This window comes from Saccopteryx bilineata, chromosome 5, assembly GCF_036850765.1.
Source record: "Saccopteryx bilineata isolate mSacBil1 chromosome 5, mSacBil1_pri_phased_curated, whole genome shotgun sequence".
Classification (NCBI taxonomy): Eukaryota; Metazoa; Chordata; class Mammalia; order Chiroptera; family Emballonuridae; genus Saccopteryx; species Saccopteryx bilineata.
The window spans coordinates 73,431,949-73,504,037 of record NC_089494.1 but is presented as its reverse complement, the minus strand read 5'-3'; positions in this window follow the sequence as shown (position 1 = coordinate 73,504,037).

Genomic DNA, 72,089 nt, shown 5'->3' with positions numbered 1-72,089 from the left:
AGGTCACACTCCCACCAAGCCAATCCTGCTCCCACCTTAAATGTCAGTGTTCACGAGTAAAGTTTTATTGGACCCAAGCCATGATCATTCTTTAATGTATTATGAATATATAGCTGCCTCTGTGGTACAAGCACTGAGTTGAGTAGTTGCAACAGAGTTTGTGTGGCCCACAAGTCTAAAATATTTACTGACTAATCCTTTGAGAAAAGTTTGCCAGCCATGCCTAAGATTTCAAATATAGTTTTACAGGAGTGGGAAAGAATTTATGGAGAAAGAAGAATTTGGGTTGTGCCCTGAATGATAAGCTGGATTTGATATGTTAAGATTAAGGGGAGATATCTCTTAGACACAGAGAAATCCTAAAACCTTTGTGTGGTCCAGAATAAATATGTTGAAATCAGGCTAGTGAAAATGACCTATAAACAGGGAATATGTATTTTTGGGAAATAATGAAAGATAAGCTGGTAGAGCATGAAAGCATCCAAAAAACTTTGAAAAATAGGATCTGATTTTTAAAGAACTTTTTCAAAAGCAGAAAGACACCATTTAAGGGGTATCTTGTCATGAGACATTTATAAAAACATTAGTTTTGTCTTGAAACATAAGCTGGAAAATGTTAAAAACCCAGGATGAAAATGAAACCTTGGCATTCCTGTTGTATATTATTAATCACCTTTTTATCTTATATTAAATGTTTTCTGTTAGTGTTCTCTGGTATCTAAAGTAATCTCATACATACATACACAGATACATATTTCTATATAATCTATCATATGACTTGTCTTATTCATTGTCATTAATAACTACTTAGTAAATAATAACTACTTAATTAATGTTTTCCTTACCTCAGATCATGTGCCCCCCCAATGAAATAGCTACCCTCATCCCTGATTTTTCTCTATGACCCTATTTGAAGACCAAAAGCTATCACTATTTACCTCTCAACCTGGAGGTAGACAGAGGACAATGATCACTTCTCAACCACATTGAACATGTACTTGTTCTCCTACAGGGTAGAGGGTCCTCTGATACAAACAAAGCCACTTTCCTCTTTATCTATACCTGGCTCAGTAGGGGTGCTATCACTGTTCTGCACCAAGGCTGTCCAAAGACCCAACCATAACCTAGGAAAATCTGTATTGTCACCATCTCAGTATCCTTTATGCTTGCTCCTGTGTAACATGACAACTAGGCTTTTCCCAATACCCAGGGTGTAGATACTCTGCTTAGTAAAATACATTCATTTTTTACCTTCTTCCCTCCCACCTCAGTTTCCTTTAAGATATTAACAGACGATGGCAAATTAATGTGTTACATACTGGGGAAAGTCTAAATTGCAACAGGGAATTTCTCAAACAGCAAAAACTTAAAAATAACAGCAATGTACCTGACCAGGCGGTGGCACAGTGGATAGAGTGTTGGACTGGGACGAGGAGGACCCAGGTTCGAGACCCCGAGGTTGCCAGCTTGAGCGCAGGCTCATCTGGTTTGAGCAAGGCTCACCAGCTTGGACCCAATGTCACTGGTTCGAGCAAGGGGTTACTTGGTCTGCTGTAGCCCCACAGTCAAGGCACATATGAGAAAGCAATCAATGAACAACTAAAGTGCCACAACAAGAAACTGATGATTGATGCTTCTCATCTCTCTCCATTCCTGTCTGTCCCTATCTATCCCTCTCTCTGACTCTCTCTCTCTGTCTGTAAAAAAAAATAAAAAAAATAAAAAAATAATAGCAACATATTTTAATAGGGGGCTTTCACACAATACAGTTGCAATACTTGCAAGCACAATTCTTTCTAGGAGTCTTCAAAAAAAAATCAGGCCATGTAGCAAACTGTCACCTCCTTTTACCTTTATATAACAGCTTACTGAGCAGTCAGTGTTCATTGTGTATTTAGAGGTATAGCTGCTGCCCAAGGAACCCCTCCGGAGCTTAGGGGCTTTGAGGCTGAGTGGGCCCCTGAGACCAATCTGAAGTCACACTACTTAGGCTATTAAGGTAACCCTTTACCTACTGGCATATACTATTCACTCAAAAAGGAATATTTATAGGGTTTGTAGAAACCTCTAGGCTCTGTAAAATAATAGATTTGCATGCAGTCCCCACTTCAACTAAATTCTCTCACAGTTCATATGAGAAATTCACTAGCTGAAAATCAGTTACTTGGCTTAATAGTTTAATTATTCATTTGGTTCTGAGCTGCAAAGGAAAGTAGGAAAGGTTCAGCCAAGCAAGCCAGACGCGGAGCAAGGGAAGAAGCCCACACCAATGTCTCCGGGTCTTTTCACAGGCCCGACGCCAGCAAAGAACTTGCTGCAATTTGTGGTGTTGGGCTGGAAAAGGATGTGAAAGGCTTAAGATTTTCCTAGTAGTTTGTCATTAACAGCTGTTATCCATTGATTCAAATTTGTGAAATAAGAGGGAAGAGAGAAGGAGGAACTTTGAATTTTTTTAACTGTGCTTGGTGCTGAAATATTATGAAGGTATAGACACAGCTGCCATCATTTTAAAGATAAACTCTAGATTAGAGAAATTAAGGCACTGGGCCAAGCACACATGATTTAATTCTGCCATGTATGTTTCCCGGTTTCTCTTTACTCATTCAAAGGCCGTGTTCATTTCTCTGGGTCTCTGGATCAGGCTGCCCAACAGTATTGCTTTAGAATCCTGTAAATGAGTAGCAGTTGAGAGAGACACAATATCAGCTCAAAATTACAAAAATATCATGTATTGTGATGTTATTCATCTTAGCAGTCATTTTGTAATAAGACATGCCATTCTCACAAATAGATCTTGAGGTCTAACGTCCACCTCTCATTTTAAAAATAATAGCTATCATTAAAGCAGTTATTGAGAGCTTTCTAGATGCCAGCTAGCACAGATTATGTACTTTAATCTTTCCAACAACAAATTAGGTATCCCATTTTACAGATGAGAAAACTGGCTAAATTACCTGCCTATGCTAGTAAATGCAAGAATGGGAATTTGAATCTATGTTTCTCTGTTTCCTTGGCCCAGTATTTGCCATTTCACCAAGTCCTAAGGCATATTATTACACCATCTTTATTTCAAAGCCCAAGGAAGATAAGAAGTTAAATACTGTCAGAGGTTTACCTTATTCAGGGTGAGTACAAAATTTCTATGCACCTGCTATACATTATTTTCTGTAGAAATGCACAAGAAAGTTTAACTTTTTTTGTATATCCAAGCAAGCAACGACCCTTTATCTTATCAAAGAAAGCCCATAACTTCAGCCTGTTTATACATCTACCAGCAATCCAAAGGCCTGCTAACTACTAATGATTCTCCTAGTTTTCTGGAGTTATAAGAACCAGTCCCTTAATATCTGCTCCTTCATCTTAATTCCTCAACCCTGAGTCCTACTACCACTGAAGTGCATGGCTCCTGAAGACTCTCCCCTTCACAGCATCTCTGCTCAATGCTCCACAGCTAGGTGTAAGGGTCTCAGAGCAGTGCCCTAACTACAGTGGCTTCTCTGTGGATCAGGCCCATTGCCAGTGGTACAAAACCAATCATAGAAGAAACTATTCCATTTGTGCCTCTAACCTGCTTCTAAACATTATTTTGTTAATTAAATGATTTATAGTTTTTAACAGAAAGGACAGCTGGGGTCCTGGCCAGTTGGCTCAGTGGTAGAGTGTCAGCCAGGCGTGCAGGAGTCCCAGTTTGATTCCCGGCCAGGGCACATAGGAGAAGCACCCATCTGCTTCTCCACCCCCCGCTCCTTCCTCTCTGTCTCTTTCTTCCCCTCCCACAGCCAAGGCTCCACTGGAGCAAAGTTGGCCCGGGCGATGAGGATGGCTCTGTGGCCTCTGCCTCAGGCACTAGAATGGCTCTGGTTGCAACAGAGCGATGCCCCAGATGGGCAGAGCATCGCCCCCTGGTGGGCATGCTGGGTGGATCCCAGTCGGGTGCATATGGGAGTCTGTCTGACTGCCTCCCTGTTTCCAACTTCAGAAAAAGAAATAGAAAGAAAGAAAGAAAGAAAGAAAGAAAGAAAGAAAGAAAGAAAGAAAGAAAGAAAGAAAGAAAGAAAGAAAGAACAGCTGGGAAAGCTATCAGATGTCCATCGGCTGTGTGAGCTTGGTCAAGTCTAACTCTCTTCATACTTCAGTTGTATAACCAGCTGTTTCATGTTTATAGTGAGTCTAAACATTAGTCCCAGCAATGTCTAAAAGATGGGACTCATGCTCCATAAATATTACTTGATGGTGATGATCACCTCACATTCTTGGTTTCTCTGTTACTATAAAATTATTAATATTTGGTGCTAGATGTCATTTTCAAAATAACTTGGATAGAAATTGCCTTTTAGTTTATTCTGGAAGACCAACATACAAACCTGTAACTCAGGGTAAAATCAGAAGACAGATGAAGCATCGTATGATAATAAAGAAGAACCAAAAATTTATGGCATGAAAATATAAAGAGGCTGAGCAGCTTCTACAAGTGCCTCTACATACTCTAAAATTTAAAAAGCACTGTTAATACACCAGCATCAAATGTGTATAAGGTATAGCCAGTAATAAATTGATTCAGCCTTGCCTGGACCTGTGCTGAGCTGGAAGGCTCATGTCCCATTTAAAGGAAAATGCTGCTATGCAGCTTTGGCTCATGCTGCAATCTAGAAATATGGATCCATCACCATCAAATTTTTTAATACTTCAAGAAAAGCCACACATTAAAATTTCAGGTAAACATGTGTAATTTGAAATGCTATCAACAATTGCAACTTTTAAAACACATCTTATTTATAATAAAAGCTGTGTGGTTAGAGTGTGTCTGGGATAGCTGAGGAATAGCTCAGAAGTCAGTGTGAATATTCATTTTAAGACAAGTCGGAGATGGAGCAGGGAGAAGTAGAAGATATGAGTGGAGATGTGAAGGAGACTAGAAGGCATAGAGCCTTGAAGGCATTGAAAGGATTTGGATTTTTCTATGAATGAAATGAGAAGTCATTGGAAGGCTTTGAGCAGATAAATGACATAATCTAATTCATATTTAAAACTGTCACTCTCACTACTGTCTTTCAGAGGCAAAACCAGGACCAGAGCTAATCTTCAGAGTCTTATTTCAATAATACTCTATAATATACTTGTGTTCATGAAAAATTTAATCAGCCTGTGTCAGATATACATCTTGGTATTAGTTATGGACAGAAACCAGTAATGTAATGAATATATCCTGGCAAGGGTGTCTCTAATATGTAGTGAGCACCTCTAATGATTGGCTATTTCAAGGTGGCCAATTCTATTTTTAGACTCCTATAATCCTTGGGATTAAACCTCAGTCTCTTTTCCTTTTGTCTATCCATGCATCCGGTGTTAGTCTGAAATTTGGATCTGGGATATGTCAAAACCATCTTCTACATGATAATGCTACATTTTTCACTCAAGTTGATTCAACTTTTTCAATATAATATTATTTCCTGTGTCTTCTCAAAGTTCTTTTGAGAGTGGATGCCAAAATTAAAGAATAAATGTCAGTGAAATTACATCATAATGAAGGGAACCAGAATGACTACCTTCTTTAGTCAGGACATTATGCTTCTTGCCTGATCTTGCTATTTCCTCTTATTGTGCTTGTTGAGAAATCAAACTCTTAAGTACTTTTCTTCTCCAACATCCAGAAATTTCTCTGGCCTATGTGTTTGATACTACATTTATTTCAGTTACATTTAGTTTTGTCAGAGAAATGCTGCCAACTATAAATTCATTTTGATATTTGTACTGCCCAATAAATTTTATTCATTTGATATTGAGTACTGCCCAATAAATTTTATTCTCCCTAGTTTTGTGTTATCTACAATTTAGATAATCCTGCCATTTATTCCTTCAAGTCATTCATATAGTGTTGAGTAGGATAAGGACTAATGACAGGTTTGCAAAATTCTCTAGCCTCATGGAGTCAAAATACCTTCCTGTAACCATGACAGACATTAATAGTTGATGGTGGCAATCTCCTCTCCACAAATCAGTTCTGGTTTTAGAGTCCCTTGAAACACAACATTCTTGGTAGCTACCACTAATCATTGATATTTGACAATTGAGATAGCAATAATTTGACGTACTGAGCTCAAACAAATCAGTGACATGCTTCAAATTCACATCTAACATTTGCTGTGGCAACTATTAAACTTATTTATATAATGTACCGTTGAGTTTTCTTGTGATGTTCACAAACACCAAAAATTAATCAAATTTAAACCTTCATAAAACACATTTTGTTAGATTGCTAAAATTTCAAAAATGGAGCCTCGTTAATTGTCACCTGGACCATTTTTTAACTGATACCATTTCTTCAAGCTTTAGCCTCTCCAATTCATTCTCCACATCCCCAGAAATTATCTACTTTCACTTATCCATCCATTTTATTCAATATACTTGATTAGTGTTTTTCCCATGCATCAGATATAGTGAGAGACTATTATATTACAAATGTGAAAAAGATACAAGCCATATATTCATGAGACTCACAAGCTAAAGGGCGAGAGAAATATACATGTTTACTACAATACAATATGAGACAATTTAAAAATGCTCAATTTGGTAACAATATATCATCTAATTGAACACAAAGGATATAGAGTTCAAAAAGTGTTCCATGGAGGTACTGAATTAAGACTTACGAATGGAGATAGTTTGGTATATGTGGAACAACTGAGAAAAGCATAAAGATAAGATATTGTTTGAAAATATATAGTAAGGACTGTTAAGGCAGTCTGAAGCAGTAAGAGGGAATAAAGTCTGACAAACATGGGGGTCAGAAAATGGAAAGTCTGGTTGAATACCTTGAACCATTTCCTTAGGTGATGGAAAGTTGAAGGGTTTTAATCAAGATAATGACATGATAGGATCTGAATTTCAAATTAATCGCTGAATTATTTTGTAAATATATTTAAATGAGTCAAGACTAGCAACAACAAAAAAACTACCTTGAAAATTATTTCAGTAGTCCAGGGAATATATTAGTGTCTGATTTAAGACAATGGAGGTATAACTGCAAACAAATATATCAGATTCCTGGCCAGTTGACTCAGTGGTAGAGTGTTGGCCCAGTGTGTGGATGTCCTGGGTTCAGTTCCCAGTCAGGGCACACAGGAGAAGTGACGATCTGCTTCTCTACACCTCCCCCTCTCACTTCTCTCTCTCTCTCTTCCTCTCTCACAGCCATGACTTGATTGGAACAAGTTGACCCCAGGCACTGAGGATGGCTTGGTGGTCTCTACCTCAGGCATTAAGAATAGCTTGGTTGCTAATGGAACAGTGCCCCAGATGGACAGAGCATTGCCTGGTAGGGGGCTTCCCAGATGAGTCCTGGTCAAAGTGCATGTGGGAGTCTGTCTCTATCTCCCCTCCTCTCATAAAAAAAAGTATCAGAGAACAATATAAGAAGTGAAATAAAATAGTAACTTTTTTGATAGATTTGACATGGAGAGACATACAGAAGCATCTTAATGCTTAAATAGTTAATTTTCTATCTTCAGAAAGTAGGTAGGTGGTAGAATTAGTAACTGAGAAAGAGAATATAGAAAGGAGTTAGGAACAAATTGGGGCATGTTTAATTTAAGATGTGTGGGGACATCCAAGTGGATAGTCTTGCAAATAGATTTTTTAGTCTGAAGTGCAAAGAAGGGGTCAGAGCTGATGATTATGTAGTTAATTCTTCCCATGGCCAATTGGATAAAGTCACACTTAGTCTAACATTCCAAGTCTGCTTTTAATGGTACATACTCAAAATTTTGTTGACAGTGAATTCACCATCAACATAAAAGTTTATCTCTGGTCTTTCAATTCTTTTTTATTGTTTCATTGAGCTTATAGCAGTACCATACTGTCTTGACTACTATAGTTTATCAATTTTCAAACGTTTTTGTCTCCTGGCACATATAAACTAATTACTAAAATTCTGTGGCACACTGAAAACTATATTTTTGCCAATCTAAAAAAATTGATATAATTTTGATTGATTTACCCCTCAAAAATAGTAATTACTTACCCTTTTTGTTCCAAAGTGACTTTCTAAAAAACCAGGTACCTATACTTATATATAAAGATTTCTGGTACCAAGATTTAAACAATCAGATGACACATTATTTATTCTTTTTTTAGCATGCATGCACAAGAGAGAGAAAGAGAGAGACAGACAGTCAGACAGGGACAGACAGACAGGATGGGAGAGAGATGAGAAGCATCAATTCTTTGTTGTGGCTCCTTAGTCTCCTTAGATGTTCATTGATTGCTTTCTCATATGTGCTGTCTCATAGGGGGGCTCCAGCTAAGCAAGTGACTCCTTGCTCAAGCCAGAGACCTTGGGCTTCAAGTTAAGGACCACTGTGCTCATGTCAGTGACCATGGCGTTTTGAACTTGTGTTTTCAATGTCCCAGGTTGACGCTCTATCCACTGTGCCACTTCTTGGTCAGGCAGACACAACCTTATTATGAGATATAACCAATAAGATAAAACTCTATTATATGATCTATATATTTATGATTCAAGATAGGACACTCACACCCGATGGCTATTGTTGTGTCAGCTGTTGTCAGTTTTTTTATTTGACAATCTAAGTAAAAAGAAGTCCGTGCCCCTGACTAAATATTCAGCTACTGCATATTTTAAAAACTCTTGTAGCACACCAGTGTGCCGCTCATTGCACACAAGCTAAAAATTCCTGCTATCGCTTAATAATAAGGTTTGAAATTAGATAAGAACCTCCAGTTTTGATTTTCTTTCTCAAAATTGTTTTGCTTTCCTAGGGTCCTTTGAATTTCCACATACATTTTAGAATCAGCTTAACAGTTTCTAAAAATGACATAAAGTTGTTTATATTTCCTTAAAATCTGTTTAATGCCTATAGGGTTGGAAGTTAATATCTACTTTTTTCTTTCCCGATTGTTTCTTAGTCTACCTAAAGTTTTATCAATTTTTCTGAACTTTTCAAAGAACCAACTTTTGATTTCACTGATTTTCTCTTTTTGTTTTCTATTTTTTCATTGCTTTTCTCATTTTTTCTCATGACTGGCTTATGTCCAATTTACTCTCCTTTTTTCTATTTCTTAATGTGGAATCTTGAGTTATTGATTTGAAAACTTTATTCTGTATTAATATTGACATTTAAAATTATACACTTTTCTCTAAGCACTGCTTTAGTTGTATTCTATATACCTAGATATGCTATCATTCCATTTTTAGTAAAAATGTTTTCTAAATTTTCTTCTGATATCTTCTTTGGCCTTTGAATTATTTAAAAATATGTTGCTTAATTTCTAAATATTTAGGATTTTCCTAAAATTGTTTTGTTGGTAATTTTTTTTCTTTCTTTCTTTAAGTGAGAGGAGGGGAGATAGTGAGACAGACTCCCACATGCGCCCTGACCAGGATCCACCCAGCAAGCCCTGTCTGGGGCTGATGCTTGAATTAACTGAGCTATCCTCTATGGTCCAAACCAGTACTTGGACCAATCAAGCTATCTTCAGCACCTGGGTTTGATACAAACATATGGAGCCACTGGCTGAAGAAGGGGAAGAAGGGTTGAAGGTAGAGAGGAGAGGGAGAGAAGCAGATAGTCACTTCTCTTGTGTGCCCTGACCAGAAATCAAACCCAGGACATCCATATGCTGGTGCCAACACTATATCACTCTATCCACTGAGCCAAACAGCCAGGGCCAATTTTTTTTTAAATAATGTTGACATGTCATCTGTATATTGTATTGTGTTCACCACCCAAAATCTAGTCTCCCTCCATTACTGTTAATCCCTTTTTTACTTAGTTCTACCTACCCCTACCTCCTTTTCCCTCTGGTATTCACTATATTGTTTTCTGTGTCTATAGTATTTATATTTCTTAATCGATTCACCTGTCTTAAATAATTCCACCATAGTCACAAAATATACTTTGAGTGGAATTTACTTTATAAAATATATTAAGATTTGTTTTATGACCTCATATATGGTCTAGCTTGGAAAATGTTTTGTGTATATTAGAAAAAAAATATGTGTTCTTTTCTTTTTAAAAATTTTTATTATTGATTTTAGAGAGAAGAAGGGGGAAAGAAAGAGACAGAAACATCAATTTGTTTCTGTATGTGCCCTGACTGGGGATTGAACCAGCAGCCTCTGTGTATAGGTATGATGCTCTAACCAACTGAGCTATCCAGCCAGGGCAGAATGTGTGTTCTAGTATGTTAGATATAATCTTCTGAAATTGTCAGTCAGTAAGGAGGACAGAATTATTGAAAATATTCAAATATTCTATATCGTACTGATTTTCTGTCCAGTTGTCCTATAATTTCTTTTTTTTTTATAATAAATTTTTATTAATGGTAATGGGATGACATTAATAAATCAGGGTACATATATTCAAAGAAAACATGTCTAGGTTATTTTGTCATTAAATTATGTTGCAAACCCCTCGCCCAAAGTCAGATTATCCTCCGTCACCCTCTATCTAGTTCTCTGTGCCCCTCCCCCCCACCCTTGGTAACCACCACACTCTTGTCTATGTCTCTTAGTCTCATTTTTAAGTTCCACCAATGTATGGAATCATGTAGTTCTTGTTTTTTTCTGATTTACTTATTTCACTTCTTACAATGTTATCAAGATCCCACCATTTTGCTGTAAATGATCTGATGTCATCATTTCTTATGGCTGAGTAGTATTCCATAGTGTATATGTGCCACATCTTCTTTATCCAGTCTTCAATTGAAGGGCTTTTTGGTTGTTTCCATGTCTTGGCCACTGTGAACAGTGCTGCAATGAACATGGGGCTACATGTGTCTTCACGTATCAATGTTTCTGAGGTTTTGGGGAATATACCCAGTAGAGGGATTGCTGGGTCATAAGGTAGTTCTATTTGCAGTTTTTTGAGGAACCACCATACTTTCCTCCATAATGGTTGTACTACTTTACAGTCCCACCAACAGTGAATGAGGGTTCCTTTTTCTCCACAGCCTCTCCAACATTTGCTATTACCCGTCTAGTTGATAATAGCTAATCTAACAGGAGTGAGGTGGTATCTCATTGTAGTTTTGATTTGCATTTCTCTAATAACTAATGAAGCTGAGCATCTTTTCATATATCTGTTGGCCATTTGTATCTCTTCCTGGGAGAAGTGTCTGTTCATGTCCTCTTCCCATTTTTTAATTGGATTGTTTGTTTGTTTGTTGTTGAGTTTTATGAGTTCTTTGTAAATTTTGGATATTAGGCCCTTATCTGAGCTGTCGTTTGAAAATATCAGTTCCCATATAGTTGGCTGTCTGTTTCTTTTGATATCAGTTTCTCTTGCTGAGCAAAACCTTTTAATTCTGATGTAGTCCCATTCATTTATCTTTGCCTTCACTTCTCTTGCCATTGGAGTCAAGTTCATAAAATGTTCTTTAAAACCCAGGTCCATGATTTTAGTACCTATGTCTTCTTCTATGTACTTTATTGTTTCAGGTCTTATATTTAGGTCTTTGATCCATTTTGAATTAATTTTAGTACACAGGGAAAGGCTGTAGTCGAGTTTCATTCTTTTGCATGTGGCTTTCCAGTTTTCCCAACACCATTTGTTGAAGAGGCTTTCTTTTCTCCATTGTGTGTTGTTGGCCCCTTTATCAAAGATTATTTGACCATATATATGTGGTTTTATTTCTGGGCTTTCTATTCTGTTCCATTGGTCTGAGTGTCTATTTTTCTGCCAATACCATGCTGTTTTGATTATCGTGGCCCTATAATATAGTTTAAAGTCAGGTATTGTAATGCCCCCAGCTTCATTCTTTTTCCTTAGGATTGTTTTGGCTATTCGGGGTTTTTTATAGTTCCATATAAATCTGATGATTTTTTGTTCCATTTCTTTAAAAAATCTCATAGGGATTTTGATGGGAATTGCATTAAATTTGTATATTGCTTTGGGTAATATGGCCATTTTGATTATATTTATTCTTCCTATCCAAGAACAAGGAATATTTTTCCATCTCATTGTATCTTTTTCGATTTCCCTTAACAATGCTTTGTAATTTTCATTATATAGGTCCTTTACGTTCTTTGTTATGTTTATTCCTAGGTATTTTATTTATTTTGTTGGAATCGTGAAGGGGATTATTTTTTTGAGTTCGTTTTCTAATATTTCATTGTTGGCATATAGAAAGGCTATGGACTTTTGTATGTTAATTTTGTATCCTGCGACCTTACTGTATTGGTTTATTGTTTCTAATAATCTTTTTGTGGAGTCCTTCGGGTTTTTGATGTATAGGATCATATCATCAGCAAAAAGTGATACCTTTACTTCTTCTTTTCCGATTTTGATGCCTTTTATTTCTTTGTCTTGTCTGATTGCTCTGGCCAGAACTTCTAGCACCACGTTAAATAAGAGTGGAGAGAGTGGACAACCCTGTCTTGTTCCTGATTTAAGGTAGAAAGTCCTCAGTTTTATGCCGTTTAATAGGATGTTGGCTGATGGTTTATCATATATGGCCTTTATCATGTTGAGATATTTTCCTTCTATACCCATTTTGTTGAGAGTCTTAAACATAAAATTGTGTTGTATTTTATCAAAAGCCTTTTCTGCATCTATTGATAAGATCATGTGGTTTTTGTTCTTTGTTTTGTTGATATGGTGTATTACGTTAACCGTTTTGCGTATGTTGAACCATCCTTGAGATTCTGGGATGAATCCCACTTGATCATGATGTATTATTTTTTTAATATGTTGTTGTATTCGGTTTGCCAGTATTTTGTTTAGTATTTTAGCATCTGTATTCATTAGAGATATTGGTCTGTAGTTTTCTTTCTTTGTGCCATCCTTGCCAGGTTTTGGTATGAGGGTTATGTTGGCCTCATAAAATGTGTTTGGAAGTATTGCTTCTTCTTCAATTTTTTGGAAGACTTTGAGTAGAATAGGAACCAAGTCTTCTTTGAATGTTTGATAGAATTCACTAGTATAACCGTCTGGGCCTGGACTTTTATTTTTGGGGAGGTTTTTAATACTTTTTTCTATTTCCTCCCTGCTGATTGGTCTGTTTAGGCTTTCTGCTTCTTCATGACTCAGTCTAGGAAGGTTGTATTGTTCTAGGAATTTATCCATTTCTTCTAGATTGTTGTATTTGGTGGCATATAATTTTTCATAGTATTCTACAATAATTCTTTGTATATCTATGATGTCTGTGGTGATCTCTCCTCTTTCATTTTGGATTTTATTTATTTGAGTCCTGTGTCTTTTTTCCTTGGTGAGTCTTGCCAAGGGTTTGTCAATTTTGTTGATCTTTTCAAAGACCCAGCTCCTTGTTTTATTGATTTTTTCTATAGTTTTTCTGTTCTCTATTTCATTTATTTCTGCTCTGATTTTTATTATCTCCTTTCTTCGGCTGGTTTTGGGTTGTCTTTGTTCTTCTTTTTCTAGTTCCTTAAGGTGTGAAATTAAGTGGTTTACTTCGGCTCTCTCTTGTTTGTTCATATAGGCCTGAAGTGATATGAGCTTTCCTCTTATTACTGCTTTTGCTGCATCCCAGAGATTCTGATATGTCGTATTTTCATTTTCATTTGTCTGTATATATCTTTTGATCTCTGCGATTATTTCTTCTTTGACCCATTCATTTTTTAGAAGTATGTTGTTTAGTTTCCACATTTTTGTGGGTTTTCCCTTCTCTTTTTTGCAGTTGAATTCTAGTTTCAAGGCTTTATGATCAGAAAATATGCTTGGTACAATTTCAATTTTTCTAAATTTGCTGATATTGTCTTTGTGGCCCAACATATGGTCAATTCTTGAGAATGTTCCATGTACACTAGAGAAAAATGTATACTCTGTCGCTTTGGGATGAAGTGTCCTGTAGATGTCTATCATATCCAGGTGTTCTAGTATTTTGTTTAAGGCCACTATGTCTTTGTTGATTCTCTGTTTGGATGACCGATCTAGAGCCATCAGCGGTGTATTGAGGTCTCCAAGTATGATTGTATTTTTGTTAGTTTTTGTTTTAAGGTCAATAAGTAGCTGTCTTATATATTTTGGTGTTCCTTGGTTTGGTGCATATATATTAAGGATTGTTATGTCTTCTTGATTCAACTTCCCCTTAATCATTATGAAATGACCATTTTTGTCTCTGAGTACTTTTTCTGTCTTGTAGTCAGCATTATTAGATATGAGAATTGCTACACCTGCCTTTTTTTGGGTGTTGTTTGCTTGGAGTATTGTTTTCCAGCCTTTCACTTTGAATTTGTTTTTATCCTTTTTGCTTAGATGTGTTTCTTGTAGGCAGCATATAGTTGGATTTTCTTTTTTAATCCATTCTGCTACTCTGTGTCTTTTTATTGGTAAGTTTAATCCATTTACATTTAGTGTAATTATTGACACTTGTGGGTTCCCTACTGCTATTTTATAAATTGCTTTCTGTTAGTTTTGTATCTAGTTTGATTCTTCTCTTTTGTTTTTCTATCATTTGTTTTTGTTTGTTTGTGTTCCATACTTCTTTCCTCTGTTGTTACCTTTTTTAAGTCAAGTGTTTTTGTGGTGTTTTTTTCAAGGGTGGTTACCATTAAGTAATGAAAAGGGTACTTACCATATTCATTGTAGTACCCTATCTTATAAGTATTTCTGCACTTCATCGTCCTTTGCTACTGTTAATCTCCATCCTCTCCCCCCTTTTTTTCCTTTGTTGTCACAGTTTAAGTTTGGTTTTATTGTGTTCTTGGTGGAGCTGTTACTTGTGGTGTTGTTTTCTTTTGTTCTTTGAATCTGGTTGGAAAACCCCCTTTAGTATTTCCTGGAGTGGGGGCTTTCTGTTGATAAATTCTCTCATCTTTTCTGTATTTGTGAATGTTTTTATATCTCCTTCATACTTGAAGGATAGCTTTGATGGGTATAGTATTCTTGGCTGAAAGTTCCTCTCTTTCAGGGCTTTAAATATTGGGGTCCACTCTCTTCTAGCTTGTAGAGTTTCTGCTGAGAAATCTGATGATAATCTAATAGGCCTTCCTTTGTATGTTGTACTCTTCTTTTCCCTGGCTGCCTTGAGAATTTTTTCTTTGTCATTGGTTTGTGTCATCTTTATTATGATGTGCCTTGGAGTGGGTTTGTTGGGGTTAAGAAAACTCGGTGTTCTGTTTGCTTCTTGAATTTGAGGCTTTAGTTCCTTCCACAGGCTTGGGAAGTTCTCGTCTATTATTTGTTTGAGTATATTCTCCATTCCATTTTCTTTCTCTTCTCCCTCTGATATACCTATTATTCTTATGTTATTCTTTCTGATGGAGTCAGACAATTCCTGTAGGGCTTTCTCATTTTTTATTATTTTTGAGTCTCTTTCTTCTTCTCTCTGTTGTGCCTCAAGTTGTTTGTCTTCTATTTCGCTAATCCTATCTTCAATCTGGGCTGTTCTATTAGCTAAGCTTGTTACCTCGTTTTTCAGCTCGTGAATTGAGTTTTTCATTTCTGTTTGATTTGTTTTTATAGTTTCAATTTCATTGGTAATATATTCTTTGTGTTCATTGAGTTGTTTTCTGATCTCCCTATATTGCCTTTCTGTGTTTTCTTGTATATCTCTGAGTATTTTTAAGATTTCTATTTTAAATTCTCTGTCATTTAGCTCCAAGGCTTCCAATATGTTAAGTCTTTTCTCCATAGATTTTTCCACATCTATTTGTGTTACCTCTCTTTCTTTTGTATCCATTATATTCGATTTCCTCTTTCTTATCGGCATCTGAGGGTGGTCTTGTTGATAGCACTAATTAGAATTAATAAAGAGTAAAAAGTAAAAAAAAAAAAAAAAAAAAAAAAAAAAAGGTAAAACACCCCACAAAAAAAAAACAGTAATAATTTATTATTTCCCCCTTTTTTCTCTCTTCTCTTTCTCTCCTCTCCCCTCCTCAGGGAAATATTGTGCCTTTAATGGAGGACCTGATTTGGGGTGAGGAGTTCAAGGGGCAAAAAAAAGGGAGTAGGGACCTACTAAATGCAAAAAAAAAAAACAAAAAAGGAAGAAAATCTTAGACAAGCATAAGATGATTTGCTTGTAAGTGATGGTCAACTAAGAGATATAATGAGAGGGATAAGAGGGAACCAGAAAAAAGGACCAAAAAAGAATAATAAAGAAGAAAAAATAAAAATAATAAGTAAAAATCTGTTGTATTAAGTGGAGCGAAGACTAAATACAATGGAGACCTTGGGTTGGGAGGACCCAAAATGCCACAAAAATAAACAAACAAGAAAAAAATTAAAACAATAGCAAAAAAGAGAAATAAAGCCAAAAAAAAGCCTTGAGTCCCAAATTAACTAATTTGTTCGTGATTAAGGATTATATGGGAGGAAAGTAGAATGAGAAAAGAAAAAACGAATAGAAAGGAAAAAATAAGAAAAAGAGAAAAACGAAGGAAGAAAGAAAATAGGAAGAGAAAAAAACAAAATAAAGCAAGACAAAAAAAAAAAACAAAAGAGAAGAGAGTGAGAGTTAAGTGTTTTGGAGTATAACCTTAAAGGAGGGTGAGGATGAATAAGAGAAATAAAATGCAACACTCATGGGTAGTGTAGTTCAAGAAAGGGGAAGCATAAGATGGGCAGAGAATAGAAGGACCGAGGTGGAGGAAATAAAGGCAATAAGATAGAAGAAACAAACAACAACAACAACAAAATTAGTGGATCAAGTTGTAAAGTCTGTGGATTTTTCTTGATTTTGAGAGGTTAACTTCTTCCTTTTTCTTTTCTCTCCCTCTTCCTGGTCGGTGACTCTGTACCCCAGGCTCTGCCCCTGTGTCACACTTAGGTAGGGATTTGCAATTGATGGGATTCTATGGCAATGTCATATAATTGGCTTTAGTCTTGCTGGTAGTCAAGGCTTGTTGGTGTTTGCAGGGTCCAACAATGAGAGAGTTTGCTTTCCTGGATTCTCTCTCCTAGTCCCCCCGTTTTGAATTAGCAGCCTGGTGATCCAGCTATAAGGCTGCAACTGCTTCTGCCTGGGGAGTAAGAGGCTCAAAGAGCTGGGAAATCCCCACTCTATCCCCACTCAGTGCAAGGCTTTGGGAAAGGCTCTGACAGTCAGGGCCTCCAGTGTAATCAGGCGGGGGTGGGAGTCAATTGTTGTCAAGGTGACTATTCAGCGCCTATCATTTAGTTGGACTTCTCAACCCTGGCTTTCCACACTTTGTAGCCTGTTTTTGCAGGGAAGAAGAGGCACTAGTCTCTGCTTGCGACTAGTGTAGTATAGATCTTATTATCTGCCAAGTCCTTCTTGTTAGCGTTTATCCCTGAATATGGAGGCTCTATCAATCAAAAGTTGCCCCCGCCCCTTTAGCAAGAGGCACTAAAAAATATCACGCCTCTTGTCTTGGATCGCTGAACTGAGAGAGATCTTATCAATTAGATCCGAGGGTGCGCAGATTTCATGGGTTAAGCTAATTTCAGTGATTGGGTCGCAGCTGTGCTTCCGAAGGTATTTTAGGCTGCCTGTGCGCACCCCTCCCCCAATGCTTGATTGTTAGCTTGAATGGCTGGGTGAGGTGCCCCACCCATGGAGAGAATCTCCCAAGCCTCTCCCGCTCGCCCCGCCGCTGGCGGCTGGACCGCACCAGGCGCAGGATAATGGAGCACCCTTGGTGTGCGGGCCAGCAGGGCGCTCTGGGCGCGTGGAATGCCCAAGGCACGCGCGCGAATGGGGCGCTCCGGGCACCGGTGGCCGGCAACCCCCACTCGCAGTGTGCGGGCCGCTGGGAACGTCAGCGGTGCTCAACCGGACCGGGCGCGCGCGCGGCCGCTCGTGGCGGCGGCTCGCGGCGGCGGCTCTTGGCTCCCAATTATGGGCTGACTCACCACAGGCGCACTTCCTCGCTGTTTGAAAGAACGTCCCTGTGGTAGATTCCTCCACACCCTCGTCTCTCAGATTCAAGTGATAACAGTCCTTTCGCTATCAGTTTGTGTGGAACTCCGGAATGCTCTGAGGATACATTTTTCTGTTTCTAGTTGATAAATTTGTTGTGATTTAGGGGAGAGCTGTCGGACGCGCTGCTCACGGCGCCATTTCCGTGACGTCACTCCTGTCCTATAATTTCTTTTGAGCAGTTGGACATTTTTTTTTTTTTTGTATTTTTCTGAAGTTGGAAACGGGGAGGCAGTCAGACTCCCGCATGCGCCCGACCAGAATCCACCTGACATGCCCACCAGGGGACGATGTTCTGCCCATCTGGGGCGTCGCTCTGTTGCAACCAGAGCCATTCTAGCACCTGAGGCAGAGACCACAGAGCCATCCTCAGTGCCCGGGCTAACTTTGCTCCAATGGAGCCTTGGCTGTGGGAGGGGAAGAGAGAGACAGAGAGGAAGGAGAAGGGGAGGGGTGGAGAAGCAGATGGGCGCTTCTCCTGTGTGCCCTGGTTGGAAATTGAACCCAGGAATCCTGCACGCCAGGCCAACGCACTACCACTGAGCCAGCCGGCCAGGGCCTTGAGCAGTTGGACAATTTAACACCAGGTTGAAAGCTTCAACCATTTCTTTTTCAGCTAGAAATTTTTAATTGTTTTATTTCTTCTTCAAGTCTGTGGGATTTTTCTTAATATATTTTGGGTTTATGATGTTAGAAGTGTTTACACTTATAAGTTAAACATAAAATTAATACAACTACTCATCACTGTCAAAACTCCCATCCATTAGCTTGTCCTCATTTCTGTCTGATGATGAATCATTGACTTCATATATTGCCTCATCCTCAGTTCCATCTATGGCATTTATTAGTTATTACTAATGTTGATCTTTTTATTATTATAAAATGTTCTGCTTTGTTTTTCATATTTCTTTTCTGAAATTCTATTTTCCTAATATTAATATAGCTGCTTCTTCTATGTTATGCTTATATCTTTTTTGCTTTCAACAGATGTATGTCTTTATAACTAAAGTAAATCTCTTATAGAGAACATATAGTTGATTCTTGCATTATTATTCTGTCTGGCAATCTCTTACTTTGGGATATTTAATCTATTCTCAATTATTGTAATTACTGATATAATTGGATTTATATTTGTCACTCTGCTATATGTTTTTCCTTAATGTAATGTCTTTTTATTCTTCTCTCCTTGCTCTGCTGCCTACTTTTGTGTTAAATATATTTTAGCATTATGATTTTGACTCCTTTTTGATATTTTAATATGTTTAAAGATATATTTTTAGTGGCTGCTTATATATCACAACATGTAACTTAATTTATCTGTGGAGTCAGTTTCCCTTACTGTGTGTAACTGCTGAAGTCTCTATCAGTATTTTTTATTCTAATATTAATTTTTTAGTCCAATGGGTCAACCTGTATGTGTCTGCATGGTTTGGTAGTCATTGAATGATTAAACATAGGTGTTCAAACACCTTCAGTCAGAAAGGCTTTTTCTCTGTGTATGAATTGGAGATCAAGTTGAGTCAGTTTTTAAGACAAGGAATTGAGTAGTTGACTTATTTCTGGTTCATATTTCTACTTTATGTACCAGATCTAGTATATTAATTTTTTTTCTTGTTCCTCTATTCCAGTTTCCCTGCTTCAAATATGCCACATATCAATGCTTAATTTCTGGTCCTATTCTTGAACTGAAGGTTCAAGCTTGTATTCATCTCCAGCTGTAATCTAGGCTGCCTGCTTTGCCTAGATGACCACCTACTAGCTATCAGTAACTTTCTGATACTGGGTTCTCTTTCTTAATGCTTACCGGTGTCTGGTTTAGCCTGTGCCATGACCAACTAAGCTTCCCACCCAGGTGAATAAGGTCAATAGAGGAGATATATTTCAGAGAGAGGCCATGCATTATTTATCATACCTGTTACAGAGTGGTATTTTGCTCTCCATAATCATCCCCCCCAAAAAGAAACATTTGTAACATTAAGTAAAATGACTACAATTTTTCCCTTAATTCTCATAAGTCTTAAAGAACTTTTGTAATTTCTGAGCTTATTTTTGATATACCATTTATCAAGCAGAAACAATCAATTTAAGAATGCTGTATTGGTTGTTACAGAATAGTCATGGGAATGTAAAGTACAGTATAGGGAATATAGTAAATAATATTCTAATAATTATGAATAGTGTCAGATTAGTAGTATATTTATCAGGATGATCATTTAGTAAGTTATATAATGTCTCATCACTGGAGTATACACCTGAAACTAACATACCATATTTCCCCATGTATAAGACGCTCACATGTATAACATGCACCTTAATTTTGGGGCCTGAAATTTGGAAAAAAATTATTTATCATAAAATTTATACAACTACTCATCACTGTCAAAATTCCCATACATTAGCTTGTCCTCATTTCTGTCTGATGACGAATCACTGTCTTCATATATTGCCTCATCCTCAGTTCCATCTATGGCATTTAAAGTACCACAACCACTATATAAGACTTACCCAGTTTTTAGACCTCAAATTTTTCAAAAAAGAATGTGTCTTACACATGGGGAAATATGGTAATATTGAACATCAACTGTAATTGAAAAATAAGAAAAGATTTTTAAAAACGGTATAAAAACTTTATACAATATATTTGTACTCACACATTCACAAATTTATGTGAAATATTTTAAGTTATAAAACTAAAATATTATACCTAAATAATTACTTTCTGTATTAGCAATGCTTATGGCCTTTGTAATTAACCATCATGTCAGCCATATTCTTTTACAAAGATATCTATGAAATAATGATTCTTTCCTGGAATAATATGCATATTAATTAGTTCCTACAGCACTTGAGAGACTTCTGTTTTATTCCCATCAGCAAGGTCAGAAAATGCATCCACCTTAGTTAGCAAATTTAAAAATCTTGAAGTAAGTTGGGGTTACAGAGAAGACTGGGCACCCCAAGGGAAAAGCAAAACAAAAGATAAGAATTTTTCACAGCCCTGAAATGATACCATGTGACCTAATCAATGGACAGTATTTGTAAGTACCCTAATCCCCATTACCCACAATTGAAATAGACAGTTCTGTTCAATTAGTACATGGCCAGGGTGGGTTTGAATTTAGTGTTGAAAATGTAAGTGTGTCACATTAAAATTCAAATATTCAAATGAGGAGCCTCAAGAGAATTTGGATTTAACGACTGATACCAAGCTATGTATAATAATATAAGAAGTTTGCCCACTAGAATTTTAAACTTGATTTCTAAATTACTCTAAGGTAATAATGCCAAAATTACCTGAACTTAGTTCACAAACTGCTAATCAGCATTTAGAGTCTACAAATTCCCTAAATATTGAAAACTGCATACACAAATCAACAAAGGAGTTCCTCTTTTAAGTTTTAAAACACAGACATGACATGCTGCGGTTCCTCAAAGGATTATGTCTATACTTACTAATGTTTGACTTCTGAAAGTTTAAATTTTAACAAGTGAATTATACATATACATAAACTAATCTGAAGCATTTAAAATTAATCACAAAGAGTTAAATTATGTATTTGAGCACTGTGAAACCTTAAATTGCTCTAAATTTTCCTAAAATAATAAAATTTTATTAGAAACATATAAACTCAAGTCATATAATTCCAAAGTATAAATAATTTTGGAGTGTGGTAAGGTTTGGTGGGAAGACAAACTAATTTTTGGAGAAGCTATACATACTGTATTTTAATATAAGGTCTACCGGAAAGTTCTGTTCGTTTCTATCACAACAAGTTTCGACACGTAAGCACATGCTTATTTGGCGCATGTGTGCCTCTCTATTTTTATCACTTAATGTACACATACTGACGTAGCAAATTAACTAAAACAAAGTTGATTCACGTTAGTCTTATGTGTGAAGCGATAGTGTACCCGTGGCTACTGATAAAGTTCATTTACGCCACTGTAATTTTTACGAATTTCAACAAGGAAGAAATGTTACAGAAGCATGTCTGTCGCATACACCATATTTCCCGGACTTAGCACCCTCTGACTATCACTTGCTTTTGTCCTTACAAAATTTTTTGAAGGGCAAAAAAATTCAAAAATGAAGAAGATATCAAACAAGCACTGACTCAATTTTTCGCATCAAAAGATAAAACACTTTTCAAAAATAGGATATACAAATTGCCCTCATGCTGGCAAGAAATTATTAATAATAATGGCAATTATATTATTTAATAAAGTTTATTGACGGTAAGAAAAATTTGTATTTTTTTTTTGTATTTTTCTGAAGCTGGAAACGGGAAGAGACAGTCAGACAGACTCCCGCATGTGCCCGACCGGGATCCACCTGGCACGCCCACCAGGGGCGATGCTCTGCCCACCAGGGGGCGATGCTCTGCCCCTCCGGGGCGTCGCTCTGCCATGACCAGAGCCACTCTAGCACCTGGGGCAGAGGCCAAGGAGCCATCCCCAGCGCCCAGGCCATCTCTGCTCCAATGGAGCCTTGGCTGCGGGAGGGGAAGAGAGAGACAGAGAGGAAGGAGGGGGTGGGGGTGGAGAAGCAAATGGGCGCTTCTTCTATGGGCCCTGGCCGGGAATCGAACCCGGGTCCCCCGCACGCCAGGCCAACGCTATACCGCTGAGCCAACCGGCCAGGGCAAGAAAAATTTGTATTGTTTTTCCAAAAACGGACAGAACTTTCCGGTAGACCTTATATTAAGGTAATAGTTCCTTGACCAAATTCTCTGTACATACATTTCACTTATGAGATTTAAAGATTTAGAGAACTAGATGATGCTTTAGCATAACAAAAGAATATTTACAAAACATAACTGTGACCTGAAGAAAATAATGTACTTCCAGAACATCATATTTATGTGAAGAGAAATGAAGAAGCAAAGTGACCAAAAATGGCATTTTTTTCTTTTACTTTACTTTTTTTTCCAGCTTTTAAAAAGAATTTTTTTCAATTACAGCTAGCATACAATATTATATTACTTTCCTGTGTACAACATAGTGATTAGACATTTATAAAGTTTATGTCTTTAATATGTCTAGTACCCATTTGATGCTATACATTGTCATAAAATATTTTTACTCTATTTTCTATGCTATACTTTATAGCTCTGTGACTGTTTTATAACTGGCAACTTGTACTTCTTAATGCAAAGGTGGCATTCTTAAACCATGGGTTTGGAGACTTTGCTTATACTTTCTATTTTCCCTTGGGAAATTAACACGACTCTCTAGGCTTCACTGTCTTCCTTTGAACACAAGGCTATTAGAATCAGAGAGCCTAATAGAAGTTCAAAATGGCAACATGTTTTAGCGCCTGGGGCCTCAACCAACCTTAATCTGCCTCTGCCAATGGATATATTTAGTTTAGGCCAGTGTTTCTTTTTTTTTTGGGGGGGGGGATACTCACTCTGTCCCAATACAGTGCCAAACTTTCCATGTGACAACACTAAGCTTGAGTTAGGTAATGACTGCCCTCTACAAATTTAAGGGCCCTTTGATTGCCCTTCAGTCTTAAACACGCATTATGTGCTCTCACCCGGTGCATTTTACTCATTCACTGTCTTCCAAGCCCTACAGGCCTTTGGTTATGTGATTCCTCATTGAGTACATCCCTTCAAGATCTAAGATCTTGTGATCCATTAAGTTTATAAAAATATATTTACTTGTTAGTTCCTTGAATGGTAAGCTTCTACTTAAAAGAGATTAAAACCAGAGAAAACAGTTATGCTCTAGTGGACAGATACATTTAAGGAAAATTGGATAATGAGGTATTGCTCATTTGGATTAACTTGGATTTATAGGAAAAAGATAAGATACCCAGAAAATGTGGACATAGAAAAAATAAGGCACTTACAATGTGGGCAAGGAAACACAAAGAATTTTGAAATCGAATCATGGAAGGGAAGATTAATTTATTGAGTGTCTTTTTGAGGCCAGAAACTTTGCTAACTTCCTGTTATTACATCATTTGTTAATCCTCACAGTTTATGATCTGCTAGATATCTTCCCCCTTATAAGGGTGAGAATATTTAGGCTCATAAAGATTAAGTAGTTAGTTCAAGGTCACGTAGCTAGTAACTATATAAAGCAGAATTTGAATCTAACTCTAAAGCCACAATTTCTTCTACCACATGGAAATGGGACAAAATGAACCTACCTTTGTTTCATTTGAACAAGTATGACTATGGTCTGCAATTTCTTTAAAGAGGTTCTTTTCAATAAGTACAAAAGTATAAAAGTTGGGCCCTAAATTAATTACCTATTTAAAGTTAAAATATCTTTCCCTAAATAATCAGTAGTATTATAATCAGTTAAATCAGTGGGCCTAAATATCTTAAAGTCATTCATTTACCTTGAAAAGTTTAGATGTTGCTATTTTCAAAAATAAGGGAAAGTCAAGAAGTCACACCTTATGGTAATTTTATAGTACTGGGAAGAATTTTGTGAATGCTTATTAAGAATTTGATCTGTACAGTGGACAGAGAGTCAGCCTGGCATACAGAGGACCCAGGTTCAAAACCCCAAGGTCGCCAGCTTGAACATAGTGTTGCTGGTTGAGCGTAGGACAATAGACACCACCCCAGTGTTGCTGGCTTGAGCATGGGATCACTCACTCTGCTGTAGCCTCCCCCTACCCCCTGTCAAGGCACATATGAGAAAGCAATCAATGAATAACTAAGGTGCCACAAAGATGAATCAATGCTTCTCATCTCTCTCCCTTCTTGTCTGTATGTCCTTATCTATCCCTCTATTGATCTTTCTTGCGAAAAACAAAACAAAACAGATTTTGGTCCGATTTCATACATTTTTATGAATGTTCATGTAAATGTCCATTCAGTCACATTCTGTTTTCACAAAATTGACAATTATGATAAAAATCTTTTTAAAGTATGTGCTGGTGGAAACATTCATGAACACAATAAAAATCTGAATACCCAACTTTTCTGAATTTTTATAGAATACTGGGGAAAAATATATTGTGTGCCATAGTTTACTTAATCTCTCTTGAAAAAATAGAGGCTCTAATTACACACAAGATTAAACAAAAACAAATATTGTCAAAAAACTGTCTTTCAATTTCTGAAGTATGTTTGTGTTTTTTAAAGGTTCATTGTACTTCTTTATGTTCATCACTAATTGCAATGCAATCTCAGAATAATAATCCAGAGTATAGTAGGTATTTACTCGGTTATGTTTCTCTCTTACTATGGTATACTGTTTCAATATTCCACATGCTCAGAAATATTGCTTACATTAGATAATTAGCTGCACAAAAATATCTTGCACAATTAATTCTTTTTCTGTATTTAAACATGAGGAGTATAAGAAAACATTATTTATGTTACAGTCCCAATTTATTTTATTTTATTTTTTTGCTTTAAAAACAAGGCCAAGTAGCCAAGCCTCCCTTACTGTTTGTGCTCTATAGTATAACATCTCTTGATTACTCTGACAGAGTTCCAGTCACAGGTTGTGAGTCAGAAAGAGGATTTTCAATGTCCAGCAGCTAAATGTGTCAGCCATGACATTTCTGAAAGTTCTATTTTTATATACAGAGAGAAGGAAAAATCACTTCTTTGTATCTGTCCTTTGCAAAATTCTCCATTTAACTACAGCTTTAGATATACACAGTAGTGAATGTGTTCTTAGTTAACACAAGTTACTGACATTTTTAAACTAAAATAATGAAGATAATGAATAAATAATCTACACAAGTTTGTCCCTTCTACATTCTTATTCCCTCTTTCAGACATAAGGCCTCTTAAAATACCACAAAACACAATTCAAATCTCACTATAGTCCTAATCCCATTTTTTGTACTCTTAAATAGCTTATCTAAAAATGTTAAAATATAACTTGCTTGAGTTATAATATATGTGAAATAAGAGTTAGTCTTGTTTGGAAGCTCCTTTTAATTGGTCTACAGGAAGGTTTTCTATGTATATTAAAATGATTGCATGTCTGAATTATAACAAACCTACCTTTAAACTTCTTTTGTGTTTAAATACATACTAGAGGCAAACTATTTTAATACTTCAGAGTAGGATTTATTGCTAAAATTATTGGTTTGGCAGTCTTGGCATAAATAGAAATTTCTGATTGGCTGTCATATCAATGTCAGTGAAGACCAGGAATTGCATGGCTCTGGCTGTTTTCCTTATTTTTATTTATAAATTCTGTTTCATAAAAGCAATAAGATGCTTCAGGCCTTGCAGTTCTGGGGGATTATTGCACTTGTCAGGTGGTAAAAATCACTGGTCCCTCTGTCTTATGCTTTGAAACACCACTAGAGGCACGTAATAACTAAGAAATGCAATTCCTGGAATTTCTTAAAGCTTTATTATGACATAGCTAACTTCTAAAATAAATGGTTTATTTTGAAAGCTGGAAATATCATTATTCAACCAATAGCTAAAGAATGGAGAAGAAAACAAAATGAATGTCATGGAAACAGAAATGGCCAAGCAGTGTTCATCTCACAATGAGTCTTGAAGGATATAAAACACTAGAATAAAGTTATTTTATATTAATATTGAGAAGCTGGCTATGACTGGCCAACATATTTGCATATTAATATGGATTGTCTTACCATATGTTTCTTTTCTGCCTTACAAAGGGACATTAATATGTTTATTCATCAAAACATACATGATATATATGGCAATAATAAATGCATGTAAGTTTTATTTGAAGAAAATGTAATGTACTTACACTGATGAAAATACTGCACACTATTTTTTTCTATTAAGACATCCTATTAGACATAAATAGGAAATTATAATCAGGCAACATGTAGGCAAGAGAAAAGGAGCAAGTTATGAGAGCTGGATTAGGTACTTTATCAACCAGAGAATTGCAGATATTTTGTGGGATGTTGAAGGTGAAGTTTTCAGGGTTCTGAGGAATCCTCAAAATAAAAGAACAAGGGCAGCAAGATGGCGATGGAGTAGGCCAGTGGTCGGCAAACTGTGCTCGCAAGCCACATGCGGCTCTTTGCTTTGGTCCCTTGAAAATGGCTCTTTGGCCAGCTTAGGAGTATCCTAATTAAGTTAATAACAACATACCTACCTACATAGCTTAAGTTTAAAAAATGTGGCTCTTAAAAGAAATTTCAATCATTATACTGTTGATATTTGGCTCGGTTGACTAATGAGTTTGCTGACCCTTGGAGTAGGCAGACGTACCAATTTCCACCTCCCAAAACCAACGTGGATTACAACTTTATTTCAAGAACAATCATCTGGATAAACCAACTTTGGACTAAACTAATAGGACTCTTTAACCAAGGATCACTGAAGAAGCCACACTGAGATTGGTAAGAAAAGTAAAAATGCAGAGAGGGTGGCCCAGCTCTTGGGAGTGAGTGGCAGCTCGGAGGGACTAGTGTGGTGGGAAGTGATTTTAATGGAGAGGAGAGGGTCCTGGGCCCCAGGAACAAAGCCCCAGCCTGCAGCCTCAGAGCCTAGAAGAGGCGAACAGACAGTATTTGGCTGTGAAACAAGCCAGGATACTGTTTGTGAGAAAGAGATTTTTCAGACTCAGGATTCATCTTAAAGGGTCCACGAGAAAACCTCTTTTACAACTACTCACCTGGGGCACCAGGAGATGGTAAAAGCTGAGAGGACCAGAGTAGCAGCAAGAGAGTGTAATCTAGGAGGCACAGGGAGAAACACTTTGAGAGACAGTTACCCTAACCCCTGAGCTGAGTTACTTCCCAAATCTAAAGTGAATATTTTTCCTGGAACCAGCAATACCAGCAAAGAGAAGCAGGTCACCAGCCAAACAGAAACTCTCCTACTATAGTCAGAGAAAAGAATTGTTTAGAAGCACAGAGCCCATCAGGGATACAGTACTGAGTGCTAAAGTCTGAGCTACATGGCCCCTCCACACTGCTGAGTGTTTGCAGGAGGGCAGGCAACAGTAAGCTGCAGGAGTGCGGTCCCATTGGCAGGGGTAGAAGCCAGGGGCTGGCTACAACTGTGGCCTGGTCACGAGCATAGTACTGTCTGCAGGGACAGAAGCCAGGGCGGCTGCGACTAAGGCCAGGCCTGAGCACAGTCCTGCTCGCGGTGGTGGAAGGGGTGCATGAAAGTTGTCCAACCAGTGGCTGTGGGTCTGGCACATGAGAGCAGTCCCACCTGCAGTTCAACCCGCAGGAGCAAGCCAGTCAACCTGCTGAGACTTGCGGCTGGGAGCAGGAGCACAGCCCAGCCCATGGGGGCAGGCCAAAGTTTGAAGGCCAGTCAAGGCTTGCAGCCCTGATGCCAGGGCTTGCAGCCCAATGTGTGAACACAGTACCACTGGTGGGGGTGAGGCAAAAGACAGGAGCTGGCCAGGGCTTGCAGCACAGGCACACAAGCATAGTCTCACACTCACACTTGCACTCGGGGGCAGTGTGGAGGCTGGGCTGGCCAAGGCTCGCAGCTCGGGCACACTAATGCAATCCCACCTGCAGAGGTGAGGTAGACGCCACAGTGGTTGCCACAGCAGGCCGGTACTGACAATGCCCATGCTCCAATGCCTGAGGCAGCAGCAGAAGAGGTGGCGGACCTGCAGACTTACCACACCTAGGGAACAGAGAGGCCACACCCATTGGACTCCTGTAGCCACATCCTTCTTATACACAGACAAAATGGGAAGGCAGAGAAATGAAACCCAAATGAATCTTCAAGAGATATCCCCAGAAAAAGAGTTGAATGAGAGGGAAATAACCAAATTATTGGATGCAGAGTTTAAAATAATGATTGTTAAGATGCTCAAAGATCTAAGAGCAACAATGAATGGACACAATGAGCACTTAAATAAAGAGATAGCAAATATAAAGAAGGACATTGAAATAATAAAAAAGAGTCAGTCCAAAATGCCAAACACAATATCAGGAATGAGGACCACACTAGAAGGAATTAAAAGCAGGATGGATGAAGCTGAGGGTTGAATCAGTGAATTAGAGGACAAGATAAACAAAAGCATGGAAGCAGAGCAGCAAAAAAAAAAAAAAAAAGAGGCTCAAAAAGTCTGAGGCATCCATTAGAGAGCTCTGTGACAACATAAAGAGAAACAACATCTGCATCATAGGGTTTCCTGAAGGAGAAGAGAAAGAACAAGGGATAGAATATATGATTGAAGAAATCATAGCTGAAAACTTCCCTAAATTGATGAAGGAAAAAGTCACATAAGTTCAAGAAGCACAGAGAGTTCCATTAAGGATGAACTCAAAAAGGCCAACACCAAGACACATCATAATTAAAATACAAAAATTAAGAGATAAAGAAAGAATACTAAAAGCTGTAAGAGAAAAGCAGTCTATTACCTACAGAGGAACCCCCATTAGGATGACATCTGACTTCTCAACAGAAACATTAAAGGCCAGAAAGGAATGGCAAGAAATATTCAAAGTAATGCAAAAGAATAGCCTACAATCAAGATTTCTTTATCCAGCAAGGCTATCAGTTAAAATTGAAGGAGAAATAAAAAGCTTCCCAGACCAAAAAAAAAAAAAACAAAAAAAAACCTCAAGGAATTCAGTACAACAAAACCAATGTTACAAGAAATGTTAAGGGGCCCGCTATAAACAGAACAAAGGGGGAAATATCTATTAAAAAAGGAATGTAGATTTAAAGAATAAAATGGCAATAAACAACTACATACTGATAATAACCTTAAATGTAAATAGATTAAATGCTCCAATCAAAAAACAAAGTGTAGTTGCATGGATAAGAAAACAGGACCTGTACATATACTGTCTACAAGAGACACACCTCAAAACAAAAGATACACATAGCCTAAAGTAAAGTGATGGAAAAAGATATTTCATGCAAATGGAAATTTAAAAAAAACTGGGATAGCAATATTTATATCAGACAAAATAGACTTTAAAACAAAGGCTACAGTAAGGGATAAAGAAGGTCACTACATAATGATAAAGGGAGCAATCCAACCAGAAGATATAACCATTATAAATATCTATGCACCTAATATAAGAGCACTTAAATATATGAAGCAGATTTTTATGGGCATAAAGGGCAAGATCAACAGCAATACTATAATAGTAGAGGATCTTAGTACCCCACTAACATCACTGGATAGATCCTCAAGAAAGAAAATGAAGAAACAGCAGACTTAAAGGACATACTAAATCAACTGGATTGAATAGATATCTTCAGAACCTTTCACCCTAAAGCAGCAGAATATACATTCTTTTCAACTGCTCATGGTACATTCTCAAGGATAGACCACATGCTAAGAAACAAAATGAGTCTCAACACTTTTAAGAAGATTGAAATCATATCAAGCATCTTCTCAGATCACAATGGCATGAAACTGGAAATCAACTACAATGGAAAAACTGAAAAACACTCAAACACTTGGAAACTAAATAACATGTTATTAAATAACAAATGGGTTAACAATAAGATGAAGGAAGAAATAAAATATTTCTTTGAAACAAACAAAAACATACAACTCAAAATTTATGGGACACAGCAAAAGCAGTACTGAGAGGGAAGTTCATAGCATTACAGGCATATCTTAAAAAGCTAGAAAAAGCTCAAATAAACAATTTAACCCTATACCTAAAAGAACTACAAAAAGAACAGCAAGTATTACCCAGAGGAAGTAGAAGAAAGGAAATAATAAGATTAGAGCAGAAATAAATGAAATAGAAGCTAAAAAAATAATACAGAGGATCAATGAAACCAAGAGCTGGTTCTTTGAAAAGGTAAACAAGATAGATAAACCTTTAGACAGACTCAGCAAGCAAAAGAGAGAGAGAGGACTCAAATAAATAAAATTAGAAATGAGAGAGGAGATATAACAATGGACACAGCAGAAATACAAAGGATTGTAAGAAATACTATGAAGAACTATATGCCATAAAATTAGACAACGGAGGTAAAGTGGACAAATTCTTCAAAACAAATTATCTTTCAAAAATCAATATAGAAGAATCAGAAAACCTAAACAGACCAATTTCATCAAAGGAGATTGAAACAGTTATTAAAAAATTCCCAACAAACAAAAGTCCTGGGCCAGATAGCTTCACAGGTGAATTTTATCAAATATTCAAAGAAGAACTACTGCCTATCCTTTTCAAGCTATTTCAAAAAATTCAAGAGGAGGGAAGACTTTCAAACTCCTTTTATGAGGAGTGCAAAACACTGATTCCAAAACCAGGCAAAGACAATACAAAGAAAGAAAACTGTAGACCAATATCCCTGATAAACTTAGATGCTAAAATTCTCAACAAAATATTAGCAAACCAGATCCAGCAATACATGAAAAAAATCATATATCATGATCAAGTGGCATTTATTCTAGGGAGACAAGACTGGTACAATATCCGCAAATCAATCAATGTGATTCAACACATATACAAAAGAAAGGATAAAAACAACATGATAATATCAATAGATGCAGAAAAAGCATTTGATAAAATCCAGCATCCATTTATGATCAAAACTCTCAGCAAAGTGGGAATACATGGAACATACCTCAACATGATAAAGGCCATCTATGACAAACCCAAAGCCAAAATCATAATCAATGGGCAAAAATTAAAAGAAATCCCCTTAAGATCAGGAACAAGGCAGGGATACCCCCCTTTCACCATTCTTATTCAACATAGTTCTGGAAGTCCTAGCCATAGCAATCAGAGAAGAAGATGAGATAAAAGGCATCCAAATTGGAAAAGTAGAAGTAAAACTATCATTATTTGCTGATGATATGATACTGTACATAGAAAACCCTAAATCTCAGTCAAAAAACTACTGGACCTGATAAATGAATTCAGCAAAATGGCAGAATATAAAATCAATATTCAGAAATCAGTGGCATTTTTATACACCAACAATGAACTGTCTGAAAAAGAAATTAGGAAAACAATCCCCTTCGTTATTGCAACAAAAAAAATAGAGCACCTAAGAGTAAATTTAACCAAAGAGGTTAGAGACTTGTACTTGGAAAATTATAAAACATTGATAAAGGAAATCAAGGAAGATACAAACAAGTGGAAGCAGATACCGTATTCATGGATAGGAAGAATAAACATCATTAAAATGTCTATATTACCCAAAGCAATCTATAAATTCAATGCATTTCCTATTAATATACCAATGATATACTACAAAGATATAGCACAAATATTCCAAAATTTATATGTAACGAAAAAAGAACACGAATAGCCTCAGCAATCCTGAAAAGAAGAATAAAGTGGATGGGGGGTATCACACTTCCTGATATCAAGTTATACTACAAGGCTATTATACTCAAAACAACTTGGTACTGGCATAAGAATAAACATACAGATCAATGGAACAGAACAGAGAACCCAGAAATAAACCCACACCTTTATGGACAATTGATATTTGACAAAGGAGGTAAGAACATACAATGGAGTAAAAACAGTCTCTTTAACAAATGGTGTTGGGAAAATTGGACAGGTACTTACAAAAAAATGAAACTGGATCACCAACTTACACCATTCACAAAAGTAAACTCAAAATGGATAAAATACTTAAATGTAAGGCATGAAACCATAAACATCTTGGAAGAAAACATATCGCTTGTAGCAATAATTTTGCTGATTTATCTCCACGGGCAAGTGAAATAAAGGACAGGATGAACAAATAGGACTATATGAAACTAAAAAGCTTTTGCTTTTTTTATTTAAATAAATTTTTATTAATGTTAATGGGGTGACATTAATAAATCAGGGTACATATATTCAAAGAAAACATGTCCAGGTTATCTTGTCATCAATTATGTTGCATACCCATCACCCAAAGTCAGATTGTCCTCTGTCACCTTCTATCTAGTTTTCTTTGTGCCCCTCCCCCTCCCCCTTTCCCTCTCCATCCTTCCCTCCTGCGTCCTCCCTCCCCCCACCTCTGGTAACCACCACACTATTGTTCATGTCTCTTAGTCTCATTTTTATGTTCCACCAATGTATGGAATCATGTAGTTCTTGTTTTTTTCTGATTTACTTATTTCACTCCATATAATGTTATCAAGATCCCACCATTTTGTTGTAAATGATCCGAAGTCATCATTTCTTATGGCCAAGTAGCAGAGCAAAAGATACCATTAACAAAATAAAAAGACAACCCACATAATGGGAGAATATATTCAACAATACGTCTGATTAGGGGTTAATAACCAAAATTTTTAAAAAAACTTGTAAAACTCAATACCAGGAAGATAAACAATCCAATCAAAAAGTGGGCAAAAGTAATGAATAGACACTTCTCCAAAGAGGACATACAGATGACCAATAGGCATATGAGAAAATGTTCAACATCACTAATCATCAGAGAAATGCAAATTAAAACCACAATGAGATACCACTTCACACCTGTCAGAATGGTGCTTATTAACAAAACAACACACAATAAGTGCTGGAGAGGGTGTGGAGAAAGGGGAACCCTCCTGCACTGCTGGTGGGAATGCAGACTGGTGCAGCCTCTACAGAAAACAGTATGGAGATTCGTCAAAAATTAAAAATGGAACTGCCTTTGACCCAGCTATCTCACTTTTAAGAATATATCCTATGAATATTAAATCACTGATTCAAAAAAAGAAATACACCCCATATTTACTGCAGCATTGTTTACAATAGCCATGATCTGGAAACAGCCCAAGTGTCCGTCAGTGGATGAATGGATTAAAAAGGCGTGGTACGGCCCTGGCCGGTTGGCTCAGTGGTAGAGCGTCGGCCTGGCGTGCAGGTGTTCCGGGTTCGATTCCTGGCCAGGGCACACAGGAGAAGCACCCATCTGCTTCTCCACCCCTCCCCCTCTCCTTCCTCTCTGTCTCTCTCTTCCCCTCCCTCAGCAAGGCTCCATTGGAGCAAAGATGGCCCGGGCACTGGGGATGGCTCCTTGGCCTCTGCCCCAGGCGCTAGAGTGGCTCTGGTTGCTACAGAGCGAGGCCCCGGAGGGGCGGAGCATCGCCCCCTGGTGGGCAGAGCGTCGCCCCCTGGTGGGCCTGCCGGGTGGATCCCGGTCTGGCGCATGCAGGAGTCTGTGTGTCTCTCCCCGTTTCCAGCTTCAGAAAAATACAAAAAAAAAAAAAAAAAAAAAGCCGTGGTACATATACACAATGGAATATCACATGGCCTGAAGAAGAAGGAAATCTTACCTTTCACGACAACATGGAAGGACCTGGAAACTATCATGCTAAGTGAAATAAGCCAGACAGAGAAAGAAAAATATCATATGACCTCACTCATTTGAGGAATCCAATGAACAATGTGTACTGAGCAACAGAACTGAGGCAAAGGCAAGATCAAAGGAACCAGAAGGAAAATGGTCAGAGGGCAAATAGAAGAGAAAGGAAAGAGATTAATGAAATTATCTATACATAACACAGCATTATAGAGAACAGGGCAGTAAATCCTGGAGAAAAGGGTGGAAGATATTGGGGCAAGGGGGTATCGGGGGCCAGGGGGAATAAGGAGTTAGGGGGAGATATATTCAGTGGGACACTTGAATCTATGTAAACACAAATTAAAATCATAAATTAAAGAAAGAAAACAACAGCATTTTTTGCAGGATGCATTCAACTGGCAAGGTACTAAGCAAAAAAAAAAAGACATTCTATTTGATATAATAAGAAAATACTAAAATTTTAAATACTAAATAGTATGCTCATGAAAATTAGAAGCAGCATGAATTTGAAGTAAATGAAATGTAAAATTTAGACTTTATATATATAACAGTAGATAGAGATTTAAACTTGAAGAATAAAGTTCTATTTCTAAATAATTGTTTGGAGGTAAGTTTCTATATCTTAACAGTTGTTCTAAGTAACAATGTAAATAAAAGGAAACCAAATGATCTTTTCAGGGAAAAAATACCAAAGTTTTTCTTGGAAAAGGGCCAGTTTTAGGTAGGGGGTGTTTATGACCTGGGGAGTTACTCTAGAACTAGAAAAAGATTAATAATTTGCACATGTAAAATTCTTGGAAGGCAGGATACAGCTGTAAAGAATTAACCCCTCTTGAGAGATGTAAAAACACAGAGCAGCTGAGAGGAGACCTGTCGGGAGGTACTAAAAACTATTCAGGCTACAGATGTCCTCCAACTGAAGCAGAGAAAATACATTTGGGAACTGACAAGCTTTTGTCTTTGCTTATAAATGGGCAGATTAAAAAAAAATTTTTTTTCAATACAAAAGAGCAAATTGTTCCCAGTTAAAATGTACATATTATTTAATTTTAAGTAATTAATGCACAATAATAAATTGTTTAAAGAAATCGAGTACTACAATGCTTTGACAAGCATGACTTAAAATGGAGCCACTCTGTCAAAGGAAGGTGTGTCTATCCATATGATAACGCCCTGCACATCAGACTTTTGGAAATGTCGTTGTAATGACTTATTTTAGAGACTCATTTTACAGAATACACAAACCTAAAAAAAATAGAAGGATATCAAATCAAAACATTTTGTCAGCGGTTAAATGGGAGGTCCAAATTCCATTTTAACTGAAATCAGTGGTTGATTTTTGCTTCATGGGAGAGAGGAAGGGCTGCTAAGCTTCAACAAAAGAATCCTAAAATAACATTTTTTTAAAAAAATCTTAAAACACAGATTTAAGAATAAAGATACTACTGAAAACATTTGATGAAATTTCAAAGTAAATTTTTTTTATTATTCCAGTTTCCTTTGATCCTGAAGCAGAGATGGAAAAAATACACAACTGACTTAATGTATAACTCAATTCCTTGGTGCTTCCTTCAAAATAATAGGTCAGTGGTCCTCAAAATCTGGTCTTGGGTCTCCCCTTTTTTTGAGGCCTCATGAGGTCAGACTAATGTTTATAATAATACTAAGTCATTGTTATTTATTTCACTTTTATTATCTCATGAATATTCAGTGAACTTTCCAGAGGTATGTGATGACGTTATCACTCTTGTACCTAATAGAATGTTTGCCTGTGTAATATTGTGTTTTGGGGGATTTTCTAGTAAACTTTTTGGGGTCATTCATAAATTTTAAGAGTAAAACTAGTCTTGAGACCAAAAGATTTGAAAGTTAATAAAATATGGTCACCTGGCCCATTCCTATGAATATCCTTGCCCATGTCTTTAATGTTTCAATGTTTTTTATATAGTATTAAACACATTGCTGTTAATATTATCATGATAAAAGAGTGGACATACCTGTTGTAGATATGTTTCAAAGTCTGTCCATAACAGTTGAATATTTAAAATCAATGAAATATCACTGTGTCAACAGCATATAAGATAGATGAAAGTAGAGCTTCTATGCTGGTGTAGGGGAAGCACAGACCACCTAAAGGCTGGTCCAGAGACTCTTCCAGAGTGTCCTTCAGTTGAGAAACCACCATGTTAGATTTTCTAAGTATAGCATGTTTATTTGTCTATGTTCTTCTACACATATATTTTATTTGGTTTTATTAACAATCCTGTGAAGAAACAATAATATTATCAACTATAAATATAAATAAATTGAGAGCCTCAGAAATGGGAAATTGTCTAAAGTTAGACACTAGTAAGTGATGCAGCCAAGTTTGATATCAAAGTCTTCTGAGTCTGTTTACAGAGTCCCTACCTTTATACCATTCTGGCCCTATTTGGCAGTCTTAGCTGATAATTTTCAAATTTTTACATATTTAGCTCTCTTCCCTAGGAAAGGAGAGAGGAGAAAAGAGACCCCTTTACTCCTTCTGAGTTTTCCTCAGAAATTCTCTTATAAAAGCTTACCTTGGCAAGCAGTGAAGGCAAAATTAACTAGGGAATCTCCTATGAACATAAGTGGAAATAAGCAAGCAAACATACAAACAACTATGAGAGAGAGAATAGAAGGAGGGTAATCATTCAGAAAGATATGTCCCAAGATGACAGTGATTTTTGCTTAATTTCTCCTTTTTTTTTGGCCACATACAGTCTATTCTTTCAGTGGTCATATTGTAAGTTGAAAGAGAGACATATCAAGAATTTAATTTCTTCATATACTATACACACAGAAATTACTGCCTGAGGCTTTTAAAATAATTTATTTTAACTGAAGTGTATGCCTATTGCATCCTTATTTCAGGTAAGTTAATAAATGCAATAGTATGAATAGCTCTTTAAGAGTATCAAAGGAACAGAAACAGATAAACAATTTTAACAATTTATAAGGCAAATCTATAGTACACCTGATTTAATCACTTTACGGGGTTTTTTCCTCATTAGGAAGTTGTTACTAGACCATCTTTTCCTTTTCCATAAATTCTTCATCTTTCCTCAACCTCCAACAATGATACCTCAACTTTCATCTGTAGCTCAGTTATGTTCAGTGGGGGAACAGGACTTCGACAGCAGTATGATCTTTCTGAGGAATAGGTCAGTCTCCTACTGAGTTGGAATTTGCAACCTTCTTGGGGTTGCCTGGCCCAGATATTTTTTGTTAGACCAAGAATTGAACATGGTCATTATTTTCAGACTTCAGAGAAACATTCACAAGCAGGTATGATCTATCTAAAGCTACATTAAATGCTCCTGAATACCATTCCTATTAAACAGTGTATTTCTAATAATTTCTCTTCACCGAAAATAGCAACACAGGCAAATCAAATAATAGAAGCATTTGTTAAGCTGTGTTAGTTAATAGTAACTCTAATATAAAGACTACAGAATGTTCAGGGAAAATTAACCTAATGATTTAACACAATCCTGTGTTTAATTAACACAATAATGTTTTGCATATCAACTCATTCTAATGTCTAAAATAATATTTTATCATACAAAATAGACTAATAAAGTTGACTTACACACTATTCTTTATCATGATGGTGTTTTAAACTATCTAATGTACTATTTAAAAGATACACTGAGGCACATTCAAATTTTTAAAGTTTATTTGAGCAAAAATCTATTCGAATTATGCAGCATCCAATTTAACAAGTAGCAAGTTGCTCTGAGGAGCTTGTATAAAATAAAAGACTTTTATTATCAGACAAGAGTAGGAACAAGAAAGTTATACTAAACAAAAACATTGGTTGGTTATGCAAGGTTACTTTCTTGTAGAGAATGCAGGGGCTTATCTGCCAGAATCAGGCAATTTCTGATTGACTGATTTAAAATCCAATGTCTGAGACAGCCAAAACTATAATTATTGAAAGTGGCTTAGTGAAGTAAGGCTTATCATAAATGACTTCATTTGGGACCTGTTGTCTTATTTTTAACAGTACACCAGGGCCTTTCAAGGTGGAGAAAATGTCCCATTTCCAAATGATGATAATACACATAGTAGTTAAGTCATGTTCTAGAATCATATCTCAATCTGTGGTACTTCTGGATCAGAGGATTTCTGCTTCCCAATTAGGATCTTAATTTTCTGTTACCTTGAATGTATTTTACTATTAGAAATATTTCCTCTTGCCCAAGCAAGGGATTGTTTACTGAATATCCACTATGAGCCAGGAGCTTTTACAAGTTATCTCATTGAATCCTCATAAACCATCCTGTTAAAAAACAATTATAGGTGGTGAATCCTCTGAGGTTCAGAGATGTTAATTTATCAGACTTGAATCAAGATTCTAATCCCAAGTTCAGGACTCTTTCACAAACTTACCTCAATTTTATCTACAAGTTAAAAAAAAATGAAACATGTCTGTACACTATGACATATAAATATAACTAATACACTAATTAATTAATACATCCCTAGACAATCTAACAAATTTTAAAGAAAACAAAAGACAATTAAAATGATAAAAAATAAGTTATCTGAAAAAAATGAAAAGAAATTTCAAAGCAGGAATTAATATTTAGCAAATATATATATATATATATATATATATATTTTTTTTTTTTTTTTTTTACTTATACCAGGCATTATGCTAAGTCCCTGGGCTCATGGAGCTTTCTTTCCAGAGTATTTTGATATAGAAATAAGAATATATGAGGAACAGACAGGAATGAATAAGAAAAAGTCCAATACAAACATATATAGGCTGAGTTGAAAAGGAGAACCTAATAAGTAGGCAGAAAAACCTACTCTTATCATGTAGGTTTAAGATAATCCTTCAAATTATTTTAAGTCATACACAACTGAAAATTTGCTGATTTTCATTAAGGCAGAATACGACATTTTCAGAAAGGACTGTTTAACCTGTCTCTCTACTTTGGTAAAACATTTTGCCAAACAGGAACCTTGCCAACAAAGCCCATTTCCTTAGAAAGTGTCCAGTGTTCCATTGCCTTCTCTGATTGGTTCCTTTCTGGATGGGGGGGGGGGATCCCGCCCTGTGTCAGAAACGATGGAGGTTGATTGGATGCTGACAGTTGCTGAGGTAAGGCATTTTTAAAAGTGACTTAATTGTGGTTATAAGCTTGTGGTAAGTTTATCAGCTTCTTTAGTGTTCAAATAGCTAGTTTGGTTATGGTAACTCCTGTACTACCCTGAGGGACATGTGGCGTCTTGTAAGATGTGTAGAGGACCAGAAACGATGGCCTACTTTCCAGGCGGCCACCGTGGGGCTCAGACAGCCCCGTGTGGCTGTGGAGAATGGCCAGACAGGGTTTGGGACACAACGCTATTATAACTAGGTGGGTGAAATACTTCTCTTAACTTGCCATTGAGCCAATAAGATGTGGGCGGAATGGAATTTATTTTGTATGTTAAAAAAAGCACACCCAGATTTTAGTTGTCTAGTAGCCGTAGCCCCAAGGTAAACACATTAGCTTTACTAACGCAAAGAAGGAAGATTCTGAAGCATTTTCCTATTATACCCTCTTCAGTTAAGCACTTCCCGAGGAGAACCCAGAGGTCTGTTTATTTTTCCAAGAAACAAAGGATGAGGGGTTCTCAGACATTTTTGTTAGGGAAACATCTTTGGGACTCAGATACTTATTTTTTTTTTTTAATTGGGGGTTGGAGTAGGACTTAAACTGAACACAGTAATGCCCCTTGTTCGCTTTACCGTTATAATTACCACTTCAGAGAAAGGCGAAGTTGCTTACTTTTAGCTCATGGGCTGCTCAGGGGTGGCTGTTCCTTCTTAGAGTCCCCTTGAGATAATTATTCTTCTGGGTCAGTTTGAAGCAACAGTCAGCAACAATAGCAATCCCCAGGGTGACACTCTCTAGGGGGCCTAGATTCAGCTGTCAGTCACCTTCAGCTCAGAGCCATCAAATCCATTTACACAAAAGCTGGTTATCACAAACCTTTTGAAAAGCTAAGTAAAGAAGAGATTTACCCATCCTTGAATCTTCATTCTTTTTCCTTTGATTCCCTCCTTCTCATATCTTTTTTTCCCCCCTAACTACATCTGGGAACTGGGATTTTTCCCTTCTTTATTTCACCCCTGAGTTTACACTATTGTTATCTTAAAACTTGAGCATAAGTTTGAATATAACTGTCATGATATATAGAAATACATAGATGGTACTCTTGTATGAAAATTTTTAATTCTAGTAAATATTTTGTCTCCAAACGGATAAGATTTTCTGGAGGTTGTGAAAGGATTGTTTCATGCTATAATGTTGAAAACTGAAGTTCTGTGTAGTATTTTAGTATTTCTTTAAACATATATTTGTCTATGCATATACATTCATATATCTCTTCTTATTGTATATATATTTTTTTAATTTTTAAAAAATTTTACACTAATAACACAAACCTGAATCAACTGCAGCTGAAATAAACCTCAGCAAAATAATGTTAAGTAAAAATGTAAAAAATTATTTTATTGTCTAAATGTTACTGAATTTTAAATATAGCACTTCGGTCTGTGAACTCTTTAACTTTGACTTTTAAGGAACTGATTATTTCTTTTCATCACCACTCCCACCCCACAAAAAGAGAAATTTTGGTTGTATTCTAGAGATTTTAATCTTCTTTATGTAATGACATTATTATAAATATTTACTTTAACAAATTGAAAGCTTTAATTAGTGAAAAGTATAAATAAAATACTACTTTAAAATCTAAGTTTATTTCATTGATGTGCATACGGTTGCTAGAATTAGACTGGCAAAATTTTGTCTAGTATAATGCCTTGAGGGATTATTTGTAATTTAATTGGTTTGTCAATTTTAAGAAATCTTAGTGTCATAATTAGGGATAAAGACATCAGATATTCTAAGCTTGGTAGAGATAGGAGACCTGGTTAAATGAACAAGCCAAGAAAAATCTATCCTCATAGCCAAAGATACTTTATTAAGACTAAGATAGGCCCTGGCGGGTTGGCTCAGCGGTAGAGCGTCGGCCTGGCGTGCTGGGGACCTGGGTTCGATTCCTGGCCAGGGCACATAGGAGAAGCGCCCATTTGCTTCTCCACCCCATCCCCTCCTTCCTCTCTGTCTCTCTCTTCCCCTCCCGCAGCCAAGGCTCCATTGGAGCAAAGATGGCCCGGGCGCTGGGGATGGCTCCTTGGCCTCTGCCCCAGGCGCTGAAGTGGCTCTGGTTGCAAAAGAGTGACGCCCCGGAGGGGCAGAGCATCGCCCCCGGTGGGCAGAGCATCACCCCTGTTGGGCTTTCCGGGTGGATCCCGGTCGGGCGCATGCGGGAGTCTGCCTGACTGTCTCTCCCTGTTTCCAGCTTCAGAAAAATACAAAAAGGAAAAAAAAAAAAGACTAAGATAGTTGGCATGCCATTAAAGACAGTACAAACTATAGCAGTTGCATGTGATATAGTGAAGATCCTTATGTGGTCCCTGATGCCCTTCGAGGCATGTATGCATAAAATTGTATGGCATACATGAAATAAATGTTTCATACTGTTACTCATCTGTTTGAAAGTTTTGTTATTTTATTTTTGTTTGCCTTTCTTTATACTACTATCATCATTACCACAACAATTGTGTATTCCAATATAGATTGCATAGTATATTCCATTTCCTGAGGCTGACCTGTTAAATTACAGCAAATTAGGTGGTTTAAAACAAGAGAAATGTGTTCTCTCACAGATCTAGAGGCTGGAAGCCTGAAATCGAGATGTCAGCCATGCTGCTACAGAGGCTGTGGGAGAGAATCCCTCCCATGCTTCCTACCTGACTTTATGTGTCTGCCTTAAGTCCTTGACGTTCCTTGGTCTATAGCAGGGGTCGGGAACCTTTTTGGCTGAGAGAGCCATGAACGCCACATATTTTAAAATGTAATTCCGTGAGAGCCATACAACGACCTGTGTACATTATGCATTATCCAATAAAAATTCGGTGTTGTCCCAGAGGACAGCTGTGATTGGCTCCAGCCATCTGCAACCATGAACATGAGTTGTAAGAAATGAATGGATTGTAATGCACTAGAATGTTTTATATTTTTAATGTTATTATTTTTTTTATTAAAGATTTGTCTGCGATCCAGATGCAGCCATCAAAAGAGTCACATCTGGCTCGCAAGCCACATGGTTCCCGACCCCTGGTCTATAGACACACCACTCTAATCTCTGCCTCTGTCTTTTGCCTCTTCTTCTGTCTTGTGTCTCTCCTCTGTGTGTCTCTTTTAAGGATACTTGTCATTGGATTTAGAGCCCACCTAAATCCAGGATGATCTTATCTCAAGATCCCTAACTTCTATAAAGACCCCTTTCCCAAATAAGGTAACATTTACAATTTCTAGGAATTTTGTGTATACATATCTTTCAAAAGGCCACCATGGAACCCACTCTATAAATAGTAATTTATTAATTTACCTTTTTTTTTTAAGTGAGAGGCAGAAAGGCAGGGAGACAGATTCCCGCATGCACCCTGACTGGGATCCACCTGGCAACCCCCATCTCAGCTGATGTCCATCTAGGACCGCTGTACTGTTGCTTGGCAACTGAGCTATTTTAGCACATGAGGTGAGGCCATGGAGCCATCCTCAGTGCCTGGGGCCAACTTGCTCATTTGAGCATTGGCTATGGGAGAGGGAGGGATAGAGAAATAGAGAGAGGGAGAAAAGTGGGAGAGGTGGAGAAGCAGATGGTAGCTTCTCCTGTGTGCCCTGACAGGGAATTGAACCTGGGACTTCCACACTCCAGGCCGATGCTCTATGGCTGAGCCAACCAGCCATGGCCTGATAATTTACCAAATTTTCATTTAAAAAACAAATCATTCATGAGCCTTTCATAAGGCTTAAATGACTAATGTGTTTATTGAACATTTAACTTGAAAAGTATAATTTTCAGATCTTATGATTAAGAATTCCTATAAAATCCTGATGGGTTGGTTCTATGACTATAAGAATTTTCCTGAAGAAAACACTTTGTTCATATTGGGTGTAGAAAATTATATATCCTTTATCCTTTTCTCTGTTATGTAGACTCACTTTCATTATTTAGAGGAAGAGGCTCAGGTAATGACTATCAAAACCCACCATATGCATTGGTTTATTTGATTGGAAATTAAAAGACAATTTATATGTCTAAACTCAACTCTGTAGGGAGTTATGGTCATCCCAACATGAAACATTATATCAAAGACATTAACACTCCACAGCTTACACAAGCCTTTTTATGGATTAGCTGGAAGCTTTTTGACCTAGTAAGAGACTTTTTGTATCTCAGATTTTCATTTCTAACATGGAATAACAGCAGTCATCCATGATTTTCATGTTGATAATGAAAAAAAAGTGATTGACTTTTCTATCTGGTAGCAAACCAGGCACTTAAGAAGGCATAGTAGCTATATCTCATCAGTAGCTATTCAAATTATACTTAAATTGCCAGAATAGTTCCTCTTTTTGTGATCTACAGCCCTTCAATATTTGAATTATTAATTTGCTAGCAAGAAATGACCAAGTCATTGCAGAACAATGTAGGAGAATCCTGGAAATACTGTAGGTTGCTTGGGTTGAGAAAGATTTTATATTTAATAAGGATTGCCTATTATAGATTATTCTTAAAAGGAAATGTAAATGATCTCATCAGTATGATGAGATCAGAAAAGGAAAGTAGAATACTATTTATATAAATGTGTTTGTGGTGTGTGTTTATTTGTGTGAGCTAATTTCAGAATCCTTGGCACCAGCCAGGGTGAGTGAAAACACAAGGGTATGTTGGAATCTATTTTGCAGCATCAGCTATATTGTCTCAATCTATTCTTCTTTACCATTTCCAACTGTCTCTTCTCACTCACTAGCAACAGGATTTACTCAATGTCATTTCCAGAAGTAACACTTCAAGGAACACTTTTAGAACCAGTTTCTTAATTCCAGTATATTGAGACTTTTAGTAGCCAAAGAAGAATTTCTGAAAATCATTGCAAAGACAGCAAGAAAATCATTTCTAAAGATAGCTTCCCCCCACCCAGAATTGTATACAGTGTATACATATTAACATAGATTGAGAAAATTAGTAAAACAAAGCATAAAAGCCAGAAAGCATCAGTGTTTTACCACTTAGATTTAAACGCTTCTGAATTTTTTGTAAAAAAATCTTAATTCTCTTTCAGTTATTTTTGAACAGTCAAGCTATATTTAGATGCTTTTGAAGGTGGCAGGTATTATTTGGAAAGCTAGGATAATGGTTTTCTTTTACATAAATTCACTTTATTTGACCAGTAAAATCTTTTTCCCTCAAGGGTTGCATTTACTTTTGAAAGTCTTTGTTCCTAGTTCTTAAAATCCAGTAACAAAATAAGCTTCTTGTGGAATATAATTTACATGGAATTTTTTGATTAAAAGAGTAGTAATACTTTTTCATTTTAAGAGAATCAAACTTATTACAAATGAGGGAATCTGCTTTTTATTGAATGTATCAATATGTATAATAAGTACATATTTATGTCGGTATATGTGTTATTGTCTTTATTCCCTCATGTTCATGGAGAGTGTGTATAATGCAGAATATAAACTGTAAATGTGGAAAATCCTCAAAAATCTGTTGGCTAAAATTGAAAGTAAAACCCAGGTCTGAGATCTTAACTATTGAAAACATTGAAATCTCATAAACTAAGCATCATTGAACCTGGTCCCATCTTTTATAATAGTTCTCCAGAGAAAATCTAAAAGCCAGGGCACTCTGAGATGAGCAGTGGATGATTCAGTAGGTGGCACAATTTTCACTGAGTCAGTACTGAACTGATGCCCCAGCATGGGAGAGGGGGCACTGCACTGCTGGAGGTGTCGTCTAATGGATGAGGGTAAAACGAAGGTCTTGACCACCAGCAGTTTTTAAAAATCCCATGGCACTTTTCAAAAGAGTAAAGATGATGTTAAACCCTGTGTTCTGGCTAATTTCCAAATTGGGCAATTATATTCTGCCTACTTAAAATTTCTCTGTAATTTTAGTTGGATAATATATTCCTCATCTTCTGTCCTATAGTTTTGCTATTTTCAGCTTAGAGGTGGATACATTTCTGTGGTGAAGGAAGTGATGCTACCTTGAAAAATGTTTTGCAAGGTCTGAGATCAGGGGATGAAAGGTACAACATTCATCCATCACAACAGGTGCCATATTAGTTTGTTTCCCCTGTGATTAGGCTGACTAAGAAACTTGCCAAATAAGTGTCTGTTTAAAAATAGCCTCGTCAGGTAGTCAGAGGTGCTTTGCTTGCATAGATTTCCAAGATGGATATTTTAATTTTATTAAGTTACGACTAAAAAATGAGGCTTCTCTTGAAGTGAATATATTATGTAAATACTAACAATTTAAGCATAAAATTATAGACATTTAATATGAATAATTAAATTTTCCAACATTTGCCTGGCAAGGCATATCATATTCACTGTAAAACAATAGTCACCATATCATTTTCACTTATAATTTTTTTCAAATCACTAGTTCTTAAGAAAGAAGTTCACTGTTGGGGGACAAATTGAAAAACACTTCTTATAAAATAAGTTTTGGTTAGCATGCTCTGGATTTTGGGAAAACTTATAGAAAACATTTCTAAGAAAAAGACCAGTAGTGGGGTTCTGTGAGGCCAGACCCACATTTCCTGTGTTTCCAGCTTCACACAATACTCTGGGGTCAATTCCATAGGGAAAAAAAATGTGCAATAGGATTTAATTTAATAGCTGGTAACATTTGCATTTATCGTAACTATTTATATGTCTAGCTAGAAAATGATAAACTACCAACAACTAATTTTTTTCCTTTTTTTATTGATTTAGGGGGGAGAGAGAGAGAGACAGAGACAGAGAGGTTGATTTGTTGTTCCATTTATTTGTGCATTGATTGGTTGACTCATATGTTCCCTGTACAGGGATTGAACCCACAACCTTGGCTTATCGGGACAATACTCTAACCAACTGTGCTACCTGGCCAGGGCTCCAACCACTCAGTTTTTTAAAGTACCAAGCATTTTTCAAAAAACCAAAAATCAATCTAATACCCTTTACAGTGACTTTCATATATTACCTTTTCTGTACAGAATCTTTCCAAGTATTCCTAAAATGCTATAACCTCAAAGTTTTCTATTTCTAACAATTAATTAAATTTAATTGTATTATGGAGACTTTCATGCTAACTTCAAGTCATCCTGCTTTACAGATATATTAAAATATTATGTTTATTTGTAATAGAGTAAATACAATAGAATGCTTTGAAACAAAAGAAAAATCTGGCAATATGCGGAGATACTACTAAATACTGTGGTCTATAAACATAGTAATTTGTTTGTGTAAATAAGGAAACCACTTGAAAAAGACATACCAGCTTTAGACTTTGGACTTGCCTTTAGCACAAAGTACTAAAATGATTTTAGCCAGGATTTGACAACTCCAACAGACTGTAATGAGTAGCAATAAGAGTTCACTTTGTAATAGAAAAAGTAGTCACTGATTACTATGTCTTTTTAGTATGCAACCCAGAGGATTCAGAAAAAGATTACATTTACCATAATTAACATATATGTAAATGGAGATCATGGCTATGAATGATAAATTTCCATAGCAATTTAAACCTTGTACAAATTAATCAACCATACAGACACTTGATTAATGAAAGGCAGTGTCACTTTAAAATGCAACATGTTAATATATATTACTGTTATCGCAGATCAAAGAATCTTTAAATGTAAACCAATTAGAACAAAGTTCAATCTACCTTTTTTTTTAAACAAATATAATTCTCATATAATTATGGTGGCAATGTGAGAAAAATGTTATTCTGGTTCATATTTATTTACTAATTTTAGTGAAAAGTCATGCAAATGAATTTTGGATGTTTCACCATAGTGATTTGAGTCCCAAAAATACAGGATTACAGTATCATCAAAAGCTAAAATAAATGCACAAAGGCAAGTACAATTTAGATACAAGATATTTATTCACATGTCCTGCTAAGTTTAGTAGTTTTCTTCTATTTCCCCATATTTGGTCTTACTTGAGAGCGTTATACTAAACAGATTAAGTACTAAATTACTGATGTTCACTCAATACAATGTTTGAGATGAGATTTAAGCTATATTTCTTGGTCATTGAGGAATAAAAAGTGAAAACTCTTGTAGACTTGAATGTATTAAGAATAATTTTTATTTTCATACTAAAAATGAATGCTTAATGTCCAGAAAAAATACAAAATTTATAGAAAAAATATAAAATTTTTAAAAATTTTATTTATTCATTTTTAGAGAGGAGAGAGAGATAGGGAGAGAGAAGAGATAGAGACAGAGAGAGAGAAGGGGGGAGGAGCTGGAAGCATCAACTCCCATATGTGCCTTGACCAGGCAAGTCCAGGGTTTTGAACCGGCAACCTCAGCATTTTCAGGTCAATGCTTTATCCACTGCACCACCACAGGTCAGGCAGAAAAATATAAAATTTAAAGTAATTGCATGTGTTCAAAATTTAAGGTCTGAAATATAAAGTTTCCCTATACAGGAAGTCCTCAGGTTACAACACATTTCTGTTCCTATGATAGTGACATAAACCACATTTTGGAGTAAGTTGAAACACACCCTAGCCTTAGTCGCTTACCTATCCTAACACAGTTGTAAAATCATAATCTAGAACATAAAACTATAAGTAAGCCACAGGAAAAAAAAAGAAAAAGACATAAATACACTATACTGTACACCAGGGGTCCCCAAACTACGGCCCGCGGGCCACATACGGCCCCCTGAGGCCATTTATCTGGCCCCCACCGCACTTCCGGAAGGGGTACCTCTTTCATTGGTGGTCAGTGAGAGACGCAAAGCATGGCATCGCTCACATACAGTACTACTTCCAGTGATGTGGGATGCACGCCTCATGGCTCCGGAAGCACGTCACATCACTTGTTACATCTAGCAGTGACAAATATGGAACCAGGCATTGACCATCTCATTAGCCAAAAGCAGGCCCGTAGTTCCCATTGAAATACTGGTCATTTTATTGATTTAAATTTACTTGTTCTTTACTTTAAATATTGTATTTGTTCCTGTTTTGTTTTGTTTTTTTTACTTAAAAATAAGATATGTGCAGTGTGCATAGGGATTTGTTCATAGTTTTTTTTATAATCTGGCCCTCCAATGGTCTGAGGGACAGTGAACTGGCCCCCTGTGTAAAAAGTTTGGGGACCCCTGCTGTACACTCTACTGTAGTAACAGAAAAAAAAATGAGTGTAAAAAAATTTTCCTTACCTTTATTCCTGTGGTTGGTTGTCTTGCTTACTGGAAGGGGCATTGCAAGGTGGGAAAGAGTAACCTGTTAGGAGGAAGAAGCTGGAGAGGCAGGAGAACCCGCAGAAGGTGCTGGAGATACTGGGTCAGGTGAATCAGGATTGCCTAGCAGTGATTTTCAACCTTTTTTTTTCATGGCACAAACACACACTATTTACTAAGGTCAGTGCCCCTGACTAAATACAACCATTTTCATCTCATGGCACAAATAACTTAATTACTAAAGAAGAAGAGGTCAGGGCCCCTTTTTCTTTAGTAATTAGTTTATGAGTGCGTGAGAAACAAAGGTTGAAAATCACTGGTAAGGAACAAGAAGGAGACGCTGGAGATGATTCCACCTGTACTACAGGTGTTTCATCTCGAGAAGCAGCTGATGTAGAGGGTGCAGGATCTGTTGCAGGCCTCTCAATCTTCTTGAAAAATTGTTCCAAGTATAGTTTGGTCCCGTAGTGCATAAGTACGACGCTAATGGTGTAAGCCGAAACACTCACGTCTCAATTTTTTAAAGTTTTTATGGGAGTGAGTGTTGTAAACTTGAAATGTCATATGTCAAGACTATCATAACCCGAGTACACCCTGTAATTCTGTTTGGTACAAACAGAACTTGGGCATAAAAACAAACATACTACTTTTTAAAGTTAATGTTGGTCTATATTATAAGGAAACCTCATAATGGATCATTGATTTCCATCAATATATTGGAAGTTGAGGTTGTTGCCAAATTTTACCACTTACAGTAGTACATCATAGAATGCACTACTGATAAAGAATTGATAAAGTAACATATTAAGAAAAACAGCAGACGACCCTGGCCCATGGGCTCAGTTGTAGAGCATCGGCCCAGCGTGTAGAAGTCCCTGGTTTGATTCCTGGTGAGGGCACACAGGAGAAGGGCTCATCTGCTTCTCCACCTTTCCTCCTCTCACTTTCATCTCTCTCTTTCTCTCTTCTCCTCCCCTCCTCCATTATAGCGAGTTCTCACAGGTGCTGAAGATGGCTCCATGGCCTCCACCTCTGGCACTAAAACGGCTCTGGTTGCAACAGATGCAAGCTCCCCAGATGGGCCAAGCATCGGCCCCTAGTGGGCTTACCGGGTGGATCTTGGTCAGGGCACATGCAGGAGTTTGTCTCTGCCTTTCTTCCTCTCACTAAAACAAAAACAACAACAACAAAAGAAAAACAGCACCTGTACTAAACAGAAGGATGACACAAATTTGTCACGCAATTCCCTGTCAAATTCCTGGTAGCAAACTATACCTAAAATGGCTAATAATTATTGAGCATCTTTTACATACCATATTTAGAACTTAACACTTTTACAATGTAATGCATCTATTTAATTAATCCTAATAGCCTGACCTGTGGTGGTGCAGTGGATAAAAGCATCAACCTAGAATGCTGAGGTTGCTGGTTCAAAACCCTGGGCTTCCCTGGTCTGGGAGTTGATGCTTCCTCCTCCTCCTCCCTTCTCTCTCTCTCTCTGTCCTCTCTAAAATTAATAAATAAAATCTTAAAAAAAAGAAAAATAAAAAATAATACTAATAACATCTATATAAAATAGTATTAATTCATTGAAATAATAAGTACTAAAACTGGAATTTTGATAGTAGTCCTCATTTGAAAGTTTGTGTTCTTTGGTACTGTGTCATATTGTCTTTCTATGACTATATCACATTATTTATCTTCATCATTATATCTAATTTCTTAAGCAGTTTCCTAGAGCTATCATGCTGCCGATGTTGGTACAGGACTACACTTTGAGAACCGCTGCTAATGCATTGATTTCGTAAAAAGTTTGAATAGCAGTACAGTATCAAAAATAATATCCAACTTAGTCTATTGGAATTGTAATAATCTACTCTTCTGGACTAGGTATGTGAGGAAAATAAATAAATAGATAAAATATTAGCCAGCCTGTTTAGTCTTTAAATGAACTGTTAATACTTGGCCAGTATCTGTACAAAGTTCTAGGGATATAACAGTAAACAAAACTATCCCCAAGGAGCATAGTGTAGTGATTCAGGCAGGAAAGTTAACTGCCAAATATAATACTTGTGGCAAGTACTACTTTAAGGGTTAGTTCACGATGCTGTGAGTTTCCAAAAGAGTGTCCTCAAGAACAAAAAAAAAAAATCAAACTCTATACTTAAGCAGTTTTGTAGAGTGTGATATATCTGGGAATTCTAGGAAAATCTATGCTGCAATGTCACAGTCATTAAAGGTGTGGCTTTAAGAAAAAACCTTTAGGCAAGGCAAAAATTACATTGTACATGAAATCATAAAGTATGCAAGCACTCCTGGCCACTGAACACTTCTCTACTCCTAGAATGTGGTCCAAGGTGGCTGTTAGAATCAAGTTTTCATATGCATCTCCCAGGCAAGCAGATTAAAAAAGAAAGGGGGGGGGGGACACTTCTTTTTTAAGGAAACTTTTTTGATGTATCATTAAATATTTTCCCCTCTATCTCACTGGCCGGAAGTACAACAAATGGCCATATAGTCAGAAACAATTGAGGCTGAAAAATGCAGTCATTTAAATGGGTGACCAATGTACTCACTTAAAACATGGAATTCTGTTAATAAAGAAAAATGGGAAAGTAGGTATTAAGAAGCAACTAGCAGCCTCTGTCACTGTCAAAAATTAGTTTTCTTAGCTCCCAGAGATGGTAATCACTACAAGTAGAGAAAAATAATTATTTTATTTTTTCTGCCTCAACTTTCTCAAGGATAATTATTCCTTTTGAGCCTATTAAAATGTTTTGCCACTCCATCTATCTTAACATTTATGGCATAGATTTTTACTGCTTTCTGAGTCCAAGATATAACTAGTAAATGTAAGATATCATTTCATTATAAATAAAGAATCTTGGATATATATGAAAAATAACTCCTACTTAGCATTCTTTGATTAGAAAAACAAAAGACTTTATTTTCATGACTGTTGAATATCAAATTATTAAAATTATAGTAATATATAGATATGAAAGATTTTAAAATTAAAAGCTTTTATCATGCACTTATTTGTTTGTTCATTCTACAAATATATGCTGAGTGGCGACCATGTGCTAGGCTCTGATCTTGGTGCTGAGGATACAGAAATGAGCGAAATAGTTATGTCATGGAGCTTACATTCTAATAAAAGAAGAAAGATAATAAACAGCATATATATATTTAATTTTATATATTTTTAAGTTTTATTACAGGCTGAATTGTGTCCACCCTATATTCACATATTGATACCCTAAACTGATACCTCAGAATGTGATTGTATCTTAGAATTTGGAGATAGGGCCATTAAAGTGGTAATTAAGTTAAAACAAGGCCCATAATGTAGGCCTTAATCTAATCTGAAAAGGAAAGAAGAGGAAATTAGGACACAGATTGACAACATGCTTTTACTTAGAGGATGACTATGTGAAGAGGCTGCAAGAGAGTGACCATCTGCAAGCCAAGGAGAGAGGCCTTAGAAGAACTCAATTATGCTGGCATCTGATCTTGGACTTCCCACCTCTACAACTGTGAAAAAAAATAAATTTCTAGTGCTTAAGCCACCCAATCTGTTATATTTTGTTATGTCAGTCCTAAGAAACTAAGATATGTGCTAAAATAAAAATAAAATAGTAACTGGGAGACTCCACTAGTTGGTAGTCTAAGAAAGTAACTTCTACGCTGACACCCAAATCATGCAAAAGGGTCAGCCATATAAATAGTTGATGCAAAGACCTATTTTGTTATATAAGAAATATTTTAAAAGCCAATCAACACAGGATCATTTCAGCATTAAAAATTTGTTTATTCAATGACTATCTGCATTGTGGAGCATACATATAAAGTGATCTAACAGGCCAGTAACAATGCCATAATAACTATTTCATAACTGTTTCACTGTGAATTATGCTGCAAATATGCTTATTATTGACTATCCAGTGTCAAAATGACTTTACAGTTTAATTATAAATTTAAGGAATATATTAGCCATGAGCCAAATAATAATTTTGTTCTCTGACAACTAGTATGCTAATCTTACATAAATACTTTGTAGAAAGGAATTATTTTGGATACAATGAAATCATAGAATTAGAGCATATTTCTCTTACAGGCTATCTTTTTCTTTTTTTATTTTTTATTGAATTTATTGGGGTGACATTAATACAATCATATAGGTTTCAGGCTTACAATTTTATAATATATCATCTGTTTATTGTATTGTATGTTCAGCACATCAAGTCGTTTCCTTTCATCATCATTTATCCCCCTTTACTCTCTTCTACTTCCCCTATCCCCCTTTTCTTCTGTTAATCGCTATAATATTGATCGTTTATGAGGGCCTTTTTGTTGCTTAATTCCTTTGCCTTTTTCACCCAACCCCCTCTACACTCTGACACCTGTCTGTTTCTGTATCTATGTCTTTCTTTCTCTCTCTTTCTTTCTCCTTTCCTCCTTCCTTCCTTCCTTCCTTCTTTCTTTCTTTCTTTCTTTCTTTCTTTCTTTCTTTCTTTCTTTCTTTCTTTCTTTCTTTCTTCTTTCTTTCTTTCTTCTTCCCTTCCTTCATTCCTTCCTTTCTCCCTTCCTTCCTTCCTTCCTTTCTTTCTTTCAATTTATTTTGTTCTTTAGATTCCATATATGAGTGAAATCACATGATACTTGTCTTTCTCTGAATGCATTAATTTACTTAGCATAATACTCTCTAGGTCCATCTATGCTGTTGCAACCAGGTAGTACTCCATTGTACAAATGTATGTACTATGGCTTTTTTATCCATTTATCTACTGATGGACACTTAAGCTGCTTCCAATCTTGGCTGTTGTAAATAACACTGCAATGAACTTGGGGTGTATATATTCTTTTGAGTCAGTGTTTAGGGTTTCTTTGGATATATTCCCAGAACAGGAGTCATATCATAAGGCAGTTCCATTTTTAATTTTTTTGAGGTAACTCCATAATGCTTTCCAATGTTGTAGTACTAATCTGCATTCCCATCAATGCTGCATGAGGGTTCTCTTTGCTCCACATCCTCACCAACACTTTTTTTTTGTTGAGTTATTGATGATAGCCATTTTGACAGGTGTGAGGTGATATCTCATTATGGTTTTAATTTTCATTTCTCTGATTATTAGTCATATTCAGCATATTTTCATGTGTCTTTTGGCCTTCTGTATGTCCTCTTTGGAGAAGTGTCTATTCAGGTCTTTTGGTTATTTTTAATTGAATTGTTTGTTTGTTTGGTGTTGAGTTTTATAAGTTCTTTATAAAGTTTGGATATTTAACCTCTTATCAGATGTATCATTAGTGACTTTGTTTTCCCATTTAGTGGGGTTTTTTTTTCATTGTGTTAATGGTTTCTTTTGCTGTGATAAACCTTTTTACTTTGTTGCAATTTATTTTGTTTATTGTTTCTTTTGTTTCCATTGACCAAGGAGATATATCAGAAAAAATATTATGAGGAGAAGTGTCTAAGATGTTACTATTTATGTTTTCTCTGAACATTTTTACAGTTTTGAATCTAACGTTTAAATTCTTAATCTCTTTTGAGTTTGTTCTTGTGTATGGTGTAAGTTGGTGGTCTAGTTTCATTTTTTTTTTTTGCATGTATTTGTCCAATTTTTTTCAACACCATTTATTGACTAGACTATCATTACCCTATTTTATCTTCTTGCCTCCTTTGTCAAATATTAACTGACCCCATAGACTTGGGTTTATTTCTGGTGTCTCTGTTCTGTTCCATTGATCTATATGTTTGTTTTTATGCCAAGTCCATGCTGTATGATTACAGTGGCCTTGTAGTATAGTTTGATATCAGATAGCATGATTCTTCCAACTTTGTTGTTTTTTCTTAATTTCAGACTGTCTTCTTAAATGAGCTTTTTAAAGAATAGTTATTTGATACCCAATAATATAATATCAAGTGGTTTTGTGTTTTCTTAAAAATGCAAGTGAAAATTAACATTTTTCTTGTGCTCTTTTTGCCAGGTATCCAGTTGACTTTCATGTCATGACTTTTAAAAGGCTATATCCTATGTAAAATCATCTCTTTCGATTCTTACTATCATTTTTGTTACTGTTGCTTCCACTAAAAACCTGGAATTCTTGAGAGATATAAAATAATAAGACAGTACTTTATACTATACTTTATACCTTATTTAGTGGTGACAGACTTGAGCAAAAGAAAGCAAGATATAATTTAGCTGTATTAATGTAAATGAACATTTTATTTAGAAAGGAATAAAAGCAACCACAATGAATTGCATTTGTTAATATAAGAATAAGGTTGCTAGAGCCAAATTCAGGGTACTTAAATATATCCAATTAGTAATAAAATTCCTGATTGGAAAGAAAAAAAGACCTGTTTTAGATGACTTAGACACAGCTTTTTAGTGCTTAAGAACAATTTTGTGAATAAAACATTTAGGCTATACAATTCTGTGTATATTTTATGTATTTTTAACATCATTATGTTACTTGTTTTTATGTTTTTCCTCATGTCAAAGGGAACATTTCTCATTTATACCTCACATCTTTTTACAAAATATTAAAATTACTCTAAGCAGTGCTGGCTCGATTTAAATCCCATTTGGTGGTCCCAGCATAGTTTTTATATCATACAAAAAAAGCCATCATAATTTGCATCCCATCAACTATTCCCTTAACTCTAAAGAGCTATCATCCCACTCCTAGAGTAGGTCTCTAGGGTTGAAGCCTGTTCTATCACTCCTACGCTAGATCTATTTGGTAGTAAAATCAGGGTTACTAGCCTGGTGCCCCTTAGCTGGGGAAAAACTCTGTATTAACCCTGTCTTCACTATTCTCAGAAAACCAATAATAAATTTTTGTCCTTTTTACACTCTGCTCTTTCCAATTCCGGCAATCCAGAAATTGTTAGACTTCCCTTTCAGCTCTTTCCTGGCAAGGCTAGAACTGACATTCTGTTCTAATATTCTAAATTACTTGCAATGTATCTTCTTTATGAAGTTTTCTTTCTCTTCTATGGTGCCTACTTTGTTAATATTTTTCAAATTAATACTAGCTATCACTTCAACATATTTCAATAGAATTTCAACTGTCTCTGTACTATTTTTAAATGTTCTCTTTCCTCTTTCTTCTACATCTCTTTACCTGCCCATCTATTTCACCTGTAAACAAAACTCTTAAAGTTTTCAATAATCTCTATGTTTATTTTTCTTTGTTTTTTAGTATTCTGTTCCAAGATGTTTCCACATCTATAATTTTCATCAGAGTAGCTTTGCTGACCTAACCAAAATTATACTGGAAAGCATGACCTTTGCAAAATACCAACAATATTAGTGAATTATAGAAGTTTTATGGGATCGAAACTGAGTTATCTAATAATATTGGACAGCTGGTAACCTTATCATAAATAATTATTTTTAGTTCTCTCTGCTCAGTATCCACTCATAAGCATCAAATTCACTTTAAAAACACCAAAAAAGTATTGATGTGAAAATAGAATATTTATTTATAATATTTTCATAAGATCCTAATCATCTGGGAGGAATGAATTATAAGTGTATTGGATCCCTATTTGTTTCTTTTATTATTTTGTTTTGTTTTTCTTTTTTAGTGAAGTGAGAGGCAAGGAGGCAAAGTGACTGACTCCCACATCCTCCTGACTGGGTTCCACTGGGTAAGCCCTACAATGGAACGGTCTGCCTATCTGGGGCCTCTGCTCTGTTGTTCAGTAACTGAGCCATCTCAGCACCTGAGATGAGGCCATGGAGCCATCCTCAGCACCCGGGGCCAACTTGCTCCAAGCCATGGCTGCAGGAGGCGGGGGAGAAAGAGAGAGTAAGGAGGGGGAAAGTTAGAGAAGCAGATGGTTGCTTCTCCTGTGTGCCCTGGCCGGTAATTAAACCCAGGGCTTCTACACTCAGGACCAGTACTTTATCACTGAGCCAACTGGCCAGGATGTTAAATTCCTATTTGTTAGCTAATTGCTATGACATCTACATGGTTGATATTGTATAGTAATGGAAACCAATAGCATTCATGACTTGGCTCTGCCACTTTGAATACCCATCTGCTGATGTAATTGTATTTTCTTTCTACCTTACTAACTGCCATTGTTGTAGCAGCTCATAATGAAGGTGGTTTTGCAACCAAAATATTGACATGTGCTGTGGAGTCATCACATTGACTACCTCTCTGAGAACTCTAGAAGAGGATTTGCAAAGTGCATTTTTAATGTATCCTTACAAGTGAAATACAATGTCTAGAAATTGTGACAGTCAAAACTTCAAGTATATGTATAGGTTTCCTAATATTCACCTTTTCTAAATAAGGAATTATGGAATAGCCCCCTATGATTCAGACTTGACTTCTTTTTCATGTTTATAGTTAAAAACGCAGTGGGAGGCATGAAAACCCTTATATAGTCACCTTTGTTTCCACCAAGGAAGCCTAGAAGTGTTTGTACTAGTAGGAAGAATTCAGCTGAAGATATTAAGACTCTTACCATATTACACCAAATTGTTTGACATTGTATTTAGAGGTAAAGGCACTAATTGTCCTATAAATAACAATGCTTCATTATTAATTGAGATGTTTTCTAGTTAATATTGCATTTAAAAATTTTATTATTTCATTTGGCATCTTTTCCCTTAAGGATCTAGCAGAAAGCTAGCTTAATAATATGCAGAAACTTAAGCTTTGACTATTAAATCAGATGGGCAAATGATTCTCTTAAATTGTCTATCACTTTAAAATTTCTATTATAGTTTATAAAAATAACAGATTCCTTGTTTGTATAGATATTTAATATTTTGGAGCCAGTTCATACAACTTTGTTTTTGAGAAATAGTGTAACTTACTAAGATTCTGTAATGCAAGAGAGGTGATCTGCTACCAAATTATACTTCTTGATTTCTTTGGATTTGATTGTTACCATTTCTGACAACTTTTATCAAAATTGGCGTTTCTATATGCCTAAGCATTATGGTGAGTTTTGGTTGCCACGAATAATCAGAAGAGTTAATCTAGTAACTTTGACAATGGAATATTATTCAACCATGAGAAAGAAGGAAACCCTGCCTCTGTGACAACATAAATAGAACTTGAGGGCATTATGCTCAGTGAAATTAGTCACACAGAGAAGGACAAATATTGTATGATATCACTTAAACTATTTAGAATCTTAAAAACCTAACTTCTAGACATAGAGAATATAATGTTGCTTTCCAAGGGCTGGGATAAGAGGTTGAAAGGGAAGAAAAATGGAAGATGTTGATCAAAGGACACAAACTTCTAGTTATAAAATGACTAAGTTCTGGGTATCTAATGTACAGCAGGATGACTATAGTTAAGAATACTGTATTAATTGAAAGTTGCTAAAAGAGATTTTTAGATACTACTTATATGAGGCAATAGAGGGATTAACTAATGCTACTATAGTAATCATTCCACAATATATAAGTGTATCAAATCAACATGTTTTATACTTTAAACTTACACAATTTTCTATGTCAATTCTATGTCATTAAAGTTGGAAAAATCTAGTAACTTCGAAAAATTAAGATCAACAGTTGAGGAGCTTTTGTAGATTTTCAATAGGTACTTCTGAAAGCATTTTAAAGGTAAGGAGCTATTTGGAGGTTTGCAGTCATTATTTCATCTTTGGAGGTCACTGAAAAAGTTGCAAAAGTACTCAGAATTTGTCTGGAGAAATTAGGTAGAAATCATTCTTAATAGCATAAGGCAAAATTGCCATCTTTATTGTAATTGAATTTGAACAAATATATAAAGCACACTTATTAGCTTGGCAAAAGTAGGTTTACTATTGTGAGTACATGGAACATAATTTATTCTTGTATTATTTATTGATTATTTATTGGTTATTAATTGATTATTAACATATTTTTCCCACCCCTGTATATATATTGCCTAGTGCTATGCTAAGAATCTGGGGCAATCAAGGAATAAATAAGACATAGTCTTGGCTTTTGAGATAATTTCAAGATAGTAGAAGAGATGGGCAGATTGATACTAGACAGTGGTCTCTCGTCTATTGCAGGGGTTAGGTTCCAGAACCACTCCCTCATAGGCAAAAATTTGCAAAGTAGTGACCTTATATTTATTTTATTATTTATATATATTTTAAGACTTTATAAACCCTCCCCACAGTCTTATAAACCTTTCCCACACTCTTATAAACACTTCCTATGCTCTCACTTTCTACACTCTTAAACCTATGTAATTTTTTTTCCTTTTTTAAATTAAATTTAATGCAGTAACATTGATAAATCTGGGTACATATGTTGAGAAAAAACATCTCCAGATTATTTTGACATTTGATTATGCTGTATACTCCTTACCCAAAGTCAAATTGTCTTCTGTCACCTTCTATCTGGTTTTCTTTGTGCCCCTCCCCTCCCCCACACCCTCTCTACTTCCTCGCCCCCTCCGCCCCACCCCCACCCCCGTTGCCATCACATTCTTGTTCATGTCTCTGAGTCTCATTTTTATGTCCCATCTATGTATGGATTCATATAGTTCTTAGTTTTTTCTGATTTACTTCTTTCACTCTGTATAATGTTATCAAGATCCATCTATGTTATTGTAAATGACCCGATGTCACCATTTCTTATGGCTGAGTAGTATTCCATAGTATATATGTACCAAAAATTTTTAATCCACTTGTCTGCTGATGGACACTTGGGCTGTTTCCAGATCTTCACTATTGTGAACAATGCTGCCACAAACATGGGGGTGCATTTCTCTTTTGGAAGCCATTCTATGGTGCTCTTGGGGTATATTCCTAAAAGTGGGATAGCTGGGTCAAAAGGCAGTTCGATTTTCAATTTTTTGAGGAATCTCCATACTGTTTTCCACAGTGGCTGCATCAGTCTGCATTCCCACCAGCAGTGCAGGAGGGTTCCCTTTTCTCCACATCCTCGCCAGCACTTATTCTGTGTTGTTTTATTGATGAGCACCATTCTGGCTGGTGTGAAGTAATATCTCATTGTGGTTTTAATTTGCATTTCTCTAATGATTAGTGATGTTGAGCATTTTTTCATATACCTATTGGCCATCTGTATGTCCTCTTTGGAGAAGTGTCTATTCATTTCTTTTTCCCATTTTTTGATTGGATTGTTTGTCTTCCTGGTGTTGAGATTTACAAGTTCTTTATAAATTTTGGTTATTAACCCCTTATCAGATGTATTGTCAAATATGTTCTCCCATTGTGTAGTTTGTCTTTTTATTCTGTTCTTATTGTCTTTAGCTGTGCAAAAGCTTTTTAGTTTGATATAGTCCCATTTGTTTATCCTGTCTTTTATTTCACTTCCCCATGGAGATAAATCAGCAAATATATTGCTCCGAGAGATGTCAGAGAGCTTACTGCCTATGTTTTCTTCTAAGATGCTTATGATTTCACGGCTTACATTTAAGCCTTTTATCCATTTTGAGTTTATTTTTGCGAGTGGTGTAAGCTGGTGATCTAGTTTCATTTTTTGCAGGTAGCTGTCCAATTTTCCCAACACCATTTGTTAAAGAGGCTGTCTTTACTCCATTGTATTTCCTTACCTCCTTTGTCAAATATTAGTTGTCCATAGAGCTGTGGGTTTATTTCTAGGTTCTCTGTTCTGTTCCATTGATCTATATGCCTGTTCTTATGCCAGTACCAGGCTGTTTTGAGTACAATGGCCTTGTAGTATAACTTGATATCAGGAAGTGTGATACCACCCCCTTTATTCTTCTTTTTTAAGATTGCTAAAGCTATTCGTGTTCTTTTTTGGTTCCACATAAATTTTTGGAATATGTGATCTATATCTTTGAAGTATGTCATTGGTATTTTAATTGGTATTGCATAGAATTTATAAATTGCTTTGGATAATATAGACATTTTAATGATGTTTATTCTTCCTAACCATGAGCACAGAATATGCTTCCACTTGTTTGTATCTTCCTTGATTTCTTTTATCAATGCTTTGTAATTTTCTGAGTACCTGCCTTTAGTCTCCTGGGTTAAGTTTACTCCTAGGTACTTTATTTTTTGGTTGTAATAGTGAAGGAGATTGTTTGCTTAATTTCTCTTTCTGACTGCTCATTGTTGGCATATAAAAATGGCTCTGATTTCTGAGTATTGATTTGATATCCTGCCACTTTGCTGAATTCATTTATCAGGTCCAGTAGTTTTCTGACTGTGACTTTAGGGTTTTCCATATACAATATCATATCATCTGCAAATAATGATAGTTTTACTTCTTCTTTTCCAACTTGAATGCCTTTTATTTCTTCTTCTTGTCTGATTGCTGTGGCTAGGACTTCCAGGACTATGTTAAATTAGAGTGGTGAAAGGGAGCACCCCTGCCTTGTTCCTGATCTTAAGGATATTGCTTTTAATTTTTGCCCATTGAGTATGATGTTGACTGTGGGTTTCTCATAGATGGCTTTTATCATGTTGAGGTATGTTCCCTGTATTCCCACTTTGCTGAGAGTTTTTATCATGAATGGGTGCTGGATTTGATCAAATGCTTTTTCTGCATCTATTGAAATTATCATGTGTTTTTTTTCCTTTTTGTTTATGTGATGAATCACATTGATTGATTTTCAAATATGGTACCAGCCTTGCCTCACCAGAATAAATCCCACTTGATCATGGTGTATGATTTTTTCCATATATTGTTGGATCTGGTTTGCTAATATTTTGTTGAGGATTTTAGCATCTATATTCATCAGAGATATTGGCTTATAATTTTCTTTCTTTGTGTTGGCTTTGCCTGGTTTTGAAATCAGAATTATGCTCACCTCATAAAAGGAGCTTGGAAGTCTTCCTTCGTCTTGAATTTTTTGAAATAGTTTGAGAAGGTTAGGAGTTAGTTCTTCTCTGAATATTTGGTACAATTCAGTTGTGATGCCATCAGGCCCTGGACTTTTCTTTGTTGGGAGTTTTTTGATAACTGTTTCGATCTCATTTGGTGTAACTGGTCTGTTTAGGTTTTCTGATTCTTCCAGATTGATTTTTAGAAGATTGTATGTTTCAAGGAATTTTTCCATTTCATTTAGGTTGTCTAGTTTTTTGGCATACAGTTCTTCATAGTATTTTCTTACAATATTTTTTATTTCTGTTGTGTCAGTTGTTATTTCTCCACTCTCATTTCTAATTTTATTTATTTGAGTCTTCTCTCTCTTTTTCTTGGTGAATCTAGTTAAAGGTTCATCGATCTTGTTTACCTTTTCAAAGAACCAGCTCAGAGTTTCATTGATCCTTTGTATTGTTTCTTTAGCCTCTATGTCATTTATTTCTGTTCTGATCTTTATTATTTCCTTCATTCTACTACATTTGGGCTTTACTTGTTGTTCTTTTTCTAGTTCTTTTAGATGCAGGGTTAAGTTGTTTATTTGAGCTTTTTCTAGCTTCTTAAAGTGTGCCTGTAGTGCTATGAACTTCCCTCTCAATACTGCTTTTGCTGTGTCCCATAAATTTTGAGTTGTTATATGCTTTCTCTTTTGTTTCTAGGAATTTTTTTACTTCTTCTTTGATCTCATTCTTAATCCACTTGTTATTTAACAACCTGCTATTTAGTTTCCATGTGTTTGAGAATTTTTGAGCTTTTCTGTTGTGGTTCATTTCTAGTTTCATGCCATTGTGATCGGAGAAAGTGCTTGATATGATTTCAATCTTCTTAAATTTCTTGAGACCACTTTTGTGCCCTAACATGTGGTCTATCCTAGAGAATGTACCATGAGCACTTGAAAAGAATGTATATTCTGCTGCTTTAGGGTGAAATGTTCTGAAGATATCTATTAAATCAAGTTGATCTAGTGTTTCCAATAAGTCTGCTGTTTCTTTGTTAATTTTCTTTTTTGAGGATCTATTTAGTGATGTTAGTGGGGTATTGAAACCCCCTACTATTATAGTATTGCTGTTGATCTCACCCTTTAAATCCATCAAAGTCTGCTTTATATATTTAGGTGCTCCTATATTAGGTGCATAGATATTTATAATAGTTATTTCTTCCTGTTGGATTACTCCCCTTATCATTATATAGTGGCCTTCTTTATCTCTTACTATATCCTTTGTTTTAAAGTCTAATTTGTCTGTTTTAAGTATTGCTACCCCAGCTTTTCTTTATTTCCATTTGCATGAAATGTTTTTTTCCATCCTTTTACCTTCAATCTATGTGTATCTTTTGTTCTAAGGTGTGTCTCTTGTAGACAGCATATGTATGGGTCCTGTTTTCTTATCCATGCAGCTACGCTATGTCTTTTGATTGGATCATTTAATCCATTTACTTTTATGGTTATTATTGATATGTAGTTGTTTATTGCGATTTTATTCTTTGAAGCTGTATTCCTTTTTTGCTCTATTCTTTTTTCACTTTGATCTGTTTACAACAAGCCCCTTAACATTTCCTGCAGCATTGGTTTGGTTGTAATGAATTCCTTTAGTTTTTAGTTTGTTTGTTTGTTTGTTTTTGTCTGGGAAGCTTTTTATTTCTCCTTTAATTTTAAATCATAGCCTTGCTGGATAAAGTAGTCTTGGTTGTAGGTTCTTGTTCTGCATTACTTTGAATATTTCTTGCCATTCCCTTCTGGCCTCAAGTGTTTCTGTTGAGAAGTTGGATGTCATCCTTATGGGGGCTCCTTTGTAGGTGATAGATTTTTTTTCTTTTGCAGCTTTTAATATTTTCTCTTTATCACTTAGCTTTGGTATTTTAATTATGATGTGTCTTGTTGTACGTTTCTTTAGGTTTCTCTTTAATGGAGTCCTCTGTGCTTCTTGAACTTGTGAGAGTTTCTCCTGCATCAATTTAGGGAAGTTTTCAGCTATGATATGATTGAACAAAGTCTCTATCCATTGTTCTTTTTCTTCTTCTTCAGGAACCCCTATGATGCAGATGTTTTTTCTCTTCATGTTGTCACATAGCTCTCTAAGAGTTTCCTCAGACTTTTTGAGTCTCTTTTCTTTTTTCTTCTCTGCTTTCTTGCCTTCATTCAAGTTGTCCTCCAACTCGCTGATTCGATCCTTAGCTCTATCCATCCTGTTTTTATTTCCTTTCATTGTGGTCTTTATTTCAGATATTGTATTTGTCATCTCCGACTGATTCTTTTTTAATATTTCAATATCCATTTTTATACTTGCTATTTCTTTATTTAGGTGTTCATAATGACCATCCATTGTTGTTCTAAGATCTCTAAGCATCCTTACAATCATTATTTTGAACTCTGCATCTGGAAGTTTGATTATTTCTATATCACTCAGTTCATCTCCTGAAGGTTTCTCTGTGGTTTCACTTTTTTGTGTTCTCATTATCTGTGTTTGGGTGTTTTGTTTGTAGAGTTGGTTGAATCTAGGCTTGTTGTTGTCTTCCTCCGGTTTTCAATTGTGTTATTTCTAGGTCTTCTTGGGTTGGTATCAGCTATTATTTGTAATCCACTTTCTGATTTGGACAGCTTTGAAGTCTTGATTTGTTTTTTTTCTTAACAGGTGATAGTCTTGTTTACTGATCTCAGCAGGGGGCTTCCTTGAAACTATATCCAGGAATGCAATGAGTGTAAACTGAGACTCTGAAAGCCTCTTCCACCAGCCAATCTCTCTGGGGGCAGGTTGTTTTCTCAGCTTCAGTAGAGGGAGGTGTATCTCAGATCTCCATGGAGACCTGAGTTACTGCCCTTCCTCCCCACTTTTTGTTTTCAGCTGTATCTTGTTGTGCTGATTAGAGCTGGAGAGATGTCTGGAGATCTCTGATCTGGAACCAATTCAGTACTGTTTTGTGGAAGGATTAGTCCTTCCCCCAGCTATGGCTGCCTCCAGCATGAATGAGTCAGCTTTTTTAGGTCATTTCTTTCATTCCTTAACCCCTCACAGTCTGTCCCTCTCTCCTTTCCACTTGGGAAATAAGCTGGTCTTTTCAACACACCTCGCTCCCTGGTCGCCAGGCAAGTGGCTGTGAGCAGTATTTTCTGCTCTTTTTCCTGGAGTGAGATCCCCTCTGGGATCTCAGCCTCCCCCTCCCCCTCCGTTCCTGTAAGCGGGGGAGATTCAGACACTCCCAACCAGGTTTTTTGTGGCTTCTTCTTTGCTCCTTGGTTTTTGAGAGCTGTTTTTGTAGTCCAGAGTTTGTTTTTCATGCTGATTTTTCCTAAATTGATTTGTATTCCAGTTTGGTGGTGAGAGCTGGGCGTCTGGGCGTCCGTCTACTCTGCTGCCATCTTCAGGTCCTCTAAACCTATGTAATTTTAACAACATATAAAATTCTATATGAGTACTCACCAGTGAATATACTACAACTTGAAAGATGAAGATGATGATGATTTGATATTCTTTTAATATGTTTTAATTAATATTTTATATATTTTTATATTTTTTCAATTTTTTAGGCTAGAAAATGCTTATTTTACTGCAAAAATAATTAAAATAATGAATATATAAAAATACCTATATACCGCAAAATCCATGATACAAAAGTAGATATATACATTTTTAAAATCCACAATACAGTGAGACCACGAAAAGTGAGCTGCGATATGGCAAGGGATGGCTGTAGTTCAAGGGAGATTGGAGGCATAATCAATATGCATCAAAATAGAAAAGCACTTAAGTCTAATTAGAGCAATTAAGCAATACTTTATAAAGGAATACTACTTAAGTTTAAGTTTTTCTTTGAAGGATAAATGAAAAATTAAATTGAAAAGAAGGAAAGAAGAAAATTCCAAAATGGAGGATGTAATAGCAATATGGAGATAAGAATGTTCATGGACATGTGATATAAGGATACAATTAGCAAAGATCTGAACGATGAAAGTTGAGACACATAAAGTTGACTGATCCAGTTTTTAGAAAAATACTGCAACTTAAATATTTCTTATTAAAGTGAAGTAGAAGCAGATAAGATTAGGGATTATTAAGAAACCATACAAGAAATTCTGAGCCAGTGAAGTATTACAGAAAATGAAAAGGAATAAACAGGTTTGAGCCATATTATTAACATTAAATTTACTTGACTGAGTAGAACTTAAAGATTTATAAGGTTTCTAGCCTTGATAGCTGACTGACTGTTTAGCATTATCAAAAATAAAAAATACACAGAGGGTACATGGCATGCTTTTGAATAGAAGGGAGATTATAAATTTATATGTGGGTACACTGAGTATAAGTGTTTTAGAAGAATAATGTATTATGCATGTAATTATTTACCTATTCAAAATACACAGTAAAACTCAATAATATACTCCACAGTAAAATGAAATCAGATATACTACAATTGACGGTGGGGGACCTGAATCCTGGAACTCCTGATCAGCAAGCTACCAGACTTCTCTTGGTCATTTCCTTAACCTTAAAGTAAGTACTCATTATGTGAGACTTGACTTTTTGGACTTGTTAGTATTATGAAATGTTTGTATTTATTGAACATCTATTATGTACTAGATACTGTTCTAGGCACTGAGGATAGAGAAATGAAGACAGACAAATTTATTATACTTATAAAACTTAGTATTACATTGGGGGAGATAGAGAATAAATAAAACATCAAAGAATGTAATTTGAGATAATGAAAACATTAAGTAGATGAGTGGATTGTGAAAGTTATGGTGTATAGTACTTAATATTTGGTGGTTAGAAAAGGCCTTCTGAGGAGATGATATAACATGACGTGACATAACATGATAAAATTGAGTGATACAAGGTAATCAGTTGAAGATCTGGGGATAAGCATTCTAAAAAGCAGCAACAGTAAATACAAAGACCTTAATATAGAGTACATTTAGGAAATGAAGCTAGAGAAGTGTACAGGGCCTAGATGTTATGGAGTATCCTAGGTTGTGATAAGGAATTTAGATTTTATTTTTAAGTTTAATGAGATGTTTTTGAGCAGATTAGTAGTAATGATCTGATATTTATTTTCCAAAGCTCACTCTGGTTCCTGCATGGATAATAGGGTTTAAGATGGCAGGAGCTTCTGGGATGAATCCCACTTGATCATGATGTATTATTTTTTTAATATGTTGTTGTATTCGATTTGCCAGTATTTTGTTTAGTATTTTAGCATCTGTATTCATTAGAGATATTGGTCTGTAGTTTTCTTTCTTTGTGCAATCCTTGCCAGGTTTTGGTATGAGGGTTATGTTGGCCTCATAAAATATGTTTGGAAGTATTGCTTCTTCTTCAATTTTTTGGAAGACTTTGAGTAGAATAGGAACCAAGTCTTCTTTGAATGTTTGATAGAATTCACTAGTGTAACCGTCTGGGCCTGGACTTTTATTTTTGGGGAGGTTTTTAATAGTTTTTTCTATTTCCTCCCTGCTGATTGGTCTGTTTAGGCTTTCTGCTTCTTCATGACTCAGTTTAGGAAGGTTGTATTGTTCTAGGAATTTATCCATTTCTTCTAGATTGTTGTATTTGGTGGCATATAGTTTTTCATAGTATTCTACAATAATTATTTGTATATCTATGATGTCTGTGGTGATCTCTCCTCTTTCATTTTGGATTTTATTTATTTGAGTCCTGTGTCTCTTTTCCTTGGTGAGTCTTGCCAAGGGTTTGTCAATTTTGTTGATCTTTTCAAAGAACCAGCTCCTTGTTTTATTGATTTTTTCTATAGTTTTTCTGTTCTCCATTTTGTTTATTTCTGCTCTGATTTTTATTATCTCCTTTCTTCGGCTGGTTTTGGGTTGTCTTTGTTCTTCTTTTTCTAGTTCCTTAAGGTGTGAAGTTAAGTGGTTTACTTCGGCTCTCTCTTGTTTGTTCATATAGGCCTGAAGTGATATGAACTTTTCTCTTATTACTCCTTTTGCTGCATCCCAGAGACTATGATATGTCATATTTTCATTTTCATTAGTCTGTATATATCTTTTTATCTCTGCGCTTATTTCTTCTTTGACCCATTCATTTTTTAGAAGTATGTTGTTTAGTTTCCACAATTTTATGGGTTTTTCCCCCTCTTTTTTACAGTTGAATTCTAGTTTCAAGGCTCTATGATCAGAGAATATGCTTGGTACAATTTCAATTTTTCTAAAATTGCTGATATTGTCTTTGTGGCCCAACATATGGTCAATTCTTGAGAATGTTCCATGTACACTAGAGAAAAATGTATACTCTGTCGCTTTGGGATGAAGTGTCCTGTAGATGTCTATCATATCCAGGTGCTCTAGTATTTCGTTTAAGGCCACTATATCTTTATTGATTCTCTGTTTGGATGACCGATCTAGAGCCGTCAGCGGTGTATTGAGGTCTCCAAGTATGATTGTATTTTTGTCAGTTTTTGTTTTAAGGTCAATAAGTAGCTGTCTTATATATTTTGGTGCTCCTTGGTTTGGTGTATATATATTAAGGATTGTTATGTCTTCTTGATTCAGTGTCCCCTTAATCATTATGAAATGACCATTTTTGTCTCTGAGTACTTTTTCTGTCTTGTAGTCAGCATTATCAGATATGAGTATTGCTACACCTGCTTTTTTTTGGGTGTTGTTTGCTTGGAGTATTGTTTTCCAGCCTTTCACTTTGAATTTGTTTTTATCCTTGTTGCTTAGATGAGTTTCTTGTAGGCAGCATACAGTTGGATTTTCTTTTTTAATCCATTCTGCTACTCTGTGTCTTTTTGTTGGTAAGTTTAATCCATTTACATTTAGTGTAATTATTGACACTTGTGGGTTCCCTATTGCCATTTTATAAGTTGCTTTCTGTTAGTTTTGTATCTTGTTTGATTCTTCTCTTTTGTTTTTCTATCATTTGTTTTTGTTTGTTTGTATTCCATACTTCTTTCCTCTGTTTCTACCTTTTTTAAGTCAAGTGTTTTTGTGGTGTTTTTTTCAAGGGTGGTTACCATTAACTAATGTAAAGGGTACCTACCATATTCATTGTAGTACCCTTTCTTATGAGTATTTCTGCGCTTCATCATCCTTTGCTACTGTTAATCTTCATCTTTTCTCCCCTTTTTTTTCTTTTGTTGTCACAGTTTAAGTTTGGTTTTATTGTTTTCTTGGTGGAGCTGTTACTTGTGGTTTTGTTTTCTTTTGTTCTTTGAATCTGGTTGGAAAACCCCCTTTAGTATTTCCTGGAGTGGGGGCTTTCTGTTGATAAATTCTCTCATCTTTTCTGTATTTGTGAATGTTTTTATATCTCCTTCGTACTTGAAGGATAGCTTTGATGGGTATAGTATTCTTGGCTGAAAGTTCCTCTCTTTCAGGGCTTTAAATATAAATGGCCAACAGATATATGAAAAGGTGCTCAGCTTCATTAGTTATTAGAGAAATGCAAATCAAAACTACAATGAGATACTACCTCACCCCTGTTAGATTAGCTATTATCAACAAGACAAGTAATAGCAAATGTTGAGAGGCTGTGGTTAAAAAGGAACCCTCATCCACTGTTGGTGGGAATGTAAAGTAGTACAACCATTATGGAGGAAAGTATGGTGGTTCCTCAAAAACTGCAAATAGAACTACCTTATGACCCAGCAATTCCTCTACTGGGTATATACCCCAAAACCTCAGAATCATTGATACGTAAAGACACATGTAGCCCCATGTTCATTGCAGCACTGTTCACAGTGGCCAAGACATGGAAACAACCAAAAAACCCTTCAATAGAAGACTGGATAAAGAAGATGTGGCACATATACACTATGGAATACTATTCAGCCATAAGAAATGATGACATCAGATCATTCACAGCAAAATGGTGGGATCTTGATAACATTATATGGAGTGAAATAAGTAAATCAGAAAAAAACAAGAACTACATGATTCCATACATTGGTGGAACATAAAAATGAGACTAAGAGACATGGACAAGAGAGTGGTGGTTACCAGGGGTGGGGGGAGGGAGGATGCAGGAGGGAGGGAGGGAGAGAGTCAGGGGGAGGGGGAGGGGCACAGAGAAAACTATATAGAAGTTGACGGAGGACAGTCTGACTCTGGGTGATGGGTATGCAACATGATTTAATGACAAGATAACCTAGACATGTTTTTTTTGAATATATGTACCCTGAATTATTAATGTCATCCCATTAACATTAATAAAAATTTATATTAAAGAAAAAGATGGCAGGAGCAAAACTACAGTAAAATTGAGAGTTTGCTATAATTGTCTAATGATAATGATTAGTTGTAATAAGATTGTAGTGGTTGAGGTAATAAGAAATGTTCTGATTTGGGATGTATTTTTAGACTAAAAAATGACAAGATTTATGATGGATTGAGTGTGAGGAAAACAAATCAATAACGATTTCTAGATTTTTAAACTGAGTAACTGAGGAAGCTGGCATTAGATGGGGAAGACAGAAGAGGGAGAGGTATAAGTGAGAATAGGAGGACAAAACCATGGCTTCCATTTTAATATGTTAATTTGAGACATTTAGCAGATATCTAAGGACAGTTGGGTTTAAAAGTCTGACCCTTATTAGAGAGAATAAGACTGGAGATACTGAATTGGAAGCAGTGGTGGAATTTAGCCCATTCGTACTGGTTCAGCAGAACCAATACCTAATTTTCTGTTGAGTTCTGTGAACTGGTTGGGAAAATGGCACTTGTAATCAGGGCTTTCTCTAAGGTGGGCACCTGGGCTGCTGCCCAATGTGGAAATCACAAATTTACATTCCTTACTCTTTTTTAACATTCATCTGTGCAACAGCGTATTCTAAGCGCCCATAGTAAAAAAATTGCAAGTGAGGATGCCAATCAAGAAGCAAGATGGAAATATCTTAAGTAACAGTTTTATTGTTTTTATCAAGTATTATTTAATATTTTTATTAATATTTTAAAATAATTTCTTATAACATCTAGTTTTGTGTATCTCTTTTATTCTTATTTAAGTATTAAATGCATGAAATAATAAACTACCTTTCAGTATATCATTTTTTTACACTTAAAACAATCATTAGGGCAGAGAACCAGTTGTTAAATTATTTGAATCCCAGTGTTACCAGTGTTGTCCTGGATAGCTGCTGTTTCTTCTCCAGTTCACTTTGATGTATGTCACAAGAGGTAACAATGGATACTCTTGCCCTCTGTTTTCTGATTAGATTCTACCAATGGAAAACCCTTGCACTGGAGAGGAAGGAGGAAGAAGCTGAGGTATTTATTACCCTGGCTTCTCTCTAAGGCAGTGGTTCTCAAACATTTTGAAGTCAGAGGGCATTTAAAATCTTACAAATAATTGTAGGCTCACTATATACAAAATTCTGAGAAATATGTTATAATAATTAAGTCAAATATTAAAGAAAAAATATACAAAGTCTAAGCATGCTTTCATGGTAATTAAATAAAATATGACAAAATTAAATTTGTTCTGACATTAAAAAACATTTTTATGTTACAGTTTTTTGAGTTATGCATTTTAAAATTTGCCCTGGCCGGTTGGCTCAGTAGTAGAGCGTCGGCCTGGCATGCAGGAGTCCCAGGTTTAATTCCCAGCCAGGGCACACAGGAGAGGCTCCCATCTGCTTCTCCACCCCTCCCCCTCTCCTTCATCTCTATCTCTCTCTTCCCCTCCCGCAGCCAAGGCTCCATTGGAGCAGAGATGGCCCGGGCGCTGAGGATGGCTCTGTGGTTTCTGCTTCAGGAGCTAGAATGGCTCTGGATGCAACAGAGCAACGCCCCAGAGGGGCACAGCATCACCCCCTGGTGGGCATGCCGGGTGTATCCTAGTCGGATGCATGCGGGAGTCTGTCTGACTGTCTCCCCATTTCTAGCTTCGGAAAAATGAAAAATATATATATATATATCGAATTCATAAAAAAGAGGGGTTTAAAAATTTAAAAATAACAAAAACATTATCTTTTTATATAAAATGATATATTCTTAGTAAGATTTAGTAAATTCAGCAGGTCCCGGCGCAAATGTGTTAAGTTTTTTCATTCTTGTGTTTATGAGAAACATGAGCCTGATGTGTCCTAGAGATTTATTCAATGTTTGGACATATATTTAAAGGCAAACTCTCATTTCCTCATCAATACATTGAAGAATTCCTCTCTTTTTACTCTTAATTGTGTTGTGTGCAGAAAACACCCACCATACATATCATCTTAACTTTACACCAAACAAAAAATAGAAGAAACTTATTTCCAGTCTTTCTGGGGAACATGGAGGGGTAGTGTAAACAATCCAGCACCACAGCTTAACAGCCTTTTGTAGCCTAATCAGGCAAGTGAGGTGGGAGGTTGGGCAGACTGTCAGCTTACAGTCAATTCCCCACACCTCTGTCTCCCAAAAATCTAAACTCCAAAAACCCTTTTGGGTTTTTGGTCCCCAGTAGGCACATATTTCTCTGGAATACCATAGGGCAAATCTGGAAATCTTCTAGGGTGCACCAGTGCGCCTTGGCACACACTTTGAGAACCACTGCTCTAAGGTATTATAATGGGCTATTTGACTTCTTTAACTATATATACCTCCTGTCAATTAGCCTTCTTTACACAGCTTTCTCTTTCCTGTTGCTAGTATATACCCAGGTCCATATTACCCTTTCATACCTAGGGGAGGTAACAGAACCTCTGCTATTACTTATCCTGAGGTATTTATTTATGTCATGGGTTCCCTATATCTTGCTCACAACTTTGTGAAATCCCTTTGATAAATTCCCCTCTGATTATTTTAATCTTAGTATGCTATCTCTTTCTTGCTGGGATAAAATAATATATTCAATAGTTTTCTCCTGGCTCCATAGCCTATAGTATATTAAGAATAACACAGTGATTATTACTACAAGTGGCCTCATGAATGACTTTCAAATGGG